We start from the raw sequence: 72,089 nt of genomic DNA, 5'->3' as shown, positions 1-72,089 counted from the left end.
ACTTGTGAGAGAATTGATCTAGCACGTATTTTGGAGAGAACTACATGTGTTGAAATAATAAACCCGGGGTCTTGTTGTGTAACTGTTGCCATAGTAACTGAAATCATTGTAAGTTGCAATTGATGTAATTAGAAGACCCAAGCTAAATCGCTTGCCCCAGTTCACGTCGATTTTGTTTATTCAAACTTTTTAAACCAAAAGCGCAGTTTCATTCGATGTTAAAACTGCTTATGAAGAATTTAGTGATGAATCTATAAAAATCTTATTTTCCTATGTTTTTGCAAAGCACTTATATTAGTAGCCAAGGAAATAATGTGATGATGTCATAGTTTTCAAGTATCTCATTCACTGCAAAGTTGCCCTCCTTTCGACATGAAATTAAGAAAGACCTCCACCCTTTACATTAATTGTTCTGTTTGCTTGTTTGCTTGTGTGTGTGTGTGTTTCACTAACCTGAAAATGGTGACGTATAAAAACGAAAAGGCTGTAGATGCTATAAATTGCCTTGCAGAAACATCATTTGTATTTGTGGACATATCGATGGAGAAGTCACGTGGTCATGACATCATCATCTCATCTTATTCTTTCATGTATTGGAGACCTAGAAAGCATGCAGAGATGAACATTAATTTGTATGATAAAGACAAATGATGTATTGATAAAAATGAATTACAATGAATGACAACAATACCAGCAAAACTACATCTTGAATAACTTTACAAAGTTGTTAGGAATCTTTTAAGTAATGTTTGTCGAATAGAAATGTAATCATTTTTTTCTATTTACAATCCCGTATTCTGCTATAATCTTTTTTTATGTCTGTAATTTGCTAGGCGCTCTGAGCCAAATGGGAAGAGCATATCAAACATTTCATTGTGTTGTATTGTATCATCATCTACCTTCGACCATCAACAAAATAATGCAACTGGGAAATTTTTCCACTGCTTGTCTGACTGGTTCATCCATCAAATCTACAATTCCAATAAGTATTTCGTAGTTCATGACCACTGGTGAACCGAGCTTAAAGTCCATTGCCGATCCCAAAGGAAGCTTCACCTAATGTCATTTGCCTAGAGTGACCTTGCAAATTGATAACCAGTTATCTATAAGAGATGTTATAGCGATCCTTGTACACGTATAGCCTTTATACATAATGATCAAGCAAGGTTCCTGTGACAAATGGTTTTGATGCAGTGATAAATAGTATTTCTTGTGTGTGTGTGTGTGTGTGTGTGTGTGTGTGTGTGTGTGTGTGTTTTATTGAACACGTTGAATTGAATTGAATTGCTCCTGCTTTAGAATATATGGCCGCTAAGAAACCATTATCATTATCACACGTGTTATTATTATTGTTATCATTATCATTGTTGTTGTTATTATCATTATCATCATTATTAGTGTCGTTGTTGTTGTTGTTATCATCATTATGTGTGTGATAAAGACAGAGTTTAAACAGGAGTGGCGTTAAAACAAAATGAAAAAAAAATAGGAAACTTGTATCAAAGCTTTTAAGCGTACTAAATTCACAACCTTGATTGCGTTCTCATAAGAAATTCAAATATTCAGACAAGGGAGATATACTCTGAACCATTTGCTGCAAGACGCTACTGTTGAGGGAAGAAAAGTTCTCAAAGAAGTGGAAAAATATCAAAGGTTATACATTTATTATGAGCCAGACTGAGATCAACAGTCAGGTCATTAGCCGCTGAACCGTGTGTCAATATACCAAGCTATTTGTAATGGTTCTTTATACACCATCCCATACACAAGAAACCAGCTACGAGTGTGAGGGTGTCGGAATCCAATGAATTTGGACAGTCATTAGTCGAATCCCAGATGGCTGAGGACTGGCAGTAAGTATTATACCCTCTACAAGATCATCATGGATGAATGCGAAAAGGTTCTTCTACCTTTAAAGGTCTGTCAATGGTTTCATCTTCATCAAAATTGTCCTGCCCTTATCATTGACATATTCAATTAACCGGTCACTTCATAAGAATGTGTTAATCAAATCGACAAAACAAAACCAACCAAAAAAAAAAAAAAAAAGATAGAAAAGGAAGTACATGATCAGTTCTAATTTGACCCACTGTCGGAGCCACATATAGTTGATATTTGGTAGGTTTTTGATGTTATCAGTATCTTTAGACGTGACAACGGATCAAAAAGCACAAGTTGACAACTGGTAGATTGGGGCTTGTAGAATTATCATGTCTATATTGAGGAGAATGAAATCGCATCGTTGCTCAAGTCTCGATAATTTAGTGAAAAACAATTCCATGTTTTTTAAGTGATATGGGAAGTCAGGTAATTGAATATCGAATAAACCGAAAGGTAGAAGTTTTCATTCAAAAGGGAATTTTAAAAGTTATGAAAAGTGATATTTCACTTACGTTGAAAAAAAAGACATTGACATTGGTTACGAGCACATAATCATGCAAATGCAATGAGCTGATGATGTCATCACCAAGCAAATTTCTCTATGTTATCATTTTTTTAAATAGGCTGTTATATGAAGTTTAAAATTGTAGCTACTAAAGACCCTGCCTCTCACAATTATCATATGCGAAAGATTAAAGTCACAAGATTGATAGAACTCATTTAGGATAGTGGAATTGAAAGGTTTGCAATGTTCAGCTCCGTACAAGTCAACGGAAGACTAGGTTACGGCGATGACGTCATTGACCATCTCCGTTACATCAGATTTCGAGGAATTTCATCAACGCTCTATCTGTTTGACCATACTCTATCCATCTTCGTCTACTAGAAGTAGGAATTAGAATTATGCATTGAAGCATTCCTGGTGGTCTAAAACGTCTTTCTTTCAATAACTTACTCTCTAATAAAAATCGAGTGAAAATATTCACTCTTAAAGGAGTGAATACAAAAAAGAGTGAATTTAGAGTGAAATTGGAGTGAATTTAGAGTGAAATTGGAGTGAATTTTAAATGAAAATGTTCATTTTCACTCATTCACTCGAAGATTTTGGAGTGATCCCTGACGTCATCTAAAACGAGTGAAAATGAACATTTTCACTCAAAATTCATTCCAATTTCACTCTGAATTCACTCTTTTTTGTATTCACTCCTTTAAGAGTGAATATTTTCACTCGATTTAGTTGTCGTGATTATTGTCTTTTTACTAACGACATGTATTGATATTACAATGAAATGATGACGAGTGTCATTCGATTTAGTTGTGACTTGTTTGTAATTATTACAGAGTTGTCTTTATCTATAACAATATATATATATATATATATATATATATATACTACTCAAAAAAAGTTAAGGACCACTTTTTAAAACGTACACATTTGTACACATTTGTACCACTTCACAATGGGCCCACTTTTCAGGATATGCAATAATGCGAGAGACATCATGCAACAACTGAAACCACCCATGTGTGAAATTGTTACAGGGTGTTTGAGGAGATTCAAGACAGCCATATTCGGGTATTTCTAGAAATACAACACCCGGTTTGAAAATTGTATACACACATTAAAAAGTGGTCCTTAACTTTTTTTGAGTAGTGTATATATTACCAAGAGTGGCATTATATTGGTCGTATCATTTTGTGTAGACTGTATTCCTTTATTTTGCCGATAATTCGCGGGAATTGCACACACGCAGATGGAGACACGCCTTTCACCTTAATAAGGTGATAATGTCTCCTTCGGGATATTTTTGCTTCCTCGGTTGGCGTTGATATCATTAAGTGTTCGTGTTCTTGCGATTCTTTTTTTTAATCAAATGCTATTGATACTGAACATGGTTTTATTTACTGTACACAGGAGTCACAGTACGGCACAGTACAATTTTGTATCTTTCATGTATTAAAATACATCTTCACATTCATGACATTACAAAATGTATATATATATTATCATATACATACATACATACATACATACATATAAATATATAGATAGATAGAAAGATATGTTTGCAAACAAGTAAAAAGATTAATAGTGTGTGTGTGTGGGTGTGTTTGTGTATGTGTGCGTGTGTGTGTTGAGGCCCATTTCCCAGTGCGATGACCACGTCAGGCTGTGCTAATGAAGGATGCTGGTGCGAAATCCGCCGGAGTCTGTCAAACAACTTGACAGTGACTTGAACTCAGTGCTACCCCATGTGCACTGGAGGATTTTTTTTTTTCTGTTTTTGAACCTCCTTGTTTAGGAATTCCTAAGTGACTTGAACGGAGAACAGATGTCTATCCAAATGTGCCGGCTGATATAGTACAATATATTACCAATCACTGACGAAGACGCGAAACGGCCTGTGGAACCGTCGGTTGACAGGTCAACAGTTTGCAATCTGCCATCAATGTTTGTCTTCATTGTTTTGAAGAACTAGTGGATCGGTTTATAGTTTGGGACATACAAGCAACTTCACTGAAAGGTGGATTATTAGAGATCCTTCTTAACTCAACTTTCAACAAATATTGCGAAGGATTTTTTTTAAAACAACGTTTACAAGAGTTTTTCTATCGTCAAGCGACCTTCCAAGTAGTACCAAGTGGTGGAAAATACTCATCAAATGATTGGAAATACCGGGGTACTTGTGTGTGAAATTGCTTTTTGTTCAGTTAATTCACTTTCAATATTTCGGGTTTTTTTTTAAATCTCCATCGTCTTGACCGTATAAACAAGAAACTGTCCTACACTTGAACTGAAGAGGACCTGAATAATCGAAAACCCTTGCAGGATAGTTAACCGAGTCACGATAATGATAGAGCTACCCCAAGAAGGTTTAAAGGTTCGATGAGATCGTGTGAGGTCATCACTTAGATACAAATTTGAGGGCTTAAAAGAGGTCGAAAATAAAGCCATCGAACTAAACAGTAAACACAAATTTCATATTTTCTCTACAAGAAACCACACCTAGGTTCTTCGTCATTGGTATATCACCCTATTCATTATGACGTTAGCAATTTAGATGCATAATCTCCAGAGATTTTTAGCAACATCTGCAATAGATGATGTCCTGGAATGGCCTTCCAATGGCCCATTAGTTCTCCTTCCGGTCAAGGCGAGACAGGCATTCCGAACTGTCACACCCATTTCCCATTAATGTCCGTCCTCGTCTTCCCTTTCAACATCAGTTCCTTGAAGACCGTCCAAATTTTGACAGCCATCATCAACTTACCTGATTGCTTTCTCACTTCAGACTTGATGGCTGCATCTCTAGAACCTTTGGGTTATAGTCTAAACCTTAGACATCTCACGCATGTTTAAGATGGTTCGATTTGCGTTCAGATATATCGAGGATGTACACGATAACGTCTCTCGGTTTCTCCTTAACGGTATTGTTTACCATTGGGAGCAGTGATTAAAAAACTGTTCGAGTTATCACATTTGACGCATAAAGTGTAGGTCAGTTGTAGGCCTATCTCAAAACATCCTACCATATACACATTTTGCAGTAAAGCCTAAAATATAAGAAGATATCACTGTTTTCTCACTAAACCATCTTATTATACCTAATCTAGAAACAATTTTGTCATATCTATTGTTCACATTTTGTATATTTAACAATACTTAACATTGATTATATTGATTGAAATGTTTACATTGGCTGTTTCTATCCCTAACTCACATTTTAGAACTATTTTGAAGCACTAAAACTGGGATTTTGTTTCATCTGCAAATGGTAAATAATACCTTTAATACACCTTCACTGTTCCTTAGAGAGATACATTGGTCGCAAGTTGCTCTTCTTGGGTGATGCTCGTTATTCCAAAGGTTCCTTATTCCGAAAAGGAAGATAGTTTCGTTATTTTGAAACACACAAATTACGTATATACATCTCGATGTTCGTTAATTAAAAAATGAAATATAATTCGTACATTCGCACGTTTCGTTATGACCTTATTCGTAAAGTTCGTTATTCCGAAGATTCGTTATTCCAAAATATGAGTTAAGGTTCCTTATTCGGAAACACAAAAATCGGACGTTCTTTAATCCGAAAATGAAATAGAATTGGTTAATTCGAATATAAGTAGCGTTATTCGTAAGGTTCGATATTCCGAAGATTCGTTAGTACGAAAATGTTAAGGAGCGTTATTCTGAAAGTTTGTTAACCCGAAAATGAAATAAGGTTCATTAATCCGAGGGAAAAAAAGGTGCGTACTAAAGAACCTTCGGAATGCCGAACCTTTTTTTTTTCATCTTCGGATTAATGAGCCTTTGATATAACGAACCTTATTCTATTTTTGAATTAACGAATCCTCGGAGTAACAAACTTTATAATAATCTTCGGAATAACGAACCTTCGTATACGAATTACGCCACTAATGCTCGAATAAAAGAACCTAATATATTTTCGGAATTACGGTCCCCCGGAATAACAAACCTTTGGAATAGGAAATAACCTCCTTACCATAATCATTATTGAGTCTGCATTCGTACACATAAAACAAATTATAAAACTACATAAACCATTTTTTTTTCATAAGAAGAGCGTCAGGAATGGCCAATGGTAACTTTATCATTGAATTTAAGTTATTTCATTTTCTTAAAATGAAATTGAATTTCATATTCAGATAACTTGAAGTAATATAGATGAAATTAAACAACCAAAATGGTATAAGTCCCATCAAAATCAGATATCAAATTAGATAATTGGGCAATGTTAAAGCTGGAACATGTCTTCACGCAGTTTTATATCATTTAGGACAAGAATTTGCACATCAGATGAGCCGATAATTTATTTTATTCTACTCTCCATTCGCACGTATGTTAAGATTGAAAAAAAGAAAGAAAATATCATTAGATATTTTGTTCGATGAGTTAGCTTTACATACTTGTTTCATTTCAAATATGAATACTACCCAAATTGTTATATGTATAGTATCATATATATATATATATATATATAGAGAGAGAGAGAGAGAGAAAGAGAGAGAGAGAAGACATTAGTACAGACGATAAGTCAAATACCAATGAAACTGAAGTCTATAGTAGTAGTTTAAAAGCTTCATTCCAATTATTAACCGTGGCTTTTTTTTTCAGCTTTATGAGATTCTCAATATCACAATTTGTTTCATGGACGTGAATGATATTGCGAACGTTACATGACCATGACTCCTTCACTAGTGTTGTACACCTACTAAGGAGGGGGAGGGGGTTGAGAAAAAAACAAAACACACACCTAATCAGAGTTCAAGTAGAAAAATAACTCAATAGAGAACCTTAGATAGATGAAAAGAGGGGAGGGGTAGAGACACAGAGGAACAGACAGTATCGGACACACAGACAATGCTAACTTAGAGGACGAAAAAATGGGTGAACGGTCTGTCCTACATTCACGTTACTCAAGGGGATAAACACTCAGTTCCTACGTCATTGTACCCAGGGGTCATTTCGCCAGACTTTAACGGAAATTTCAATTTAAAAAGAGTCTTCGTGTATTTCTCCAGAGTTTATGTATTTTCTCTTACATTTAACCCCATTAAGCCATAGAAATCATGTGACTCCAGTAGAACTCCGGCCAAAATGCCCCAGTTATCATTGACACATTTCAAAAAGCTCTTCTCTTCCTTTTTCCTTCTTCTTCTTCTTCTTCTTTACCTCTTTTTCTTGTTCTCCTTTGCTTTCTTTTTTTTCTTCTACCTTGTTATTTTTTGTTTCTATTATTTCTATTTTTAGATTTATTCATGTATCTGTTATATATATCTTCCATAATCTAATACATTGGTTTTTTTTTCCGTTCTGTCCTTGCTTTTTGTGGGTTTTTTTTTCTTCTTTTTCATTGTCTTCTGTTAGTGAAACAGGTGAGCACAATAAACCTCTTAAAGTTCGTCTAGCCTTTGCCTACAAGACGAATGATTACTTTGAAATTTTGTCTCACAGGTTTCCTTTTGCTTAGGATTATTTGCTTTGCTTTGATAAATCATTTTTCCAGACAGGAGAGAGTGCATGTCTTATGAAAGCAGATGGTTAGAGAGAACTAAACATTTTGGGAGGTAAGACGGATACACAGGGCAGAACGCGGGATGGATATTGTGTGGGGAGGGCAACAGAGGCAGCCCCTAGGAAAATTCATAGTATGACTTGCAGTTGTGCAATATTTTTTTTTTTTTTAAAGGAGAAGACTAATGTGCCAGAGTTTTCTTCTAATCACAAGAAGGATTGAATTGGAATTCACCTTCTAATAAGCCTACACACACACACACACACACACACACACACACACACATATATATATATATATATATATATATATATATATATATATATCCTTCTATTTTATTGCCTAAGGGACTTATTACCTAGGAATGAGTTAAAGGGAATTATTAATCAGATAAGCGTGATAGGAATTAAATTGACATAACAGACACGCCGGTTTACTTTACCATTGTAATATGGACAGTGGTAATGAATACACACACACACACGCACACACACACACACTCAAAAAGGGTTGTTTATCATCAATATAAGCAAAAATTGAATATCATTATTGTCATGGCTAATTTTGTTTTCTGTTATGTATTATATGGAACACATTCAACCTTACAAACCGACTAGTACTTACAAGTATCGCTTTTAGTTGGTTCAGTCATATTTGACACTTTTTTTCAAAATGGACCTGAGCCTTGATTCCATGATTTACTTAATAATAGCCTCGTGTTGTCTATTTGCTCTTATATCATTGCATTCATTTATGTAGTTCTATGTTTCTATGTTTTGAATTGTTATCCGATGACTCTGATGTTTTTGTCCAGTGATATGTATCGTAATTGATCTTGTCATGAAATGAATTGAATTCAAATTCAAGTTAATTCGATAATGTGATCCTTGGCTTCATACAGCCCTACTCGTCTTCGACAACTTGACATGAAGAGGTAAGCCTGCTGCCTTGTTGTCGCAAAGAATGAAACTATTGTCGATCCAACGCATTATAGACATCATTCACATAAATTAACACACAAACGCATGCACAATGAAGTCGATGAGTACAGTCACATTATAAACACGGATCCTCAAGGATCTACACGATGATCCGGGGAGCTATAGCTTTGCCCTAGATGGAGCGTCGACGAGCGTTGATGATTGTACACACGCAACACGGCAGCTACAGGCGCTTACGGATCAACACGGCAGCTACACGGATACCGGGACAGCACGGCATCTACACGGCGTTTACACAGATCAACACGACAGCTACGCGACGGCCACACAGACCATCACGGATTGCTCTGCCAGCACGGCAGTCCCCTGATAACGCCGGATGTTTTCGACCTCCAAAAGTTGCCGTGTTGGCCTACCGAATGTCCAAGGATGCCCAAGGCGTCAACACGGATCTCTCCCTGGATCAACCCGGATCAGATCCGGCGCTTACACGGACCAACACGGCAGCTACGCGGCGGCCACACGGACCATCCCGGATTGCTCTGCCAACACGGCAGTCCCTGGATGACGCCGGATGTTTTTGACCTCCAAAAATTGCCGTGTTGGCCTCCCGGATGTCCAAGGATACACAAGACGTCAACACTGGTCTCTCCCCGGATCACCCCGGATCAGATCCGGGGTGATCCTGCGTGTCTATGTGACTGGGGCTTTATGCAACGTGACTGTGCGATTAAGGTGGCACTACTTATCTTCCAGGTGCGGCATTTACGGACTCATATGCGTCTCAGGCCCTGCGTATACATTCTTGACACTTGTTTGAGTTTTGAGCAATGCGATGAAAATCGACGATTCCTTCGTAACTTCAAAAAGGTATTGTCACATAATCAACGCTGTTTTTCCTTTTTGTCTCCCTACACTAACGTAGGTGCCTAAAGAAATAACAGTCCCTTCCTAACATCACCATTACTGTTCGTTTGCTCCTATGTACATTTCTTAGTAAGAACCTTTCTTTCTACTTTTTTGCTGTGTGTTTTTTTTTTAATACAATGTACAATGTGTGTATGAAACAGGCTAGAGTTGAGGATGGAGCTGTGAGTTGAAATTAACTAAGTGATGATGCAAATGCTTACAAGGAGAATAACGTGAAATACATGTATAATCATATCGGTAGACACAATAGTGAATTTACATATTTCAAATTGCCGTAAGGTCGCAAACACAAAACTTACATGAGAATATCAACCAAATTATTGATATTGTATGAAACAACCTTAAAATCAATACGTATAGATGTTATTCTATATCTGAACTAATATCAACTGTTGGGTACAGACATGAAGACATCATCATTCCGAGAGGGAGAAGCTACAGGTATAGACGCTAGTGACAAACGCTAGTGACAAAGACCAAGAAATATGAGTCAATATCACCCATCTTACGTGCCTTGCATTGGCTTCCTGTCAGATCACGTATTGAATTTAAGATCTTACTGCTTGTTTATCAATGTTTCCACAAAATTGCTCCTTCTTACCTTTCAGATCTCCTTGTAAAATATGAACCTATGAGAGTTCTTAGATCATCACGGGAGGATCTATATGTAATACCCTCCATTTCAACAAACTATTATGGCAAACGTAGTTTCAGGCATGCCGCCCCAGAACTGTGGAACAGCATCCCAAGTGATATAAAACATGTGAGTTCCATCAATAAGTTCAAAACGTTTTTAAAAACGTATCTGTTCAGAAAGTAACATAGTGATTGTCGATGATGATTTATGCAGCATTCTACTGTTTCTGTAAGATTTTATCTTTTTTGTATGTTTCTTTGTCTCCCTCCAAAGCGCACAGAGACCTTGCCAAAGGTATTATGCGCTATATAAGAACGGTGATAATAATAATAATAATAATAATAATAATAATAATAATAATAATAATAATAATAATGATAATAGAATCTTTAGCTCATGTTTTTCATTCACATTTCATTTTTACTCCATATCCAAATGATACAAAATCATTGCAAAATAGCAATGACGATTTGTACAAGGAAGGTACAGTAAATGACATGAAACAAATATATATATATATATATATATATATATATACATATATATAGTTAAAGATATAATAACAATAATATTTATATATACACACTTGCTCATTATTACATGCACATAAAGATAGATGCTGAAGGTACTCTGCCTCTAGGTGCCGAGTGAGGACACCACACAAGGTTAGAGTTTATTGATCTTCCTGATTCAATTAAGCCGTAAAATTATGTTAATTATGTTTAAATAATGAGTTTAATTTCTGCAGGCAATTAAGTGCATTCCGCTAAAATTTTCAATTAGAAGCACATTAATACGTTTGCTTTTTTAACGTATATGTTCTTGTGGCAGGTGCCTGATGCTCGATACAAGATATCTACAATGGAGTTATTTTAGGAATGACCGTCTTGTGGCAGTGGTTTTCACACCGGTCATTCTCCTGTTTAATCTAAAATTTACCCAGTGTAATCACTTGTAATGACACGCTTCTGGCACGTCTCTAAAGTGAACGGCTGGTAGAAGTCAGAGGGGTGCATTAACGGTCAATTTCCACATTTTAGTGGGGTAATTGCGGAGCGTGATGGGTGTTGACGTTGACGATTTCCTATACTGCAAGCCGGACCTGCCATCGGCACGTGTCTTAGTTCCTTGAATGTGTCAAAGTGAGGTTGGAAGCTTTAAGAAGGAGCATTTTTTTTTTTTGCGGAGATGAACCCAATTATTGATTTTATCAGAGCAATAAAGTGTAACGTCGTTACACGAGGAAGGTCAGACACGAGATATGTCATTTGAAACTGTGGGTGAAAGAGGCAAAGCAATGTCAGAAAGTTTTTAACCCTTCTTTAAATGCTCTTTGACTGGGATAAGATTTATGGATCAAGAAACAGTGTATTGTACATTGCCACTATACGCTTAGAAGTGTCCTTTAATATGAAATTGGGGAATCAATTTTCTAATAGTCTCCTCCTCTTCTTCTCCAAAGAAAAGTAAAAGCAACTGACCTCTCACTCTATCCGTATTCTTCTTCAGACTTTCTCATTTTGTGTCGAAGGTATCGACCGTCCACGATATTCGCAAGTGCTCTTCAGATCTTCTACTTCCTGGGTCTATAACATCTACGCTTTCAGAAGATATGTTGTCACCTCGATTGCCAGCAAAACTCAGTGAATTCCTGATGAAATTATGATTTAATACGAAAACGTTACTGGAATTTTCGTGATGAAGCATGCTGCTCAACTAGGAATACGGAAGCATCGTTTATGTTACTGACGAGTGCTAAATCTTCTTTTCAGCTCTTCATGCAAAAGTTTAATTCGTTGGCTATAGGAGAAAGAGAGAACACATAAACGCCCCTTAATTTGCCCATTATTTTTTGAAAGAAAGCCAAGGAACGTTTCTTATCTCTTCTTCTCTGAAGATATACCCTTTTGGAGCGACAGAGGGGCCTACACTTAAAACAAGACATGAACGTGACACAACAATACCGAGGCATTTCACGCAGTTACAGAGTTCAGTGTGTAGGAATTATGCGTGAGTGCTCGATGATCATTTTTTTTTACCGCATAAGGCCTATGGACGCATCAGTCATTGGTCAGCCGCTCCTATACTGGCATTTCCTTTTTGCATTTCTCACACATACCCCACGCTCTTGTTGTTTCTGATGATATTGTTTTTGTTTATTTATTTGTTACACTTTCAAAGTAAATCCAAATGCCTTCCCCTTCTGTGAGAGCTTTATAACATGGCGACTGGTCTTATCCAAATTAACAATTAAAGAGTGGGAAGCGTACGCTACGTAGTGCGCTTCTATACTCTTTGCAATGTTGCACCATCGTGATTGCAAAGGGCAATGAAATAATTATATCGTGATGTCACTGTAATGTGTGATAATGAGTTGTGTCGGAGTGAGGTGTCATTTTGATTTACGTTTGATGTTGTAGTTTTTTCTCAATAATAAGTTCTCTATGAATCGAAAAGGAGAGAGAAATATCGATATTTCTCTCTCCTTTTTTTATCGATCAAAAAAAATTACAGTTGAATTAAAGGGACTGTACAGTACTGGTTGAGGTAAGGGATTCATGTTTTGAACATTTCTAAGTGAGATGATGAGAAACCTCTTGTGAAATATGAAAGAGCATGTAATTCTAAGAAGGATTCAACGTCTATTTGATGAAAATTGGTTTTGAAATGGCTGAGATATCAAAAAAAAAGTGATAACGATAAAAGGCGACAGGCCACAACTTTATTAGGATCTCTTTGTTTCACCTTGTTTTTTGATATCTCAGCCATTTCAAAACCGATTTTCATTAAATAAACTTTTGGTACCCTTTAGAATTGCATCTCTTTGACATCTCATAAACTGGTTTCTGAATATCTCGCAAAATGTTAAAAGCTAAATCCTCACCTCGACCAGAACTGTACACACCCTTTTTAAACTTCTTCCAAAGAGAAAAATAACTCGACACGTAAAGAGAGGCTTTGGAGCTTCGAAAACAATGTCAAATTACCATTACATGAAAGCAAAAAATTTTAAAAAAAGTGTACGTTTGATCCGCTTACTCGTGAGTCCTCAATCACACACACACGCTCCCACTCATTCACACACACACACACACACGCACACACACACATACACACATATACCCACACACGCAATCAAAGATTTATCCAGGGTAGCCTCTTAAGTTTATACACTTATACAAGAGGGTCCTGCCGGTAGCATTCTCCCAACGAGGCCAGGTACCAATCAATACACCTGTTTCAAGAGGGGCACTGTGGGCAACAAACGGCATTTTGTTTACAAATCCTTGGTCCTTTGGAGATTCCAAAATATTGATGAATATTCATATCAATCCATATCGAAACATCAAACATTCCCCTCCTTTTTGTTTTTGCTGTTTGCAGATACTAGTCAGCTTTTAAGTATGATTGCCCGTAAGCAAAAATAAGAGGTACTTTAGATATTTTGTTACTTTAACTACGTGAACTTGATGAAATGAAACTTTAATATTTATAAAATGGATATATGGATCTTAATCAAATGATTGGCTAAGAGCCGGTCACATGACATGCATCATTTCCACTGTTACGTCGACCATGCATTTTTTCCTAGCAAGCGTGCATTTTTTTCCTAGCAAGCGTGCATTTTTTCCATTTTTTTCCGTTCGTGCATCGGTTCAAATTAGCGCATTTGATAACTTCAGAATTGTCCAAAGCCACTCCGCTGCGCGTCGTGGCTTCAGACAATTACTAAAGTTTATCGCATGCGCTAATTTGAACCAATGCACTAAGAGCCGCGCGTTATTTGTATACTAAATAGGTTACCTAGTAATCCTTCATTCTGCATCCTAGGTGAGTGTGAAGTCTGCCCTAGCAGTCGTATCATGTCATTCGTCAATACACTGCCTATTGTCTGATCTGTTTGCGACATATATATAGCACCACTGCAATTAGTTTGATAGAGGCATTTGTCATCACTTCTATCGAAAAACCGCCATCACAAATAATTACGTCACTGTACAAGAGGCGAAAAATCTGTAGGGCGCTTGGCAACAGCCAGTGCAGCGGTTACATTCTAAACGGAATCTGGTAATGCTCGTGTCTTCAAGTGTGCAACTTTTTAAGTATCAGCCACTTAAACTGGGAGCGTGTGGTTTTCCCGCCCTTGACTGAAAACGGACACTACACGCACTATCCCCTAAAATTCTGTCAAGGGGTAGCGGAAGGACGGACTCAGAGAAGGGACTAGTGGCAAGTATTAGTCATGCTTATCGGCGGTTCTAACATATCTGTGCAGAAGGAGATAAGACACATTATAGTGCTACTTCAAAGCGTTTTGTAACTGCTTTGCGTCTTGGACAGGTCTACAGTTTTAAAGGACCAGAGTGACGGAAGCCGAAGGATGAACTTAGCTAATTATAAAATCGAAAGGAAATCGAACAAAATCGGAGAACTGATAGCAAAGACAAGATCAAAAGTTGTTGTGATTGGTCTAGCCGTTTATGGGCATTCATATTATCTAGAGGATGGTGAGCGTGGAAAGCATTGCTAAGTGCAGTGATTCGGGGTAATGTTAGCACGAACCTACTCAGTAGCTATACACTTTTCTGATTGCTCTCACCCTGGTAAAAGTGTTCGAAAAGTAAACATTGAAAAAGAGACAAGCAATCATATTACACACAGTCTCATACGCATACACTCAAATCCATAAATGTATCTATATATTTGATATTGAACATTTATACATTTTTCTATATTACTACATTCATGTGCATACATATAATAATGAAAATGTATACGTTATATTCATATATTCATGTAGTGTTTATTGTCACATATACTAAAAGAAACATCTTGGCAATTGTGATTGTACAAAAGATCAATAACATCAAAGTTGATAGCACACAAGATATATTTGTACTTCTGTTACTATTTCTCCTCATTGTTTTTATCATTCAAGAGGTATGACCACAAGACATGCGACAAGTTTCATATTGCAGCATGAAAAAGGCACACGTATTATTTGATGTTTCCACTTTCCCATTCACCTTCCCATTTCCGTCTTACATTTGTAATGAAAATGGTTTTAAAAAGTCACCTGCCTTCTATAGCACCTGCACATAATGATCATTCGCATGAGAATATGAAGTCACAAGAATGCAATATAGTTGTACACTTAGAAGAAAACTTGCAATATTAACCATACATCTTTCTTTTCATCGGAAGAATTGGAAGATCATGAAAAAATCTCACGAAAACATAAGTACATTATATTGTATCTCTGTAAGTGAGAGAACTTGCGTGTTTCTCTCGTATCTCTACATAGGCACTCATCTGACATCTGAAAAAAATCCATTCTACTGCAAACAAGAATGACACACTGGGAATGTAATTCTTCATGTCCTCTGATGTTCTCGCAAGTCTCAGGAGTTGGATCACTATCTAGGTCTTGATTTTCCAAACATCAATTGATTTTCCCTATCATTTCAACCGTGAACGCAATGATCTCTTGAAGGTTTGAAAAATAAATGTTTTGAAGAATTTCAAGCTCATCTAATAACACTGTCACTCTATTTTGACCTGAAGTTACAAAGTGGGTTCGTAAAATGGGGATAAATAAAAAAGTGACCATACACCGTCTCTTACACAGCATACAGATGAAGTTGGAGATTTGACATGGAAAGCATAATCTATATACCACATGAAAAAATTGTTGACTGCTTTGTCGATACCAGAGTAAACACTGGATGATTTCATGACTCTGTTGATGCAAGGACTACTGCTTGACCATACTTTTTTTAATCTTTACAGACTGCCAGTTAAAACCAACACATCAGAACAACAGAAATTATTTTGTAAAACCATAAATAGTATTGCTAATGCGACAGCATTGTTCAAATGTGAACTGAGAATGATTATTTTCTTTAACGAATAGAATACAAAATTTGTATCTCACGTGTTTAACAGCAGTGCACTAGACTCTACGCACTTATATAAAGAGCCACAGAAAGTAAAAAAAAAAAAAAATCAATGAAATGGCCATTACAACACACAGGAAAACACATTTTCAATTGCAGTTATGTCTTGTACTTTTATTATGTTTGATCATTTTATTTACAACTCATGGTGGTTGTGCCACCCCCCCCCCCCTCGTCTTTTTATGTTTGTTTGTTTGTTTTGTGTGTGTGTGTGGGGGGGGGGGTTCGAATTTCTCCTTTTTGATAGCCCCTCATGTACTAAATTGGTGTTTGAGCTGCCGAGGGGTAAAGTAACAACAGATGCTTTCATTATTAATTAAAGGGGCTTGTACCATCTTACATAAGTCCTTACGTGTCTGGCACATATCCAGATGAGCAACTATACGAGATGATCTCCTATTATTTGTAGAAGATGGATCATAGCACGCTCATCACTAAATTCTTCGCCTTAATCATAATAGAATAGTGATGTGGTTTGTCGAGAGGTACATGGGAGAAAATATGAATGCAAGACATGTCATGAGACCCGAAATATCATTTTATTTTCTTTTTACTCAGTTTATTATTCAAGTTTGCGTTTATAATCCAGTTCAATCTATTTGGCTCTTGTAACGAAATGCTCAATATCAACATACTTCACCAAAATTAATGACTTGGATACACACGTTTTAGCCCATATGCTTTGAATGTGATTGTTGAATCATCATTTGTTTCTCGCTAACCGAAAAACAAACAAACAAACAAATATCTGTATCCACCAATTTGTCACTGGCCATTTACACAAAGTGCTATGTTATTGCGTCAAACTTATTGCATGGGTTTCTAACCTTTGTCAAATATATGGCTGTTTGCCAATGCCAAAAGAGAAGAATTGGAAAATAGTTAACTTAGATTAAACTGTTTCGGGGTTGGCAAACTTTTTGTTTTTCGTCCCTAACAACTTTATCCCTGTTCATCCCCAGGTCTTCTTGCTTTATTTGTGATGACTGTCCATTCTTCGCGAGAGGCAGTACATTCGTTGACGCACACCGATCTGTTGACCCTTCTGCGAACTACTTTGTGAAGCCAACTATTTCTATTTTCAGGTTCATACATCCTTGACAAGGTGCATTCATTTGAAAATACCACCAATGAGCATTGTGAGGGACATTCAGTGTATATCTCTCATGATTAGTACACGTTGAGGACAAGAATGAGTAGATAGATTGGGCGCACAACGTTTACATAACATTCAACTAGTATCTCTCTTCGCAAAATTTGTCATGCTTTGTAATCTATCAAAATGACTACCTTTGTCAATGCGATACTGCATTGACTTGAAAACACACCCAGCATGAGAAATGCTTTCAATTGATTCCTCTTCTACTGATGAGCAATATAGGTGTGTTTGAAATGGACAGAGAATCCAAATAGGAATTGTAAACATAAACCGTTGGTTGATATACATGCTTAACGTTTGTAACGTAAATAAACATCAACTTTGCATGATGAGAAACCTTACAAGAAATAGCCATTCGTACAGGCATTTGGAAATCTCGTTGAGGAAAGAAATGATGCATCGCACATATATGTGGAATGATCCCGGCAGTGCTATAGGCTCATAGAACGCTATGCGCTGCACTTTCTTTTCTTTTTTCTTCCAAAAAGCCTCTCTCCACCGGCATCGAAGGGCTTGGGTTGGTTATACTGTGACAGGTGACTTTAGCAATTACTCTTCAATGGGATAGATCTCGTATAATCATGCACCTGTCGGCCCAGCTCCCCGTCAATATTTGATCCTTCATAACTCGTGTACATCCCCCTTTGTCTGGCTTCCAGTTTCCTGTACATGGCTGCTTACTCACACAGACTTAAGATTTTTGTTGCTGTTTTTTTTTTCACAACATAGCCCTATCAATGGAAGGAGGAGTAATATCTCACGACATGGTCATATAGGGTTCTTTATGTATATGATGAGTACTCCGAAAAAAACACAAAAAAACACGTTTCTTTCTTTTATAGATTGTGTCCACTCGATTTACAACGAAGAGATAGTTTGACTTTGTTGGACAAAGTTTGAAAAAGAGACTTTGTTTCTGAAGGCGGTGACCAATTAGCAATGACTGGTTCTTATCCTCAGTAAGGCAATCAACGTCAATAGCTTTTGATACTCTCACACAGGTTATCCAATATATAAGACTGAAAAGAGACAATATATACCGGCTTCTCAACTCTATCTGAGAGTGATGTCGTGCTATTTCTTCGCTTTTGAAAAAGAAAATGTATCGAAATTTGTTGACCTTAATAGGCCTATTGGTCAACCAACAGCTATGCGTAAGACCCAATTAATTTGAAACATGGTAAACCATAAAGCATGACCTGAAATGCTAACACTGAATATCTATATCTTTAAAATAAAAAAGACGTGAAACCATACAATGAGAAATGTGTCTCTGCTATCACTTCGAATTCGTATCACAAGTGACGAACACGTTCGGGTGAAATTTGGACTTAAAATATACTCTTTCTCTATTTGTGCTGGCACAACTAACGAGCAAGCAAAATCTACTTTTGTACATTATACACATATACATATACACATACATACACACATACATTCTGACAGCTAGATCTCTTCCATATTGCGACCAATCATAGTTTCTGGTGGAATATGGGCTTGAATGCGACGCCTTGTGATTCTTGTGAGTACATTACACACATAATGCGACCCAGGTAGCATTCTGCTGAGAAATTTATCAGTGTTTCATTGTTGGCTCTTGGCTTTACATTGTGAACCAGTAAGAAGGAACGTCAAGCGTAGCAGGGAGCTATAAAGTATCATCAACAAAGTGAATCCGATCCAGACTACGACTGACTGAGTTCACTGTTGCCTTGTTATCCTTCGAGTCCACGGCGTGGTGAAGAAACAGATTAATAGTATCTACGCAATGGTCATATTCTGACAATAAGGTAACAAAATATACAAACAAGACATCTATTTAACCTTCATTCCGGAAGCCCGTATCTGACAGTATCATGGAGATGCCTCTTAATGATTTTAAAGGCAGTATTCAGCAGCTCACCGGTTCCAGTGTATGTCTGAGGACTTTCACAGGGGCTTCACATATGACAAGCTATAATCTAATGGTTCAATGCTTTAAGTCACTGGTTATCACGTGGCAACCTCTTGTTTAGACTCTTTGCCCTTTCTTCGATAGAGGTAGACTGCTAGAGCACTGACAGCGATAATAACGAGTAGGAAGACGACGAACAACCCCGCGATCAAACCCCAGTTCGGCGTCCCCCGTAACCGATCAGAGTTGTAGCCTATCCCCGCCTCGTTCGGTAATTTTGGACCTGTGTCGGTGAACATGGTCAGTCCTTCTACATCGTTGCTAATGTCTAGGCCACTCCCCAAGTCGCCGGCAATTTCGTTTTGGTTCACCGTGGCAGTCACGTCAGGTGTGCCCAAGGACTGGTCGATGGCATTGTCGATCTCGTTCGCGGCAGCCGTTGTTAATTGTCCGTCTGCTGCAGTATCGGTGCTTACAACGTCCTCCGTGACACTGACTGCCCCTGAAGGTCGTCTTTCTTCGTTGTCTATGTCGTTTACCTCGGGGTCTGGAGTTGTGTCGGAACTAGACTTCAATTCGTTCCCATCTGTGTGGAGATTGTTCTCTAACTGACCTTCAGTCTCGCTTGCAGTAGCTTCGTGGTCTTCAGAGGAGAGTGACGATACCGAACTATAGCTGGACGAAAGCGATGACTCCGACGATTCGGAATCAGCCACGCTCGGATTATTCAAGATTACAGGAACCAATGTTTCACTACGAGTAGATGCAACCCGAGTTATCAATTGCTTCGTCGTTGTAGCTGAGGTTGTCGACGGGGTGGCGGCTGTAGTTGTTACAGGTCGCGTTGTTGCAGTGGTTGTTGTGGCCGCGGTAGTAGCCTTGGATGTAGTGGTCCTATCAAACAGAGACCTCAGGTTTGTTACGCGCCGTATTGGTATCTGTGTCGTAGGCGACGTTGCCTCCAGTATGTCAGGCGTGCTGACGCTATTCTGTACCCAGAGAAGTCCGACAGCAGAACCGGTATAGCTGTAATCCTTTTGTGTCACTTCACACTTTACCAAGGCGTAATCATCCTCCAGTGTCACAGCCTCAATGCGAAGCTGCTGACCACCTCTTATGTACGTGAATCTAGTCTCACGTCCATCTATTGGAGTATCGTTGATGTACCACTGATATACCAAATTGGGCATACGCTCTGTAACACACACAAATTTGAAGGAATCCCCGACCTCAACGCTTGCCACAACCGGAAGAAGCATGACTCCAAGGCTACTCCTCAGTGGAGTCAACGAGCATGTCCTGGGTTGCTGGAGAGCTTGGTTATTCGCAACGCATGTAAATCTGACATCGGAATCATCCTCAGTGAGGGTCATAGAGTATTGAATAACTGGATCCCCTTTAGAGTGGCGCCCTCTCTTCGTGACCAACCTGGTGGTTCCCCGAACCCAAGACAGCGTGGCGGGAGGGTCGCCACCTCGTGATTCGCACACCAGCGTGATGTTATCACCAACAGTCGGACGATTGATGGGCTCCACCGTACATTTAGGGTATCCCCGATCAGGTGGACGCACCACTTTCAACTTTGCTACTTGACTGTAATAATTAAAGTTAAGAAAGAAAACGCATGCATACCTGCCCTCATCTTGTTTGGTGACGTTCTGAATTCGCAGATAATATTCCCCACGTTCAGCGTTGCCAGTGATCTGATAACGACGCAGTTGATCACGATTGAGTTGGCCGTATGGACTTATCCTATCATTTAAACTGATGTAGGCTGCTGTATCCAAGTTCTGCCAGTAGAGATGAACGTCCACTTGGTTGTTAACGGAGCAGTACAGCTGCACCGTCTCTCCCGCACCAACTGTCCTACTCTCCGGCTGCTCTCGGAAAGAGATGGCCACAGAGCTCGTAACCAGGAGGAGAGAACTCAAGGCGACTTTCACAAAATGTGCCATGTCTTGGCCAGTTCACTTCGCTTCGATTGATGAAATATACAAGTTCAATTCGTTGTGATGTTGTAGAAGGGCGAAATAGTACGCCGTTGATGGTTTCTGTATATGCCGACTATGTTAGCGATAAGCGCACCACATTACTCAACTTGTTACTTGTATCAATTTACATCGCTGAGATTTCAAGCATCCAGGTCTAGTAGGAAATTCCAATTCCCAAAAAGAGTCTTTCCTTGCAATGAAAAGTAAAGTCAACAATGATAGCAAGTTCTTGTTCCTTTTATATCAAATGTCCAAGATTGCAAAGCAGAGGAAAAACAATTCCGTGCCAAAACGTGAAACAAAAGAAATCAGCATGAGTAGCTGCATATGATCATAGCGCACCATATACTCTCGAAGTCAGACAAAAACATCCGCACATAACTTTTACAAAGATGCTGATATCCATGCGAAGGAAAGACAAAGTAAGGCACTTGATTTCAGACACCCTCCTGCTCGCATTGTGATGCTATATTGACAGTGTTGTCATACATCAGTTTCTTTTTCAGATTTACTGCTGTCGACGCACGCTGAGACTTGGCAACACACTCAGCCCAGAGAGCGCTACAGCCATCGCGCGGGTGCTGCTTTGACACAACGCCGGAACTAATGACACGTCTGGACAAAGCGTACGTCAAAATGTCTGGCGGACGTTTAATCCCCTGGACGTCCAAGACTTTTGAGTCACGAGAAATCCTAATTAGTGTGCACCGTTATCTCTCGCTCTACCCCGTTATCTCAGCCAAGGGACTTAAGTATTAGCGTTAAAACTTCATATGTGGAAATGTGAGCGTGGATGGGGGAGAGGGGCAGGGATGTGAACGGACAGAGATTCATGGGGAGATTCAACGTTCACTTATATTTAAGATTGCATTCATAAATCGAGCTGTTGTGCTGATGTAAATCTAGTTACATGACTAGGTTTAAGACCTGATGGGTTCGACATTAACCCACTCACCACGAAATTTCAGAATCTTTTTTTTTTTTGGACAGGACTTTTATACCAAATTTCACATGTCAAAAGGTCGGACATAGACGAAGGGTCGAACGAAGGCACTGGTAGATCCTGATAGATTGCTTGTGAAATAAAACTAAATATAGATTGTCAAAGATCATGAAAAGAATCGCCTGAATTTTATCATTACATCTACAATTGCCATTTGCACATATCCCTTCATCCAACTGTTCAGTTTTATTTAAACCTATCAGGTGCTCCTGTTGCATAGAAGAATATGCGTGCACTGGGTTCTGCGCTTTATAAACGAATTTATCATTTCATCATGAGTTTCAGAGGAATCGACTTCCCGAGACTGTCCGGAGCGATCGAGAGAGGGCGCACCACCATTTCTCTTTCAAAGTCGTGATTAACTTCGCCTTCAACCACTGTAATGCGAAAATTATGTGGTCCAATAGTCCATCGTACCAACTTCTATTTTCACTGGACTTTCTAACTACAATTTTTATAGTAATAGCCAGCATTAGCTGGAAATGTTTGTTTTACCTGAAGTAAAGTGATCATGACCTTGCCCCTTTGACCCCGATCGTTGGGTGTAACTGTTATCTTTGACACCAATTGATATGACCTCTGCACGTTCACAGTTTTCTCTTTATGTGTCTGTGTGCGTGTTATTCTATCCAAAGTACAATTTCCTGGCATGCAGCTCTCACAGGCTGCTAGAATCTACAGCTTATTGAAGGAGGCAGACTCAACCAGAAGAAGAACTTTTACCCACCTCATTTTTATGGTGAAGGATGAATCATTGCCTTGTGTTTCTCGTAAATTGTGGCAAAGAGATTTGGGGCGGAATAACGAACACCTAGACGGACGAACGGACGGATGGACAGACGAAAGACCGGATAACAATATCATACAACACATCAACACCAACAAAACAAAGGGGAGGCACGTCCTGTATGTTATGCATGAAGGTAATCAACGGCTCGGAAATATCACGGAAACAGTGACGAGTGCCCGAAGAAAGCCCATAGATAAATCAACAAGTTATTTCGAGATCGTGGTGGCTATTTCTACGGCTCGTGATCAGCATAACCTATCGATCTGTTAGACGACAGAATACATCGCAAAAAAATGACTGAATACAATAAGTCAGAGGCGCGAAATATAATAATCTGGTCCGTCCCTTGCCCCGAAGCTGTGTTTCTTTTCAAATGCCTCAGCTATTTGGACGGATCCGCCAGAGAGGACGTGGAGCTATGGTTCGAACCCTTCAGAATATGCCGCTACGCTCGAGTCGCCAGCCAGCGGGTCTACGGTCCGGTCCTTCCGCCAGCGTACTCCGGGAACGAGCCGCAGTTTGCTCAGGTGGCAGAGGGGATGTTTGTCATGCTGAAGGGCTTGCATTCTTTCCAGCAGGCAGATCCATATTTACTCTCGTGAGTATTATACATTACATAAGTGAAATAAATTCTTAGGGATCAGGAAACACAGGACTACTTCCGTGTTGAACTAATACTTAATTTAACTTTGAGGGGAAAAAATGAGATTATTAGCTGCGTTATTGTTTATTAGGACTGTCTTGTTATAAATCTAGATATCAGCAATGTTAGACGGAAAATAGTATTATAACTTCATACAACTGAAAAGAGCTGTGATACAAAATCATTTATTTTGTAGCCGTTCAAAATCCAATAGGAATTGTAGAACCAAAAACTTGAACATTAACAACAAATGTTATTGAATTTGTTATCAATAATCATAAGATGAACGTGCTATTATGATGCCTGGTATAAACGTGAAGGAACATCCTATCTAATGCCATGTCATTCATGCTATTTGGAGTATGATTTCAGCTCTAACCGTAAACATGGCCAATACAAAGTACACATTATATGGTACGCAAGCCACGATGAAAAGTTACATTACACATAACACGATGTTATAATGATTAGGTAGTTTTGACGACGCAAAATGTATCTTTCTTTCTTTCTCTCTTTCTCTCTCTCTCCATATATATATATATATATATATATATATATGCGTGTGTGTGTGTGTGTGTGTGCGTGTCTGTATGTCTGTCTGCCTGTCTGTCTGTGTATATTAGCTCAAGGGCATTTCCCACAATTATTTGTGGGACTCGAACATCATCTTTCCGGTTGTTTCCGATTCCCGCCAAAGGAAGCTGAGATAGAAACGAAATTCAGGATGTTAGCAGGATAACGTCTGATAATAGGCAAGCTAATTGCCGCAGTGACAGAGCGCTTCTCAGCTAATTCAGGAAAGTAAACACAATGATAACGCGATATTTTGCCATCCCAAATTGAATGAACTCAAAACACCAGTTCTAACAGAAACAGCGAGGGAATTCATAGTGCAGCGGCATGGGTAATATTAGGCCACAATGACATTTGAATTGCTTCAATATACATGCACACGTACAATATATCTCTCCCCGTAGCTTTTGCTCACATTTTCTCTAATTTGATTAATAATCCCTTGCTTTAATATTTCAGTTCAATTTCGATTTAAATCAACTGTTTATTTATCAAAATAAGAATATGTTACAATGTGATAAACATACAAATACAAATCATGACGGTAAGTGAAAAAGAACATTTCAAAAAAGTTCATAATTATAATCTTGTCATAAGTGGTTCTGTAATGCATTCAAATTATATGCATGCTTTGTCGGGGTTTTTTTAAGTTGCTTCAAAGTTTGCCCAAGCTAGCAACAGTTAAGTGAATTCCTGCCTTTGTAGTTAATGGGAGGGAGTAATTGCATAGGTGAATGAAATGCTTCGTTACTAAGCTGTTGAAAAAGAAAGATTCCATAAAATAGAAATTACAGAAACCCTCTATTGTAATTTGCCAATATCATGTTGAAACAGAGCATGCGATATCAAGAGAATCATGATGTAAGCAATATGAAAACTATCTGGAAGAGTAGTAGGATCCAAAACTCAGAGACTACTACCATACATGGAGAGCGGGAACATAATTTGACGGAAAGTTAACATAATTGTATTGTTTGGTGGATGTATTGAAAGAAATATAATATTCATTCTATCACTGGCGAGTAGATCTTACAATAGTATAAAGGATCCTCATACCAGTGTTTCCACGTCCAAGATCGTTTCTTCGGGTGCTGTTCGTTATTCCGAAGGGTCGTTAATCCGAAACACGCAAATTCCCTATACCTACAGGTTCGTTAATCCGAAAATGAAATAGGGTTCGTTAATCCGAAAATTTGTGTCATTATTCCGAAGGTTCGTTATTCCGAAGATTGGTTAATCCGAAAATGAAATTCGGAACAATGAACCTTCGGAATAACGAATCTTAGGAATAAAGAGCCTTCGGAATAACGAACCTTCGGAATAACGAGCTGTAACCGTTTCTTCATCCTTTCAAATTCCATGTCATTCTCTGAACACCGACGTATTATGGCGTCGTGATTCTTGGTGCAGGTATAGTTTATAACATGGATTGTACCTTTAAAAAAAAAAAAAGACGCTTACCGTCATTTCGGTCCCTTGCTCATGTGATGTCAGCCGAGTATCCGATTTATAACCTGTCCAGGTGGGGGAGGATGGGGAGGGGGAGAATCTGTTAAAAGGCAATTCAGAGATATTTAATGTTCCACACTGCATGTATTCTTTTTTTTTTGGGGGGGGGGTTGTTTTGCTTTTAATCAACGTCGAACATATTATTTTCCCCTATTGAAAGACAACTAATCGATGTATATGGCTCGCAAGGGCTCTTGTACAATGTAAGTATGTGACCTCCAACACGTCAGAATGAGTTAAGTACAATTTGTAATTGAGATATTGGAAATAGCTCCATCTCTATGCCAAAGTTTAACTGCTGTAGATGAAAGTGCTAAAATCGTCGTATATTGGTAACTGAATTGTATTCTGAACTCATTGATAAAAAAATCAAACCAACTTTGGTTTCAGATATGAAGGAGTGCAGAAATCGCTGGAGGCATCCACGAAGCTCGTGATAGTGAAAGATAGTGCTGTATCTGTGCAAGGTTGTCACAAGTTCCTTCCGTCTGGTTTCCGCCATGTCTTCTTGATCCAAGATCCGAGCCTGAATCCCCCAGAGAGCAGCAACGAAGAGACGGCGAGTCAGCTGCTAAAGGGAAAACACCTCCACACGATGGGCACGGGAGATGCCTCCGACATGGGAATGGTCTATTCGACGCAGCACGAATTCGGCGAGATCTACCAGTTGTGGAAATACGTGAAATCACACGTTGATCCTGAACCGCTGATTATCGACGCTGCCGATCTTAAGACTGCGCCGAAGCCCTGCGTGGAAAGGATCTGTCAGATGATCGGGGTCGATTACAGGGAGGATTATTTCGACTGGCAGTCAGCGATGACGACTGCTGAGACGCAAAAGAACGGATGCATCGAGATCATGGTCCTGGACGCGGCGCTCGAAGGATTGGCCAAGAGGCATGTGTGCGAGAGGACACCCTTGGAGAACGACCAGGCTCAGAAGTCAAGCACAGACGTGATCATACCCGACAGCGACTCGGCACATCTCATCAATCGATGCATTGACTATTACTACAGACAAATGTACAGACATCGTTTTATTTCTTCATCTAAATAGAGCATGGTTCAATAACTGAGTGTACTTCTATATCTCCGTATTATTCGTCTGAACAAAATTATGATAATTTCATTGTCTTGCAAGGATTTTTATCGTCGAAGTATAAAAGGTTAGCAGTGTATGGCTTTCAGCCGGTTACAGTGAATGTATATGGGAACTTCACTTCCGAGAAAGCGCGCGCCCCAATATGACCTGCCTCTGCTTGGGTTAAAAGGATGGTATAGATTTGGTCCAGATGGGCATTCAGGTTTTGATTTTTTGCGAGATGATTAGAAACCACTTATGTGCAATAGTCAAGTGCATGCGATTCTAAGTGGAAGTAAAACTTTATTTGCTGAAAATCGGTTTGGAAATTTTAAAACAGATTTTCATCAAATAGACTTTTCATTCCACCTAGAGTCGTATTCTCTGTAATGTGATTGGCCTTTTCATTCTACATGAGTCTGTGACTCCTAGAAGAAGTCGACTTGAAAAGGAGATTCCAGTATGACGAACATGCTGTCTAGAAATTAATGGAAATTGATATAATAGATAATGGAAATGTATGTGTACTAACGTATATCTTTAATGATGTATTAATGATTATTTACAAAGACATTTTAAGTTTATTGTTATCAATTGTGTAACTATGTTTGAATCTATGTTTTGTCAGTAACGATTATTATTCAGGTGAGCCAAATCCGTTTTAGTATTTTTTTTTAACGGGGTTGGGCAAGCAGTTTTTTTTTTTTTTTTGTAATCAGACAATATTTGATCTATTGTATTTACTCATTACTTTCTATATTTCATCTGTAGGTAATCTGAACATCTTTGTGGCGTATCTGCAATCCACTATCATAGGTCTTCAAAAATTAAGAACGTGTCTGCTATGTGTTTCAAAATCTAACAGTGAAATGAAAATGACGACAGGAAATGAAGTGGAAAGTCAGTTTGGTGAATCATGCAGAGTGGAGGTAGATGTGTGTTTATGCGTGTAGATGTGTGTTTGTTCTTTAGTTATGAGTTTAAGCAACGATATACTACTGGCTTGCAAATTAAATAACATGAATGTAGGTCAACCTGCCTCCTCCGAGTATCAATAAATCTGGTAGCAGCTTGTAAACTCGTTTACCTTTTGGATGAAGGCACAGGACAAAAGGTACAGAATTTACAGGTATACAACAGAATGTAGAAAATCCCCAGTAAATTTAATTGAATAATATAGACAGTGATGAATGAACAAGGCCCCGTGCGTGTAAAATGGTGTTAGTATATTATATAAAAGCTCTCCCAAGATAATAACCATGACAATCGCAATGATAATGATAAGAATGATAATCATAATAGATATGATATATATCGTTATATAATATGTATTTCATAGTAATATGGTAGCCAATTTTTATTACAAAGTGTTCTTACAAACAGAACACAACATACATGTGCAAATGAAAAACACCCTATCATGATTACTTCAGGAATGTTAACAAAAAAGTTACCTTTGTTCTGATTTCTTACTAATCAATGGCACCAATTTTTAAATACAAATGTGATTATATCGTCTATTAAGGCCACTAGAATTGCAATGATAACATATATAAAGCTTCTTTTAAGTAGAGAAAGTCCGTTGATAGGGTGAATTCTACTTCTCGTTATCGACAGTTCTACAATGCATCATGATACTCACCGGACAATGTCTTCTTAGTCATTGAACGGAGAAAGTTACACAAATATAGTGACACCTGATGATGGTTTTACAGTATCATTATAATATACACACTAAACGATATCATATATCATAATTGATAATGAACAATAACGAATAATGTTTCATAATAGGAGAACAAATAATGCATTATTTTCTTCGTGATACGCGTAATAACCGTAGAGTCATGATGATAAATTAATATCCTGTACAGACAGTGCAAATCCATACCATGTTATAGACGTCTCTGACAAGTAGCTTGCAATCATACGAACAAACTGGTATACAGTGCACTCCCGTTATAACGAAATGCTCGAGACCGGCAGTTTTCTTTGGTTATAACGAAATTTCGTTATAACCGAACAAATACAACATATAACGAAAACAAGGAAGCCACGCATAATTATATCATATTCTGTTTGTTGAATACTCGTCATACACTGGAAAGCTATGTGAACAATAAAACAAATAGTTATTCAATATCAGATTATTGTATTACAATAACGCAAGTTCCCCTCGGAAACTGTGCGTGACACACCAAGCGAACACACAGTGATGTGACGCGTTCGCCCATGCAGAGACGCTATAAATGCTTGTTCCGCTACGTGTTTTCGAAAGCGATCCTCAATTCGTTATAACGGAGCACATTCCTTTTGTTTTTCTTTGTCAGTGGCGCTCTGAAAAGACTTCGTTGTAACGAAATTTCGCTATAACTGTGTTCGTTATAAGCGAATTTTGTACCATAGACTTTAATGGCGATAATTTTGGGACCAGAAGTTTTACTTCGTTATAACGAAATTTTGTTATAACCGTGTTCGTTGTAACGGGAGTGCACTGTATTTGGACTCAGAATAAGAGAATTATGGCATTTTGCTTTCATTGAATGGTAATATCGGTCACAACCAGACAAGCAAGGTAAAAGGTGGCCACATTGCATCACCTCGTAACTCTCCTTTTTGTTTTTACACAAAAATGTTATAAAACTCATGTTGTTGTTGTGTTTAATACAGTAGCATTGCAAACTGGATCAACGATGTGCTCCATTTGATGATGTAAGCACTGTGGCAAAAATCATTTGAAGTGAACCTTGTAAAATTTACTGTTTATTAGTTTATGGTAGTCATTTTTCTGATATGCCGTTCCAATATGCAAATTAAGATTATATGTAATATCTTTTCTTCGATGAACATCTTTAAAAAGTTACATGTCCCATTGCCCCTTATCAAGGATTGAATGGGTTACGTAAATTGTCAGACTTTAGGAATTACCAAGTCTCGTTCTCTTTAGTCTCTTGCTAAAGGGGAAATTAAGTGAAAATCTATTTAGCATTATGTACAGGCCAAAGGTGATGACATCACCATCTCTTTCAAATTCTGTCATGAAAACATATTAAGCTTTAAAATGGCTCACCTAGTACTCCTTCATTTAGGTCCGTTTTTTGTAAAAACATCTACCATTCTGTTCGGCTGATGATTCAATAAAGCCGGATTGAACAAGGCGTGGAATTGCGCTGTAAACAGTGGCGGATCCAGGGGAGGGGGGCACCGGGCGCGCGCCCCCTTTAATTGTTGAAAAATGAAAACTAATGAAAAATGAAAACAGATTATCAACACGTATAAACTGAATTTACGAGTGTTGTGTTTGCTGCCTTTACTAGTGCAACCTTTGCCATACCATATAATACACGTACTTCGAATCTGGTTGCTACTTGCAAACCTTTTTTTTTTCTGTATTTCTACAAAAGTTGACATAGAGGAAGTACAAAACGAAACAAGCTCTCTACATATAAGGTGCAGCAACACATCGGTTCTACCGCCTATGTATCTGTTACATTTTCGGGATTTCAGTGGTCTAGAAACATAGATTTGACAAACAAACAAGCATTCTCGTGTAGATCAAGACTACTGGCTAAGGGTAACAGCCATCATTTTGTAACGCATGGGAGCCATCTTGTGTAGGGACGTGTTAATTGCAGCGTTTTGAAAGCTACATTTCAACACTACCTTTAACATGCAACGATCTCTCATATACTATCGGATAACCACCTTTTCTCTTCAATATGTAATGTATTCATATTTCTATTTAAAACCCAAGAACAGACGACTTTTCCCAGCAATCATATCAAACTCGTCCTTCTTTGTCCCGTCTTAGCAACAAATATAGTGTTTTCAAAATGGATCTTTATTTATGTGGCTTTCAACGAAAGATTCACAAATGGTACAAAGCATGGACATTAAGTTCAAAGTGTTAGTACTCCTAGAACAAACATCCATAACTTTCAAAACATTAAAAAATATAACTGCTTTCAATTCAAGAAGCTAAGTTGCAGCGGCTTACCTGTAGCCGTTGCGTAGATGCGTGGCAGAATTTCATTACAAGATTCTGGAATGATACTGTGCGTAAAAGGCACTTGCTCCTGACTGTATCTGTAAACGTCTGCCTGTAATAGTCTTATCTGACCCTCTACAACAAATCTACCCGTCTTCATTCACGCTATAAATGACAGAGCATTATTGTATGCTGTATTTCTTCTTTAGAACTTATCATCTTCTAATATGATAATCAACAATTGCCCGGTCTTTAATTATCATTGAAGTTGGTAGGTTCAATCAAAATGTTGAGTTACTGTACGTATTAATTGTCTAGTTGTTGTTGTTTTTTGTCATCTAGATTTTCGAATTGTCACTATTCGCTAATCATTTATATAAACGTCCGTAATGCGTATTCTGGCCAAATGGATAAAAACGTGGTTTGAGTGAAGTTACCATTTTCATCATTGTTATATAGTAAAATGATAATGTAAATCTATCTCTGCAGTGGGGCTCGACTCTAATGGCCGTTTTTCATCTAAATGCCACGAGAGGATGCATCAACTACATACATTTCATTCCGAAGGTTCGTTGTTCCGAAAACGAAGAAAAAATGAATGAAAGAAAGACAAAGGTCTCTTTGGATTGCCAAAATATGGATTGTGCCACACATCTTGGGAGAAAATGAAACTTATACCTCCATGATATTGAAGATGCATATCCACGATGATGGCGTTGCTTTAGAAACTGTGTACATATACTTCGCTTTATGGAACTGCTGTATATAGCTCCATGATCTCTGCAAATCCTACGAATATAGTCAGACAGAATTATAGATTTTGATTAGCAGTATTAACAGCTGATGGATCAAAATATGAAAATATCCCTGAGCCCAATGAAAGTCTGCTATCTATTGCTTTAGTAGACCAATCAAAAGTGGAAGACAATTGAATTTTTAAGAATTTGATTCGACTATACAATTTCCCTATAGTGTACACTCATGTTGCAAGAAGTAGAAACACTCCCCCGTGATGCATTTTTGTTGACGTGCATTGAAAAGTAGACATACACGAATGCATCCACATAAGGTTACGTCAGTTACTCTCTGTTCCCATCTATCGAGTGTGTGGTTTCATCTTGACCTCTGTTAAATTGATATCAAATCTGATGAGATAATATCAAAGACGAAATGCTGTCAGTTCTCAGGAGGCCTGGTTGATTGGAATACCCATTGGTGTTAAAGTTTAGCAACACCTTCCAGGTCATCGTCAAACACCATAGTTCTGCGGACAGAAATAATCGTAAAACATGATATTGATGGTCAATTCTAGAAAGGTTGGGAGTACGGATACGCGTCAACTTGCTAAGTTTGAAAAGCACATGCATGTGCTGTGCATTCATTCTTTACTTCTGTTTAGTTGTATGCAGAATTCACTCAAGAAAACTAGTGCGCACAAATTGTAAGCAATGGTTTTGTGCAGCCTACTCATTTCTACTATGATTTCTGCCAATTCATTGTACTAGTATTATTTACTTTGCTCCCTCCGTCTCAGTCACACACACACACACACACACACACACTCTCTCTCTCTCTCTCTCCCTCTTTCTCTCTTCATTCTCATCCCTCCTACATATATATATATATATATATATATATATATATATGTTTATGAATGTCCTTTACAGATAACTGGCGCTATATGAATGCTGTTCATCATAATAATTACGATAAATTACGATACATGTATACAGAGAAAAAGAGATAAGAAAATTGTGCAGTGGCCATAAACAAAATTAAGTCGTCCCTCATGGATGAATGAATATAAAAGCAAGCCTAGGTAGACATCAAAACTTTTGAAATCTACCAGCAGCGTGTTGCACACCAACCTGCCAGACTCTTCAATTTCTTGCATGTTCTCTGGCAACCTGCGTCCCTGAGTCTCGGGCAAGAGCAGCGTCAGAAAGCCCGCCAAAACCGTGCATCCGCCAAATATGACGAGGGGAGCGGGCTTCCACAACTGACTGGTCAGGAGAACTAGGGGGGCCGCGATGTTTGCCACCCGGCCCGCCATGGAGCAATAGCCAAGACCGATGCTCCTATGACCAGAGACAACATTTAGATATCATTTGAATATGATGGTCCGAATTCATACAGGTCGACTAATGTTAAACCATGGTCGAGACCATTATTGTTGTTTAGACCATGTGGTTTAGACCATACACCTAGAACCACAACAATAACATTTATGATTATCATAACAACAACAACAACAACCATACGTGGAATGTGATTTAAATCAATAATGTATTTCACATATCGTTTATGAATTTGGGTCAATAAGTTCACCTTGCTTAATATAAGTTTGAAATGGGTTTTATCAAATTCCTTTTAGCCTACCTCTGAATCGCTGAAAATATGGACGAAGAATTATCTATGTTTCACACCATGAAAATTCCTTGGTATTTTAGAGAGTTATGCTATTTCATGTAAATAAAACATAACAAAATCATCGTGATGGATGTAACTAAAAGAATTAATTTTACCAGAATTTCTTAATGCATGAAAACTAGACACTGAACTATGAAAACGATTTGATTTGCGAGTCACAACAGACATGCATGATACCTTGGAATTTTGTGTGGATATCGCTTATACTGCTAGATAAAAATAGATGATTCTAGAGAGGACTGAAAAGTTTGGAATATTACATCATATTTAGGAGACATAAAAATTGCTGACCTCTGGGATGGTTCTCTTAAGAATACTTTTAGACCTGAATGTTTTGTTTGTATGCCTTCGTATATGATAAGGTGAATAGATGCCTGTAGCGATATTTGATTTCTTCACAAATATCGGCTTTCATCAAAAGGTATGATAGTGAAACTGATTACTTTAAGTGTATATATGTCTTAAACTGTTCATGATCTTGTCTTCCTGAAGTGGTTTTATCGCTGCTCGACGATGGACTTACCGTAAAGGAGTCGGAAAGAGCTCCGTAGTGTACAGATAGACGATGGTGAACCCAGCACTGATGCCAAATTTGCCTATCATAGCCACTGTTGCCCTAGGCACTCCCGGAGCTGAGGTTGAAAAAGAAAGCAAGAGTGAAGGGTATAAATCTCTCTAGCTATATCTGTCTGTCTGTCTCTGTCTCTCTGTCTCTCTGTCTCTTTCTTTCTCTCTCTCTCTCTCTCTCTCTCTCCCTCTCTCTCTCTCTTCCTTTCTCTCTGCCCTAGAGGGATGGTACAGTTCCGATTTAGATGGGGTTTAAGGTTTCCAAGTTTTGTGATGATTCCTTGAGGTAATGAGAAACCTCTTAAATATGAAAGAGCATACATTATTATTCAAAGAGGAATTCACAGTTTATAAAATCTATTTTGAAATAAAAGGTGGGACCCAACTTATATTAGTTCGCTTTGATTTACTTTTGTTGTTGTTGATATTTCAGACATTTTGAAAACCGATTTTCATCAAATGAATTTTGAATTCTTCTCAAAATTGTAGACTTCTTAAGATTTCATAAAGTGGTTTCTAAATATCTTGAAAAAAAAAAGTTAAACGTTGAATTATCATCTCAACCAATACCATCCCATCCCTTTAAGATTTAATTCTTGAGTTAGGGATCAGCCTGCGTAATGTCAATACTTCCTATTATAATCGACGTCATGCTTTTCCTTTCGCTTAAAAAATAGAAAAAGATATCGACACTCTATACGCGCTGTAAATCGATTTCTTTCATCATGATGATTTCCACGAAATTTCACCAGAAACCAGACAAGAAATTGGGCATACATTAATACATTTCACTGCGCACCTGTCAATAAACTCGCTCAGTAATCTGCGAGGTTATAGGGCTCACATGTGTAAATAATTCCCCATAGAGACGTTTGAAAAAATTCAAAATTCAAAAAATTCTGTAAAATAGCTGGGAGAAATTAGGTGTTTCATCTTCACTAACCTGGACAAGTGAGATATACCCTTTTATCCATCAAATTTCCAAGGGGGGTTCTTCAGCTCAAACTCTGTCCAAGGGTCCGCAAAGCCAGACTACGAGTTCTCTTCACTCAAAAAAATCACTTATTTCCTGTACATGCACCCAATGAAATATAGCCCCTTCAAATTCCATGAGAAAAGTTTTCATCTTCCAATCATAATGCAGTTTGTAGAGGAATTCATACTCAATATTTGCAGCTATTCATTTTTTTTTTTTGGTCAAACTGCATTTCTGATTTTAGATAATTTTTTTCTTAATTTATTTTGGTATCTTTGGTAAGATTTTGTGAAGGGGTCGGGGAGATTCCATTTTATTTACAGGTGTGAGCCCAATATAGCACATTCTCGCCTCATACACTGAATATTTACCGATACATGCTGTGAGAAGGCAAGCGCCCCCTCCGACGAGAAAGGTGATACTGGTGGTGCGTCGTCTGCCGAGCCATGGTACTTCGACCACGAATATGGACATCGTGTAGGCAGGAATCTCCATTCCCGCGGAGACCATGAACGAGATGAAAACGTTGATACCAAGCGAAGAGGTGCTAAGACTCAGGCCGTGGTACACAACGGCGCACACACACCTGAATCATCATTTGCGTAAAACAACATAAACCATCGAAGATTTTACCATGCATATAATAATGATTAATGCAGTAGCATCAGTAGAACACATTGATCAGTGAAAATTTGGGAAAATTGGACAAAAGTTAAGAATCTTTAAAGTTTTGACGCTATCATCGACAGATGAGAAGACTACAAAATGGGTGCTTTGTTACATGACTTCACGAACTATTGTAATCTTTTCATCCAGCGACTGCGGCACTGAAACTTTTAGAAATTTATAACATTTGAACGAAATGTCACATTTTCCATAAACTTTCACTGATGTCAAGTTTTCTACTAATATTGCTGCATTCACTCAATCAACACATAATTTCGGTGAACTTGTTCTTAAAGTCAGCAGCTTTAATGTAATGAACACTATCACATTCAAGAATTAGCATGAAATATGTTGACGATAATGGGGAGAGATGTTGGCGTTGTAGGTTAAGATGCATTGCGCAAACACAATGTAGCTATGGAAAGACGAAAGTAACTACAAATGAAAATATAGAATCCACAATAACGTGAAAGCAGCATTTCCTAGCTACGAACTCTTTTCGTCAATGTAAATTACAATAAAATGATATCAGTATTGCTAGTTCATAATGTTTTATTCAAATAACTTCAAACATTCTTTTAATTGGCAAATTGCCCTATATTGACGTAAATAAGCAATCGAATTAATCAGTGTTTTAGAAGTAGCCATGAAGAGAAAAAAATAATGAGCATACATACATACATACTAGGGCTGGGTTCCAACCAACGACATTCTGATCACCCCAAAGACGTATTTTGATCGGCCAACATAAAACTACTTCAAGTGGACTAATAAGAAGGCGATAAACCACCGGCAAAGTCGATTTCTCTGAGACAGGGCGATGCATATCATGATAATGTTTCAAGCTTGATACTCTCGTTAATCTATACGACTATAGGAGAGCGGGCACAAGAAGCAAAATCAATCATCTTACCATAAATACATGACTATAATAGTCCTTTTCCTAATCGGACCCCGCAGGATATCGATTGGATTGACCTTCTTCTGTTGATCGGTCAAATCCTCCTGTAAGGTGAAAGAAAGATGATAGAATTCGCTGTCATGGCAACCGAGTTCTGAGTGTAACCTCATTTGATATTAGTGAGAAAAAAATCAAATGAAAAGGAGATTCCACGCACTGATCGGTGTGATCACAGCGTGACGTTCGCCTGGATTGGCAGCCGGTAACATGGGATTGTAACCAGTTGGTCATGTTGATATTTCCAATATACGGTAACTGTCATGTTAGTATAGCAACCCTTCAAGAAGAAGGAAATCAAATATATCCATGAAAATCAATATATCAAAGCCCGATGCACAAAGAAGATGCTATAACATCCGAATGCTTACCGATTTGAAATCAAAATTAGACTACCATATCTCTTATACAGCGTTATGAGTAAAGAGGTTGAAATGGGGTTGATTCGTTTTAGTAAGACCCTTTTGATGCGCCTTATATACGCCATCAATCACACCATATGTCTATTCATTTTAGCAATTGATCAACGATTACATCAAAGTATATAAAATACATTGACCTGTTCAACGTGTTCACCACACATTGCTATGTAGGCCTACAAGACCACTGATTTTTTTTCCTTACACTGAGTCGTAGTTCATATACTTTCTTAAACAATATTTGATATCAGACTTACTTCCTTCTGAAATAAGTTCTGAACAACTGAAAGACTAGTTGACTCTATGTTGCAATTTCACTGGCATGTAAAATAAATTTATTGCGAAAGTTAAAATACAGTTTTCTTAGGTCACTAATGAAAGGAGATAGTCAGAAATAGTGTCGGATATTTTGCTTGTCTTAAACAGTTTTTAACCAGCATATTGTGGTAACATCAAATCTATATTCTGCGCATTTTTGAAGAAGTAAGTCATGAAATATAATCAAAGACGCCTTTTATATCCAGAAAAAAAAAAGCTCCTGTCGTGTGCCCTTCATCGATGTTTTATAAGAAATAATCACGTACATCCAACAGTGCAATGTTTGTAGAGCGGCTGGGTCGAAAAGAAGGCTGTATGTCACTCTATAATATGCTTAATCGCTTTAAGAATCCGCAGACCTGCTTATAGATTGGTCTTTCGAGGATTTTAAGAATAGAGCAAATTGGTCGATAATATTTCACCTCCGGTTTATAATGACCCCAGCAGTCTTCAAGAATGGGGTAATCTTTGCAAGCTTCGATCTGCTCAAAATGAATGCAAATGCTTTTCAGCGAAGTGAGAATACGTGCCTAAGGAGCGCTAAGAAAGGACACACCGTCCTTCAATTAGATACGGGTTGAAATGGTCAAACAACGACGATTTAATCCAACAAAGATTTCTGTTCTTTGTCGAATTCGAACATTTCATTCGTGTTTGAAAGACCACTATCACAAGCTGTATCGTAACTAAAAATCTATTTGCTTGAAATGCTCATTGCACGTACCCATGCGACTTCAAAAAAAGGTCACGTAAGATATTGTCAATCTTCTGTATTTTCACGCCGATATATTTAGCACTGCGAATGAAATATTCAATCAAATGCTGTATGTCATGACAGTTCCATATCATTATCATTTCTATTGTCATTCAATAAGTTTTCCCTCTGTTCTTGTTTCATGCTATTCACATAATGTTTCATTTTGCTATATTTTACCCAGTTTGCCTAACCGCCATATTTCTTTTAATCAATTGCTGGGTATAACAGTTCCAAAGATGACCACTGCTTAAGGGTTTCATGACAGCGTCGTAGCCAGCTCTGCGACGCGAACGCTACGACAACACTAATCAGGCAAAAAAAAAAAAAAATGAAGTTTTGCACATGCGCGAAACAGCTGTTTTCATTTGCCTAACCCGGGAGGCTGAGTCATCTTAACATTTTAGTCACAGATCTAAAGCTGGCTATATACTTTTATAATACCAAGAGCTTCCAACATGAAGATTGCGCTCTTGCATCCGAACAATGTCACATTGCTCGAGAATAACCACCCGATGCAGCGGATCGGTCTTCTTCGCTGCATGGTGTGGCTGTGTCCCCAGGGACCGTGCTGTGGTTACAGTTCATAAGTATTGGCGTCATAATGGTTTTGCTACTTTATTGTGCTCCTTTGTGTGTAGGCCTGTTAAAGGCATATCGAGGATGAGCAAATCTCTAGAAACCAACAAAAAGTGGTAGCAGTGATGGATAAAGGCAATGGACTGAGAAAGGATTTTACCGTGATTTGGGGGAGCAGAGAAAAGCATTCCCAAGCAGATGAAGTGCCTTTAAAGTTATCATCGGCTGACAGCCAATCTTTATACAAACCGTTGAGTACCGCGATACTCTCGTGAACCAGCAACTAAATTGCACGCTGCGGCAGAGAGGCGACACGTGTGTAGACTGAAGCTCTCCGCAGGAAGTGAAGGTGTATAGGACAGGTGCATTTTAACGTAACCTTCCATAAATACCACTACCGTTATCATCATTCTCATTGTCATAATTCTATTATTACTATTCTTCTATTTCTTTTATCATAGTAAAAACACTGTAATAATGTGGTGATAATTATGATGGTCATAATCAGCAGTACGACCATTATCATATACGGGAGTGAATCCTTTCGTATAGTTCAGGCAAGTTGAGGAAATATCATACGGTAGTGACTTACCTCTTCATCAGCCAGTTTTTCTGATAGGCAGTCTTCCGGTAGGGTCGTGTTATTCACTTCAGCCATCTTAGTGATTGTCTTCTTTGCCTCGTCCCTCCTACCCCTACTGATCAGCCACCGGGGAGATTCGGGGACGATTCTGGTAGTGATAGATGAACGATAACACATCACCTTTAAGCATTATATTCATCATCATAATGCAATAACGTCTCATGTTCATTCAAACTACCTCATACGATCTTATGTTGATAAAAAAATGATTATACTGTAGTTTGTCCTCCCTCTGGAATGTATACCGTTCCAAGAATAGACAGGTATGATCTCAAGCTTTCTCTCTCTCTCTAATTATGTACCATATGACTTTATCAAATTTATATATTATATTGAAATATAATAAACCAAGATTGTTTAAGTGGTGAGACATGTAATAAACCCGAAAAAACAAGATACTAGAGTATTCAAACGCAATTTTATAAATATTCAACAGATATAATATGATCTTAAAGAAAATAATGAATGACGTTAATATAGTAGCTATACACAATGATGATAATGATCATACGACATCAAGTGTGGAAACAATTTACAAAACATAAACTGCTTTTGTTCTTCCAAGTTGACAATTCCAAATTCTAATCATAAGAGCAGCTATAAACTGATCATCATTTCATGTAACAGAGCATGTACGAAAGTGATGTGTCTTACAGCATGAACAGAAGCAAAGGGATGAAGGGTGTGGTAATAGCAATCACCATCTTCCTCCAGTCTCGTAGAAGGTAAGCGATTCCAGCAAACACCATGTAGCCAACAGCATACGGAATGGCGGTTACTATTCCCGCCACGTTTCGCCTCGTTGTGCCTACAAACTCGGTCACTGTGAAAAAACAAAAACAAAATGGGATTAACACGCAATTAGTAAACAATATTGTTGTCGCATCTCTTTTAGAATATATACAGTACCTATCTGAAATCTGGTAATTACTAATTCTTTACAACATCATTTCATGACTGGAATTACAGAGAAATCAATATTATTCAGTTGTATTTCTGACTTCATTGGTGAGTCACTGTAAAGTTTGATGACCCCATATCGCAAACTCGATGCCCCAATCACTGACTTGATTATATCACAACATTACTTTTTTCCCAAAGTTTTAATCCACCTTTAATTCAATTATATTTTATTACCATCCAACGAAAGGTAATACATAATACATAGTATACATTTGACAACTAATATTGTAATAATACAAAATATACATTTGACAAATACTGTCGTATAAGAGTCTATAAGAAGAGCAAGTCCCAAAGTGTAATGCCAAATATACTCTCTAAAAAAAATCGAGTGAAAATATTCACTCCTAAAAGAGTGAATACAAAAAAGAGTGAAATTAGAGTGAAATTGGAGTGAATTTTGAGTGAAAATGTTCATTTTCACTTGTTTTAGAGTGACCTCAGGGATCACTCCAAAATCTTCGAGTGATCCCTGAGGTCACTCTAAAACAAGTGAAAATGAACATTTTCACTCAAAATTCACTCCAATTTCACTCTAAATTCACTCTTTTTTGTATTCATTCTATTAACAGTGAATATTTTCACTTGATTTTTTTTTTAGAGAGTATGTACAAATGATACGATACATCGCTGAGAAAAAAAATACTTTGGAATTTAAAGGTAGGGAATCCCATTTGCAGGCCTTAAATGAAGAGTTGTATAAATACAGTAGTATGTTGAAGAGAGTATCATCTTAGAAACTTTCATAAAGTATTGAAAGTGGAAGGTAACATTTAGTACATTTTTATTGACCGTTAGATTTGAACTGAATTTTTTTCGGGGCTCACCGTAAATTCCGTATCCGGGCACTTACCCCCTGGGCAACTACCCTCCGGATAACTACCACCCGGATAATTACCCCCCAGGTCTATTCCCCCTTAGGGCAACTACCCCCCGGACAACTACCCTCCTAGGGCAATCACCCTCCAGGGCCATTACCCCCTAGGAAAACTACCACCCGGTCATCTACCCTCCTAGGGCAACTACCCCCAAGGGCAATTACCCCTAGGACATCTACCCCCCGGATAACTACCCCCTGGGTAACTACCCCCTGGATGACTACCCCCCGGATAACTACCCCCCAGATAACTACCACCCGGATAACTACCCCCTGGATAACTACCCCCCGGATAACTACCCCCCGGATAACTACCCCCGGATAACTACCCCCAGGATAACTACCACCCGGATAATTACTCCCCGGATAACTACCCCCAGGATAACTACCACCCGGATTACTACCCCCCCCCCCCCATTAACAATACCCCGAACCCCCCCCCCCGCCCCCTCCTGATACTTACCTACTGGACAACCCTCCCTCCCCGCCCCCCGAAAGTTACCACCCGTCGTATATTTTCCATAAGTTCATAACACCATATCAGAAGATGCACCTTTCTCTTACACTGTCATCACTCTTTTGGCTTGTCATTTATTTTCTACCGTTATAACACATGATAGACGATAAACATAAGAAAAGGAGAGTTGATTTCACTGCAATTCATATTCCCTTAACATTAGCGAGGGACTCTTCGATATAAAGCCATAATTTCTGATAGGATCCGGGCACGGTTTTATGAAAGTTATCAGTCCTGACAAGCTGTCAGTTCCACACAATTACCAATCGTTGTAGGTCTATCAAAGCAGGTCCATGGTAACAAGTCAGTGACTCGAGCTTATCAATCAAGCAGAACCCATGGTTTTATTGAAATTATTAGATACTAACAAGATGTCATAACTGGCAACTTTTATCAAAAGGTGCCCTAATCTGTCATGAGAGTAAAATTACAGCTTGTTTTACATACAAGTAGAATTGTGCTAGTTTTCAAATTAAATGTTCTCGACACTTTAAGAGGAAATCCAGTTCAAATATAAGTTAGTCTCATTAGAAAGAGTAAAATATTACGAGTTTAACGGTATTTTTTTGTTTACAAAACACCCCTAGTTGTTAACGAAGTCTTTTGTCCTGCACCCTCTTTTTGAATAGATCTAGGGAGAGTTGTAGTTGACAGAATCCTTTTTACATTATAGGGCTGCTCTGTTTTATCCCGGCCATTTCAAGAGTATTAAAAAAAAAAAAAAAATTGAATCCTTCTTGGAATAACATGCTCTTTAATATTTCGTAAGGGGTTTCTAATTATCTCACCCAAAGAGTGTTTAAAACCTGAAGTTAGGTCTCGACCAAAACCAGACGATATGAAAAAATGTTGGGTTTTTTTTCAATTCAAATAGCTAATGTGTTCGAAAATAACAATGAGAGACGTAATTTTCTGGGGGAGAGTTATTGTAAGAGGGGTGATTGTTTGGAGCCTAATTTTAATAAGGAGTAATTGTCAAGGGAGGTAATGTTCTGCAGTGATCATACCAAGGATGTGACAATCTCTTCCCACATCCTTGATATACTAGTTGTTAATATGCCCAATAATGCAGTAGGGCAATTCTGAAATGAGCGTTAACGGTATAACAGTAAAATAGTTACAAAATTGATGAAACAATGCAAAGAAAGCAAATTAAGACAGAGACGAAGTACACAAATAAAGATACAGTGCACTCCCGTTACAACGAACACGGTTATAAAGAAATTTCGTTATAACGAAGCAAAACTTCTGGTCCCAAAATTATCGCCATTAAAGTCTATGGTACAAAATTCGCTTATAACGAAGACGGTTATAACAAAATTTTCGTTATCACGAAGTCTTTTCTGAGCGTCACTGACAAAGAAAAACAAAAGAAATGCGCTCCGTTATAACGAAATGCGGATCGCATTCGAAAATGCGTAGCGGAACAAGCATTATTAAAGCGTCTCTGCATGAGCGAACGCATCATTAAATGTTCACTCCGTGTATCACGCACAGTTTCCGAGGGGAACTTGCGTTGTTGTAATAAAATAATTTGAATTCAGATAAGGTTTGTTTCATTGTTCCGAAGTCCTTTAATACAAAACACACAGATTCTGATACAACTAAATGTCCGTTAGTTCGGAAATGAAAGAGGGTTTGTTATTAAGCACATTTTGGCGTTATTCCAAAGGTTCGTTAATTCGATAATAAAATATGGTCCTTATTCTTATTCTTATACGGTTCGTTAGTCCGAAAATGATAGGAATTCAAAACGTTCGTTAATCGGAACATTACAAAAAGTATCGTTAATCCATGGTGGAAAAAGGAGAGTACACTAACAAAACTTAAGAATTGCAATCTTTATAATCGTCTTAAGATAAATAAATCTTCGAAATAACTAACCTTTCTCATTTTTTTTTTTCATTAACAAAATTTCTTCGGAATAACGAACCTTATTTCATTTTCGGATGAAAAAGCCTTCGGAACAACGGACTTTCTGACTAGTGAACCTTTTTCTTCTTTTTTTTTGATTTATAAACCTTCAAAATGACGAACCTCATTTCATTTTCAGATCAACGAACCTTCGGAAAATGAACAATATATTATTTTGATCTAGATTATGAACTTTCGGAATAATAATTCTGCAGAAATGCGAACCTTCACATAAACAAACCATCGGAATCCCGGGAATGGCGAAACTTCGGAATAAGGAGTCTTCGGAGTAATTTAGTAAGAAAAGAACCTTTGTTCTTTTCTTTTCTAAAGTACTTTAGTAAGAAAAGAACCTTTGGAATAGCGAACTGTAACCAAATCCTACACCGTCATTTTCTACACATGTGTGACAACACAAACAACTTTATGCTCTTTTTAAAATGTAATATTTAAACGAAATTAAAAAGGTATTCTCCCATTTCACATAGCTTTCCAGCGTATGATGAGGATTCAACAAACAAAATTTTTTTATGCGTGGTTTCCTTCTTTTCGTTATACATTGCATATTATATTTGTTCGGTTACAACGAAATTTCGTTAAAACGAAAAAAAAAACTGCCGGTCCTGAGCATTTCGTTTTAACGGGAGTGCACTGCACATGAACACACACGAGATAAATCCCTTGTAATGAGAGAAAGAGGAAAGGTGAGTTATGAATGACAGGAATAGACTACCTTCACAGTGGACAGAGAAAAGCGAGAGGGAAGAGGAAGATGATGGGTCAAAACCAGGGCACGTGAGGCATGAGATATAAGCTCCTCAAAATAAAGAAGTGTTACATGGAGTTGTGGTAAACGATAGACAATTGTGGTTAAAGAAATATTGCAAAAAGTTTAACTCATTCTGAAGTGTAACATTTCTTCAAAATGTCTTTAGTTCAATGGTAAAGGCATTCAAACTTAAAACTTCTTTTATACTATACTATCAAGAGAAATCCGAAATTTCGGAACAGTAAAAGAAAATACAGATTTAGCGAAAATAGTTTGGTTAAAGGCATTGACATTTACTGGATTACCGGGTAGGATATGAAGGGACAGCTTCGTTTTTTATGAACATAGAGTCAAAATACAGAGGGAGAAATTAAGCTTTTACATAAATTGTCCTAAGTGCAAACGATACAAATCGTAAATCTTTAAGATGTTGTTTTCATAAAATGATGTATCAGTATGGCATCTCCGTGATTCCTGGCAAATAATACAAAGAACTTCGTTTCCTGTAGTAATGATATTCTTTTTATTAAAGGTAAGATGGGGGGGGGGGGGGCAATGACCCGGGAGGTAGTTACCCAGGGGGTAATTGGCGTGGTGCACTGTCCTGGGGTAATTTTCGTCTTGATAGTTATAGGGGAGGGGGAGTTGTAGGCTTGCTTATCCGGGGTAATCATCCTCGGGAAGTTATCGGAGGGTGTAGTTATCGGGTGGAAGTTATCTGGGGTCTAGTTATCGGAGGAGGGGGTAATTAACCTGGGGATAATTATCCTGGTGGTAATTATCGGGGGGGGGGGGTAGTTATCCGGAGGGTAATTATCGGGGGGGGGGGTGATTATCCGGGGGGTAATTATCCGGGGGGTAATTATCCGAGGGGTAATTATCCGGGGGGTAGTTATCCGGGGGGTAGTTATCCGGGGGGTAGTTATCCTGGGGGTAGTTACCCAGGGGGTAGTTCTCCGGGGGGTAGTTACCCAGGGGGTAGTTCTCCGGGGGGTAGTTATCCAGGGGGTAGTTCTCCGGGGGGTAGTTATCCAGGGGGTAGTTATCCGGGTGGTAGTCATCCAGGGGGTAGTTATCCGAGGGGGTAGTTATCCAGGGGTAGTTATCCGAGGGGTAGTTATCCAGGGGGTAGTTTTCCTAAGGGGGAATTGCCCTGGGGGGTGATTGCCCTTGGAGGGTAGTTGTCCGGGGGGTAGTTGTCCTAGGGGGTAATTACCCTGGAGGGTAATTGCCCTTGGAGGGTAGTTGTCCGGGGGGTAGTTGCCCTAGGGGGGAATTGTCCTGGGGGGTAATTATCCGGGTGGTAGTTATCCGGAGGGTGGTTTTCCAGGGGGTACTGTTCCTAGAACCCGTAAATTCCAGTACATTACTAGGCTACCTTTGCAGACCCATGCACTGCATGTGTGTCCATCATGTATATTTTGTGAAGAAAGTTCATCAAAACTTACAAACATTTCTATATACATTCTTGCCACACACTCTATATGTTATTACATCAGCTCTTATACTTTTAGATTTGTGTTTATAGATAAAGAATACTGAAGACTGCGACAAAAAGGCTTAAGTGTGGCTGACACACAGAACTACTGAGTAGTTGAGTTTTGTGCATTATTCAAATTGTAGATAACTGTTGACTTCTAAATTTCTCAACAGTGGCCTAAACAAGTCCCCTGATGTTCATATTTAATGTTTTGCTGCATTTTGGGAGGTCTGTAAAAGGTATCCCCTACCTTTAACAAAGTAAATGTGGCGATGGTATTGTATGGGCAAGCGTGATCTACTGAAAAGTGAAGCTTGTAGGACTACCAAGATAGTTGTTGCAAACTGGTGAATAGACCCCATTCCCCCTCCAAAAAACAAAACAACAACAAAACAACAAGACAAAACAAAGAGAGAGAGAGAGAAAAAGAATAGAGTCAAAGTTCTTATAGGTTTCTTTATTCATTAGTCATCTACACTATCATGAAAACCATTATCTTAACGAAAAGAAAGAAGCAAAATAAACAGAGAAGAGAAGAATGGACAATAAAACGTTGGAAAAGAAACGAAACGGACAAATCGAATAAGAATTAATAACAAAAGAGGAAACTAACAGAAAAGCGAAAGGAGAAGTTGAAGATATGACGGAGAGGATGACGCGATCAAATCTTTTTTGGAACATGATTTTGCGTCATCAAATTTCATGAAAACAAAAATACGAGCATTTATACCATAGACAAATGTGACAATGTACATCGCCACGTTGGCTATTCCTTGGCAGAAACGTAATAGAACAAAGAACCAGTAGCTGTGAATCGCCAGGATCCCATAGCCGAAAATCACGTTCAACAAGATGGCGCCGAATAATGCATAATACCGTCCGTACCTGGGCGAGATGAAAACGTGTTAAGGAAAGTAATAAGGAGAAGCATTTTATTGAAAGATTATTCAAGTATAAGATTACTAAACGAATTATACAACGGGAATTTGGTTGTCAGAGAGTCTACAGGATAATGGAAAACGCGCCCGTTCCGAACAAATTCACAAGAGATGCCGTTAGAAGTCACCAACGATATTTTATAACTAACGGGATTTCACTCAGGACATAAGATGGGGGTAACAACGACCAACAAGGTTCATTACGAATCTGCATGGTGATAGAGGACCTATCCAGAGTAAGTCGGACAAACTTTAACAATTGAGAAGTACATTTTCTTACGACACCATCTCCAACACCATCACTCACCTTTATACCTTCATTCATTAGTTACACAATAATTATCATCATCGCATGAGACTGAGCGTCGATCGACAGGCGCACCTGCGCCCTACAAAAGTAGTCACCATTATCATTATAACATCATATCTAGATGGTACAGTGCAATATCAGTCCCTAGTAAAATGATCAAACTTCCCTCATAGAGCATAATTATGATCGGTTCTCATACGGTTATCATCGTGATTCAGACAAACAATCAAAATAATCGTCGATTAATTTTGAAAACAAGGACTATCGAAACTTCGTCTCCCTGTCCGCCTGGTGAAATATTTTCGCCATATCTCTTTCCACTATCATAAAAAAGTATTAAAGTACTCGGCAAAGTTGCACCTAGATTCATTCCCCATTTTCAACAAGAAATGAGAAAGAAAATGCAGCATAATTCACACAAGAATATAAGTGACAACACCTTAACAAAATCATAATGAATTAAATGCAAAGGGCTACATTTTGGTCGAAAACACGCTTTGAAAATGAAATTGTGTGAACAACTGATGAGAGAGTTGTGAGATGACATCATCACTTAATCACCTAACTTGCATAATAGGTTGTGAACAATGCCACCGTCCTGTAACACGTGCAAAACTGAGAAATCCTACACCTTTATCTGCTCCGTATGATGTTTAAAAGACTTCTATCAGTCCGTTTATGCATGCTTTAATCAGTCTACCATTTAAAAGTGGAATTGCACTCCAATAACTGAGTGCGTTTAATGACTTACACCAAAACTTACAAACATGCACCTCTATGGACATCAATGAGACTTAGTTGTTATGGATGCTATATACGTATATAAGTGTGTGATTGTTATAAGGGATCCTATCTGCCTGTCATTACGCAGTGAATGCGAGTGGCATGCAAGTTTTCTACAAGTGTAATGATAAACACGAAGGTATGCACGGGGTATCTTATAATTGATGCCGTATGTATAAAATATAAAGTCTGGCAAAAAAAAAAGTTTTTTTTTTTTTTTCAAGTTCATTTTTCTCATAGATTATTTGTCTAATGATATTGTTTGGTATAATATCATCGTCAAAGGTATTCTAATTGGCTATCAACTTGGTAGGTAAATTAAAAGGGAATTTACGCATGAGTGAACACATTCACTCATGCGTTAAGGTTTCCTTTGTATAAATAAACCCACCATGTTGATAGCCAATTAAATAGTCTTTAGTATGGTATGTAACACAATGATTTTTATCAAAATCTGCTACGAGAAATATGAACAGGAAAAAGTGTTTACTTTCTGTTTTTACTGAGTGTACATAACAAATAACGAATGCATAAACGCTGCATCAACCCTTAACATCAGAATTTTGTTCCAGTATTATGGTAGTAATCCAATAATGGAAATACAATATACACTAATTTTTATTTACACATCAGCCAGAGTCCCAAATAAAGCACTCCCAACTAGAAAGCCGCCGTAGAAGAACGACTGTGCGACCTGCACATACACTTCTCCACCGCACACGAGGTCATACTGTATTTTTGAGTGAGAGAGGTGGGAGAAAGAGAAAGAGAAAGAGAGAGAGAGGGAGAGAGACAGCGCGACAGAAGGGACAAAGAGAGATAGGTGTCAAAGGTCACGTGGCATTCTTGTTGCTTTTCCTTTTACACTCGTGTCTCAGAAACATATGCTCATGCACCTTGCGAGCAAGACTTGTATCTTTGTTTTCAAAAGGTGATCACAAAGTTTTAATGATTATGCTATTTATCAGAATAACAATAACAATGATAATAACAATAACAATATCAACTATGATGATAATTGAAAGAACAGAGTTAGCAATAATAATGATAATAACGATGATAACGTTGAAAGCACAAAATACATCACTGCTATATTGATTGCGTCTCTGTGCGCTTTACGGACATGACGGACGAAAAATCAAAGACAGCTATAGATGCTGTTAAATGCAAACATACAACTGACTCACTCAAAATCCTTTTGAAATAAGTATACGGTGTTAAACTCTTAAGTTGTGGCTGAGTCTTTAAAGTACGATGGGACAGAATTCAAAAGGAGAGAGGCGCCATGAGCAATTTATCGCTCCTAATAAAACTTGGTCTGACGAACAAGACAATGGAAAAGATCTTCTTGAACTGCTCTGAGATCGCGGGTGGGCACATACTTCACTCAAGACTCACTGAGGCAGTTTGGAGCCATTGAACGGACACACAGGTATAGGAGTACTTGGAACTTGGAATTTCATACGTGACTGGACTGGAAGCCAAATGAATTGTTTTTCAGACTGAGGCTATATGGGACCGTGTCTCACTGTGGGTAATTTGAATTGAGTCGATGCGCTGTCAATGATTATTACCTACAGTTTATTTAGCTGGGAATCTGGCATATTATTAAGCAAGCGGGCTATTACATTACTTTGGTTGACATATCAAAAGAGCTTGTATAAGCTTCTTAGCGCAGGTTTTTAATCTAAGGACTGACGAACCTATCCAAGTTGGCACAGAGCAAGAGAAGCCGCCCTGTATTTCGTTGAAACAAATTGTTTACATCGATGTTCTGATCAAAAAGGCCCATCACACCCAGGTCTCTGGCTGTTGTGTGGATATAATGCCCTATCAAGGTTCATCATCTGAAAATGCATTCTTTTGCGGAATCGAGATGAAAGATGGAAATCTTGGGAGATTACATCATCACAATCGTTACATGGTCTGAACCAAACATATATACATGTATTAAAGTGTCGTCAGTGTAACACATTCTTGTCATTCCAATACTTATCACATTACCTAGGAAAGAGGAGAATATGGAAAACAACATCTGGAAGATCACCGAATCTTGGGGAACACTGATCATGCTGACAGTTGGTACATGAACTGATTCATATCCATGCATTACTACTTTTTGCTGTCTGTTCCTATGGTATCATTCAGATCATCTGTATGCAAGACCTGTACTGCAAAACCAGATTTGCAATCTCTGTAGCATAACAATCATCATTGTCTGGTAGGATCAAAGGTCGAAGAAAAATCGCGCAGTACAGCAAGTATGGTTACAATACTTTTGTCCAAGGTGGCATTCTTGAAGCTCTCCGGAAAATACCTCCTTCAAATGATTTGTCTATAATTCTTGTTATAGAAGAAACCAGTTCAAAAGTACATTCTTCACGGAGACGTTAATACTTGACCTGATTTAGGGTACACTATGCTGCAGCGAAATTTTTGATAATAGTATCGACTTCATTTACTTCCAGTTTCTAAAATTAGAGAAGCACTCATTATAACGTGGCTGTTCAGACATTGCAATTGGACCATCATTTCTACAAATATCTTGAAACTCACTTTGAGTGTCCAAGTCAAAATGTAGATTAGCTTTAACACGACTAAATGAATTCACCAGCTTTAAGAATGTTAGCCTCGTGATTGACAGGTATGATGAAGTTGTGTTATTCATATCTTAACCCGAACCAACTATTCTTAGCTAAATGCTGACTGTGTTTGCAAGCGACGGGTGTGCACGTGCTTTATGTACGTTTAAGTTTTGAAGTAATAAATGATTACCTCTTCAATAACGGTTCGTGTGTACAAGCTCCGATCGTAGTCCCATCCGGCATCACAAGGGATTATACCACGTGGTTCCGTCTCCAACGAGATGTACGTTGCCATGGAAACGTTAGACGCCACACCATCGACGAGCAATGAATAATCGGTAACATTGTACCTGAATAGGCCAAATAAAGAGAAAAATGGCAGCAAAGGGAGGTTCCATAATAAAGACCAATATTCATGTAAATGACCATGCATAGTAAATCCGACAAATTGTTTAAGTCGCCAGATAAGTTTTCAAAATAGTTAATAACATAGCTCATTCCACGAAAAATATATTTTCAGTTTTTTTATCATAATTCACGACATCCTCCAAATTGGATATCCATAATCCATTGAAATAAGACGTAGAAGATCCAACTTCTAACAGAAAAAAAAATATATGTAAAAGGAGGAGAGTTTTAAGTTAGAGTCCAGAAAAGTACAATGACTGAACCCGTATTTGGCGCAGGACAAAGAAGGGATTTAAATCTCCAGCCACCACTACAAACTGGTCAGTGGTAAATCTTGTCAAGTCACTGAATAGTTAATTCCATTCATTACTGCAACACTATACTACTGCAACATTTTTGTAGGGCTTTTATGTATACCCAAGGAGTTAACTCCTTAGTGTATTCAAATACACTGCAGTATACAACAATAAACAAAGAAGGAAGAAGTCTTGGAAAAACACCTCTAAAGTGCAGCAAAACACACAATTGGTTGTATGATGAATGCAAGTTTGATGTGTAAAAGAATGATAGATAGAAGAGTCGGGGTAATCATTCAGAAAATGCCAGAAACTGAAAATCAACCTGGTTGACTCAGACACGTGTAATATATTTGTATGTGTGTGTGTGTGGGGGGGGGGGGGGGGGGGTTCGTAGAGCAAATCCAGGATAACTGAAAACGACAAACGTCACTTCAAATTCTACAGTTATTGCCAAATACCAAAGCATTAAGAAGCCACTTTACATGTCAACATGTTACATGAACGACATCTGATAACAAGTAATGGACAACGACGTGAAGACATTAAGAATTGTGACGCAATATTATATACACGTCACTTGCGAAAACATCATTAGTAAAATACCTATTCTTTATGTGGCTGCGCGTTCAGGGATTCAAATACATTCCCAAATCTCAAATGTTTGCCTTCAATCGACATTGAATAAGGTTGCATAGACCTGAAATATATATATGTATGTATATATATATATATATATATATATATATATATATATATATCTTAAATTCAAACAGCACAAGAGACATTCTTCTATATCATGGTGGAAAAAAAAAAACCGAATTATGATTCAATTTCGTGTAGCAAAAGAATATGTCAAACGTGAACTTTCCAGTATTGCTATATGCTGGGTAAATCTGATACTTCTATGATACACTGTCCCTTTTTTAGTCATCGAATCATAATATGCCCGACAAGAAAGGGTTGAGATTCCATGAGATTCTGTTTCCATACTTGATGACTTTCACACACTGCTGAATAATCGAATATTTCTCGATAAAATAATGTTCTTGTCTTACGCTGGAAAAGCGCTATTCCCGTTGTCATGGAGCAGCTGCAAGTTTTTGTTTTGTTTTATTGTTTTACTTTGAATGTGCAAACTGTGCAACCACGATGTTCACGCTGAAAGGGTAACGATTATCTTGCCTCATACTTATCAATAGTTTATGTCACTTTATTCTTGACAATGGCCATTGTGTTACATGGAACTGGGATTATCCATACAATTGTTGATTGAAGGTTTGCATGGTGAAGTAAATAACGGAGAGAGGTTTAGTTACGTTCAGACAAGCCTTAACCTCGAGGTTAGGAAACCTCGAGGTTAAGCTCGTAGTTAGGGACTATGTAGACGCACTCGTAGTTAGCTAACCTCGAGGTTAGCTCGATGTTAAGAGCCACGAGATATCTCAGGGTTAGTGCTCTAACCACGAGCCGCAGGGGGGGGGGGGGTCCCACTCGTAGTTAAGCACAGTGTGGACACAAAAATAGACGAACTCAAAGGGGCAGAAGTTTAACCTCAAAGTTTCCTAACCTCAAGGTTAAGCTTCGTCGTGTGGACGCACGTCGAAGTTAGGGGGCAAGAGCCTAACCTCAAGGTTTCCTAACCTCGAGGTTAGGGCTTGTCGTCTGAACAAACCGGGTTTGCATCGCATACTTTGTAATCCATGCGTCACCACTGGTTACTGTAGTTTAAAGGCAAAGTCCAGTCCAAAAATAAGTTACTCTGATGAAAAAGAGTAAAATCTTACTAGTTCAACGGTAAAAATTTGACTGAAATCATATGAAAAAAAAAAGTTATAAAATTTGAAGTTTGGCTAATTTCTGCGAAACAGTTCTTGTACAGTGTACATGAATATGCAAATGAGTGAGCTGACCATGTCATAACCTCACAATTTTCCATTGATCGTGTCCAAAAACTGACGAAAATTCAATGTTTCTGTCATTGAAGTCTGAAACATGTTATTCCTGGTAGAACAACTTCAGATTAGTGATCAGTTAGATATATCAGGATTAGAGCCTCGCGCGTTTGAATGAAAAAACGGGAAATTTCACAGTTTTATGTTCAAGCTATAAATTGGCAAGTTGTGAGGGGATGACAAGCTCACTTTGCCATTTGCATATTCATATTGACCGTTCAAGAACTGTTTCCTAAAAATACGCGATATTTCAAAATGTCATAACTTCCTTATTTTTCATTCAATTTCGATCAAAATTCTACCGTTGAACTCGTTATATTGTACTCTTTCTTATCAGAATAACTTATATTTGGACTGGATTTTCCCTTAAAAACCAACAAAGCACAAAAACCAACACACACACAGAGGAGAGGAAAAAAAAAAACTAAAATAGGCCAAACCTTACCACAAATACAACAACACAAAAAGTAATGTAACAGAATTGACCGAAACCTGCTCTTCTAGGTCATTCTCCAGCCCAGGAAGCGCACATGCAATGAGAAAACACCGACTTACCATGGAGCTAGGTAGTCCAGCTCCACGGACTTCTTCTACAACTGGCATACCTTTCACAACTGCTATAAACACGGCCAGTGCTGACATCACTTCCGTTTGTGCCTTTTAGCAGCGGAATGCTCACAGACTTCAGTATCTCGGGGTCCTCGCAAGTGGCGGCGTCGCGACCAAGGTCAATACAAGTTGTAGTATTCCACTCTGGAATCTGTCAGTTTAGACCACAAGGATCATGAGATAGTGACCTTAATTAGTTATTGCGCCTGCATGTGAATGTGCACTTTCGCTCACTTTTCATTGCCCTCCGCCCTCGTTCTTGGCGTGAGAGTAACGAATTTTCCGTTTCGGGGCAATTACCCCCGAGGAGATTATTACCCCTGGCTAAAACAATACTGGTTAGTGAAAAGGTGAGTAAAGCATGGACCTAGGTCCATGAGTAAAGATTGGGGTTAGGGTTAGGTTTTCAGTAGGGTTAGAGTTTTTTGTTAGGGTTAGGATAAAGTTCAGGGTTAGGATTAGAGCTAGGGTCAGGGAAAGGCTCCGGAGGAATTGTTCACGGGGTAATTGCCTCAGAACTCAAATTGTCATCATGTCCTCACTTATATTCCCCGGGGAAAAAAGTGTACTGAGAAGTCAAGAAATATCGACCTCCTCCCCATTGGCCCTCTCTATGTGCGCTCCACTAATCGTGTTTAATTCCCTCTAGTGAGCCCACAATCCGTCAATAAATTATATTCTTTAGCTAAGCTCAAAAAATATTGACGCTTTAAAAAATACACAGAGACAGAAGATTGTATTCATTTATATCAACTACCTTTATACGTGTAATAAACTGAATTACAAAATGCAGAATGAGATTGGTTTGAGTCTTTATCGCGAAATGTGATGTATGGCTGAAGGTATTCAGAATCTGGTGGAACCATACTCCCTTGCATACCTTGCACCAGTGATCGGATGCTCCCATGGCAAAGACCTGGAGAAAGGCAATCCAGGAAGTAGGGAAGACGATGACAGACACGATGGCGATGATGCCAACCTGGTAGCGCCCGAAGTCGCCGATCTCGAGCAGGATGTCGTCGAATTTCATGATTGCACAATATCCCAGCTCTCTTGTGTATGGAAGAAAACTGCGCGGCGATCAGGAGTGCCTGTGAATTACAAGATGAAACTAGAAATGTCGCTATGGCGACTGGTATGCCTCCGCCATAATGCATGATTCTCCTAATAGGTCTAGATAGTACATGTGGACAATGTGTGATTACATTTTCACAAAACTGGCAAAATATTGAAATGACAAGTTTGTCACAAATGTGTTGAATGTTCACCTTCCTTGAACTTGGTTTAATTGGATGAATAGGAGAGCATGTATTTGGGGATTTAAGGACTTTAACTTGACTTTGACCCATTCATACATATATGCATTGAGTAATTTTCATGGTACCGGTATGGAGAAAAAGTGCAATTTCTGTACTGAATAGTAAATTGTTACCATGTTCATCTGGCCTTAGACCCTAAAATTCATAAGATAATCACTTTCAGGTAGAACATGCATAGATATGCAGTAAGTTTCACAATAAATTGAGCCACTTCCGAGATATGGAGGAAAAAGTTAGTTCAGCACTTTCACTTGATCTTTGACCTTTTGACCTTTGAGGCCATAAAAAAAAGAAAAAGAAAAAAAACTCTCCAGAGAATTTCTGTTAGGTTACACATGCATACACCAAGTGTAAAAAAAAAAATACTAATCCTGCTGGCATTGCATGAACATGAGGGAAATAGTAAAATTTTGAAGTGTTGCACTTGACCTTTGACCCCTGACCTTTGACCCCATGAACCCTACATTCTCTAGATAATCACTGCCAGTCAGTACATGTATATATGCTATGTTCCCTGAAGATACCTTGAACAATTTTCCAATTTACAGAGAAAAAAAAAGAAGTTTTAATACTTTTACTCGACCTTTTGACCTTTGACCTTTGACCTCATGACCCAAACTTTCACCAGAGAATCTAAATTGGGTAATACATGTATACACTAAGTTTCAAGAAAATATATTCAGGCATTGCATAGATATGGTGGAAATAGTGAAATTTTATGTATTTGACCTTGACCTTTTGACCTTTGACCTTGAGCACGTGTACCCAAAAGTTGATAGGCACAACTTCACCCCCTAATACACATACATGCCAAGTTTCATTACGATACCTCAACAGCTTTTGATAGTTACCTTGTCCACAAAATTCATTACGGACGGACGGAAAGACGGACGGACGGAAGGACGGACGGACGGACGGACGGACGGAAGGACGGACGGACGGACGGACGGACGGACGGACGGACGGACGGACGGACGGACAACTCGAAAACATAATGCCTCCGGCACCACTTCGTGGCGGAGGCATAAAAATAATTTCAAGCAGGAGAAATTAAAAACTCAAGCGGGAGAACAGGAGTCTCTGTGAAAGGGTGTACAACGGACCCGGAATAAAAGAGTTATAGAAACTGTCCTGCATTATGAAAAGGTTTACACTGAGCTGGGAATAAAAGGGTTATAGAAACTGTCCTGCAATATGAACGGGTCTTCAGTGAGCTAGGAATAAAAGGGTTATACAAACTGTCCTGCAATATGAAAGGATCTACACTGAGCCGGGAATAAAAGGGTTATAGAAACTGTCCTGCCAAATGAAAGGGTGTACTAAGTACTGGGAATAAAAGGGTTATAGAAACTGTTCTGCAATATGAAAGGGTCTACACTGAGCTGGGAATAAAAGGGCTATAGAAAATGTCCTGCCAAATGAAAGGGCGTACAAAGTACTGGGAATAAAAGGGTTATAGAAACTGTCCTGCAATATGAAAGGGTGTACTAAGTACAGGTAGTGAAGTTCCATACATTTGTGCTTGCTCTGAGTGTCCTCATCATTCTAACACTCACTGCCGCACCAGCAAAGAAATACAATGATAACAAAAGAAAAGCTAGATTCGACCATACACTCATTTGAATTACATTTTCTGATTTATGAATTGTTTTACAAGTGATGATAAGGAGAAAACATGCTCCTAATGATAGAAATGAATTTAATCTTCAAGGAAACCAATCGTTTTTACATTAACAAGAAATCCAATTGTAAAACTGGTAATCTAGATCCAACCATATCAAAACTCAATTGAAGGATATTTCCTGTTTTTTTTAACAAGTGATCAGACATGAATGTCCCACTGAGGTAGCATCCATTATGAACAAAATACTCCTAATGGCAGAAATGGGTATCAATCTTTTGGGAACCATACTTCCTTACATGTATCATTATCATCGTCACCATCATCAATTTTTTACTTGTTCTGAGTGTCCTCATCATTCTGACACTCACTGCCTTGACAGCAAAGATCAGTGCAGGATGATTAAGTTTTTTGTTCTGTAAGAATATCTGGCAGAATTAAGAACACTCTGACAACTAATCATCTAAAAAAAAAGAAAAATGCTTCCCCTGTAGATACAGCATGATGACCTATATAGGTTGACGATTCATTAGTCTTAAATAAAATCTCTGTAAATCTTTATCACATATCTATTACAAAATTAGTAAGTATTCGCAAGAACTGCTATACGAAATGTCTCAACACACTTGTAACTACGAGCATTTGATTCTTTGGCCCTGAAAATGGTAGTTTAGATGTCAAAATACAAGCTCTATGTCACTTAGAAGTCGAAATATATTAACAAAACATTATTTACGGCTGCCATTTTGAAAAATCCAAGATGGCGGCCACAAATGTCTCGAGGCAAATTGAAAAACTATTTGTCTGATTGCTTATACTGTAACGTTTCCAAAAATGTATAGTTTTCATACTCTCCACAAAAATCCAACGGAAGTTAAAATTCAACTAGAAATGTCGCTATGGCGACTGTTATGCCTCCGCCATAATGCATGATTCTCCTAATAGGTCTAGATAGTACATGTGGACAATGTGTGATTACATTTTCACAAAACTGGCAAAATATTGAAATGACAAGTTTGTCACAAATGTGTTGAATGTTCACCTTCCTTGACCTTGGTTTAATTGGATGAATAGGAGAGCATGTATTTGGGGATTTAAGGACTTTAACTTGACTTTGACCCATTCATACATGTATGCATTGAGTAATTTTCATGGTACCGGTATGGAGAAAAAGTGCAATTTCTGTACTGAATAGTAAATTGTTACCATGTTCATCTGGCCTTTGACCCTAAAATTCATAAGATAATCACTTTCAGGTAGAACATGCATAGATATGCAGTAAGTTTCACGATAAATTGAGCCACTTCCGAGATATGGAGGAAAAAGTTAGTTCAGCACTTTCACTTGATCTTTGACCTTTTGACCTTTGAGGCAATAAAAAAGAAAAAGAAAAAAAAAACTCTCCAGAGAATTTCTATGAGGTTACACATGCATACACCAAGTGTAAAAAAAAAAAATACTAATCCTGCTGGCATTGCATGAACATGAGGGAAATAGTAAAATTTTGAAGTGTTGCACTTGACCTTTGACCCCTGACCTTTGACCCCATGAACCCTACATTCTCTAGATAATCACTGCCAGTCAGTACATGTATATATACTATGTTCCATGAAGATACCTTGAACAATTTTCCAATTTACAGAGAAAAAAAAAGAAGTTTTAATACTTTTACTCGACCTTTTGACCTTTGACCTTCGACCTCATGACCCAAACTTTCACCAGAGAATCTAAATTGGGTAATACATGCATACACTAAGTTTCAAGAAAATATCTTCAGGCATTGCATAGATATGGTGGAAATAGTGAAATTTTATGTATTTGACCTTGACCTTTTGACCTTTGACCTTGAGCACGTGCACCCAAAAGTTGATAGGCACAACTTCACCCCCTAATACACATACATGCCAAGTTTCATTAGGATACCTCAACAGCTTTTGATAGTTACCTTGTCCACAAAATTCATTACGGACGGACGGAAAGACGGACGGAAGGACGGACGGACGGACGGACGGACGGAAGGACGGACGGACGGACGGACGGACGGACAACCCGAAAACATAATGCCTCCGGCACCACTTCGTGGCGGAGGCATAAAAAGACATAAGACGACAGGCTATCGCGATTTGAAGGACACCTTTCAAAGTTCAAAATTCAAATAGAGAAAATTGTATATAACGTATAAGCAGAACATATTTGTAATGAAGGCAAAACGTAAAGTAACAAAATACGTGTGATAATGAGTAATAAAATGAAAAAAAAAAACATAATGGTATTTTTGAAATATAGGGCCTATGCATAGTACAAATTGATTAAGAATGGGAATGGAAATGAAGGGTCCCACTAAAAAGCAAATCTTGAATACGATATGGGACCCTCAGACTAATGAGAACGAATAATGAATTAATGAAACTACAAACACATCTAAAACAAAATCATCTTTTTCCATCACGTTCATTTACACAGACTCCAACTCTCCCGCTTTCGACGGGAGATCTCGCGCCGAAAGGCCATTTTTGCAGAATCTTCCGTTCTCCCGCTTGAGATTTAATTTCTCCCGCTTGAAATGATTTCTTACTTAATTTCACTGTATGTTGAAGACTAAGCCTTAGATAGTACGAGAGAACATCTAGAATCCCAGACCTCAATGAACTTCGTGCTCGTGATGTGCGCTTCGCGCACATCAGGTTGGAGTCTCCCGTTTGCTATCCCTATAGGGGTTTCAGTCGAGAGAATCTCCCGATCAGAAGGTGCTTAGGGTTGGAGTCTCTGTTTACATCAATGGCAATCGATTGCCATCTGTCAATCGCTTTCAATGAAACAACTCTACACAACGGTCATTCGCTTGAATAAATATGCAATATCCACAACTGAAAATGATAAGTGAATAATGATGCCTGCATGTATAGCAATCAGGAGGTCGTGGGTTTGAATTTCACCCAAATATATATGCCCAAGATTTTATCACGGCAATTACTCTTAAAACACTGAACAATCGGTATATTCATTGACGTCATTAAAGGGGAATTTATCAATCAGTTTGGCAATTTTCTTTGCAACTGATTGGCAAATTGTCCTACATCGCGTAAATACGGCTGTTTGTAGTTGCAACGAAAATATCTCGACGAAGGACAAAGTGCTTATTCTTCTCCCTGCGCGACTTTGTCCTTAAATCTTACTTATTCACATGCATGTGAATAACCTTATCATGCAGAAAAACTCATTACAAATTGAAAATGAAAAAAAAAAATGGGGAATTGACTCTCCTCTCGACAATACACCCGAAACAACGAAAAGAATGCTGGCAGTTCACAAAGGAAAAAGAAGACAAAAGAAAGCTTTACCAAAACAACGTCCCCGCCTCAGAGTCATGCTATGATGAGGGATTTCTTTTGTAAAAACGACTTGTGGCCATGCTTGGATGCAGTCCGCTGGTCACCAAGCTCCCCAAATCAATAGCTTGCCTGGATCGTAAAGCACCTTACATAGTCCATGGGCCATCTGAGGTGGCAAAACCTTTTTGGTGTCATTTTGTTTGTCGGGCATAGATATGCTTATCAAGCTATGATAGCATTTCCAAATGAGTAGCTTAGTCATAGTAAATGAATTTTTAACCAATTTGGTCTTGTTGTTATATCCCTATACTTCTGAATCGAAAACTAACCGCCATACAAAGAAGAGCACTGTCTTCTGTATGTTCCATCTCAGAGCTGTAAAATGCAGCTCTATGGTATGTTCACAGGTGTTCTGTTGTAAACGCGGTGCGCTTAGTCTTTATTCAAGGCAGCGAAGGGAATATCCAAAGGTTATGATGTCCACAGCGCTTAGTCTTTATTCTAGACGGCGAAGGGAATGTCCAAAGTGTATGATACATTGTATATCCTTTTATCTAAAAACAACAACAACAACAAAAGCAATTCCTCGTGAATTTTACCGTATCTTTCAATTATTTACCATTTTCCGGCGAAAACGCTACGGTGAAAACGCTGATACCACGCCAATGTCGCTTTATTTCCCTCCAACAATGAAAGATAATGCAAAAACAATGTACCGGTACACTACAATACATTATAATAAATAACATTGTAAATGAACAGAGTGATTTTTGCTTAAAACTGATGTATTTGTTGATAGGGTGGTATAAAAACAGTATAGATAATCCCTTTTATGAGGAACTTTAGATATGATAACGGTACATTGGTCTAGATAAAGAACTAAGCGCACCGCGTGACAGCTGTGGACATCATAACCCTTTGGATATTCCCTTCGCTGCCTTGAATAAAGACTAAGCGCACCGCGTTTACAACAGAACACCAGTCCTGTGGACATACAGAAGGCAGTGCTCTTCTTTGTATAGCCGTTTAGTTTCGATTCAGAAGTATAGGGATATAAATACAAGACCAAATTGGTTAAAAATTCATTTATTATGACTAAGCTACTCATTTGGAAATGCTATCATAGCTTGATAAGCATATCTATGCCCGACAAACAAAATGACACCAAAAAGGTTGTGCCACCTCAGATGGTACCAACAACCCATTTTTCGGGTCTTGGCCCATGGACTATACAAAACTATAACGGGGCTAAGGACATGCAGGTATACGTGTGAATAGCATCTTGAAGTGATGTACATCTCGAATTATACAACTGTCTACACAATACACATGCTATGAATTTGACCACATACTTAATAGGCACATCTCCTTGATAATTAGACTTGCACAACCGAAGTCTCACATAATAAATAGATGCTGCATCTGCTGCACATTAACCATGTAGGTTTGTAGTCTCGACGAAATCTAAAGCTGATCAAACCATAATGTTACATTTACCAGCGAAAATGAGAATGTCAAACGTTACGATGACTGCGTTTAAAGAGTAGTTGGATTAAGGCATATCAATACTACATCAAATCTCAATGACGCATAAACATTCTCCTGTATTTAACCAATGTCACGTTTTCCCGAGAAAGATACTTTCTTTATCATTATACTGACTGTTCTTTTAGAGCATGCATCTCGCCCGGAACCTAGCAAAAGTAGCGCAGGTTGGTTTTCATGCGCGCCTGAAATTATGTGTAAACTTCGGTCCAGGCCCGACATCAAATACTTGAGCTTTCTAAAAAGAAAAAGTATAACCCTTTCATCTTTATCTGAAATGTGAAAACATTAAACGTTTGTTTGTTTGTTTGTTTGTTTTTGTGTTTTTTTTTGAAAGTTTTTCTAAAACCATGTTGTGTAGTTTGAAGTTATTCCCCAGACTTCTATCCCCGTGGGGTGTTAACTAGTCCATGAAAAACCCTTTGCAAAATAGCCCGCAGAAGCACTGTTTGGAGTATTCATGAATAGAATGGGGTCAGTGAGTGTGCCAAGTTTAAGATAATCCGATTTTGAAGGTTCCCATACCTGGGCTTCAATCTACTTATCCTTTTGCACATGTCTTTTCTAGTTTTAAATCCATATCAGTTGTCCCGTGGATAATGAGGAAAGAGTGAATCAAATTCTATAGACTCTTCAAAGTCCCGTTTCTCTAAAGTAGCTCAACGGTTGGATGCTCTATCCCTTACGGTACAAGAAATATAACAGTAACAGGCTGCGATAAAATTTCGGTTAAAAATTATAACTAGATGCTTCCAAGAAGTGGAAGTCTGTGGAAGACCAGATTTATCACACTTTATTTTCATAGTGCTAGAATAGTACATTGTACAATAGGTTCATTAAAATGTGTTATTCAAAGTATCATGAGATATTTAATGATAAAATTAACCGTTACTTTCAAAGCATATATAGACCTACTTTGATAGTAACAGTAAAATGTTACAATTTTGTGTGCTTTGGAACAACATTACACTGCTCGACCCCCCCCCCCCCACATCATTCAGTGTAACCACCTCTAAACGCACTTGTGCAACCCGTGCTTTCTTCTTCACAAGTTTTATTTCCCATCAACCTTCATTCGGGGAAAATTTTGTCGCATCACATTATCATGTTTAGCATCATTTTCATTGACATTTTCATTTGTGTCACTTCTATTACATGGGCCGCGGACAAAGTGTGCGTGCGTGTATATGTGTGAGTGTGTGCGTTTGAGGTAGTGGCGCCGCCCTCCCCCTCCCCCTCCCCCACCCCCCCCCCCCCCGGTTGTTGGGGTCCCTATTCAAATACTAGATGATTAACATAGTTTATCGTCTGCAGACCGACGTTCATGAATCCATTGATTGAAGGAATGCCTCCAAGAGACGGGTTATTAACAGAATGTCTGTCGGAAGTACTCATTTTAGTAGCACTGACTTCCCACGTAAGGTCAGGCCACTTGAAGTGAAAACCCATATAAGAAATTAAAGGTTTAAACGCAGGTCAATGCATTATCACAACGATATGCAAAGAATCATTAAACAGATGAGATTCAGCGACAACACGGCCTATTATTTTCTATTGTGGATATTGCACACTGGATATTGCCTCTAGCACGTAATCAACGTTAGAGCATAGTTCGCGGTGTTTGGCTTGGCCCCTGGGAGTTTGTGAGCCCTAATTCGGATGAAAATAGCTATAATAAGCCGTCAACAGAATCTAGAAAGCAAATCCTTATAGAAGAGGATTGGTTGTTTCCTAAAGACAGAAACAGCTAAAGATGATTTATCACTTGGTCTACTCCCACTTCGTCTATTAGCCATTTAGTTTTAACCCATAAATGGCATCACTAACTACAGTGGAAAATAAATGGCTGATGGTCTAAAGGCCTCACGCTCCTAATTCAACTCGCGCATTGCCTACCGGGAAGGCAGTACAAAGATGGGGTAATGTTATTTTTTACCAAAAAAATCATTAAAAATCAGTCAAGTGGAAAATTGCCACTTTTGGTAGTGTTTGACATTGCTTGAGGACAGGAGCTTCTGCAGGTTATGAAGAAGTTGAATGAATCAGGGTTTTTGTATTTTTAATAATTTTTTATTGATGTATGAGGTAATTTGCTATTTTTATCATTTTTGAGAGTGACTGGATGACTAGTCTCGTATGGAGGCTCTTAACTTTTTTTAGAGCTGGACAACATCCCCAAATATGTTGTTTGCTTGAAAGCAGAGAAAATTTCCCTTCATCTGCTTCAATTTAAAAAAATTCCATGATTCGATTGATTTTTCATGATTCATGGAATATGCTGCATTTAACACAGGTTTATATGGGAGCCCGGAAAAGGAGCGTGAGGCCTATACTGTGAGACTGGTAGGCAGTGGGCATGAGAGTCGTCTGCTAGAATGCGATGTTCTCGCCAGCAAACGGCATGCAGAGTGTACGGAAAGGTTCCCGGGGTTACTGCCATGGTACCTGCTAGCTTAACTTCGGAAATATTCTTTAAGGGGTAAGTCAGGCCACTAGTAAACAAGTGTAGTCCTATTTCTAAGGTAGCCCTTGCCCTCAACTCTTACCATAGAACTAAAGTTGAATACATTGCCGACCCAAAGTTAGATTTCAGCCCCAAATCAGATTCTAACCCCAAATTTAACCCTAACATTAGCTTTTAAAAACCCTTACCCTAACCCTAACCCAAACCCAAACCCTAACCCAACTCTAACCATAGCCCTAAAGTTGAATCCATTGCCGACCCAAAGTTAGATTTCAGCCCCAAATCAGATTCTAACCCCAAATTTAACCCTAGCTGTTAAAACCCTAACCCTAAAACCCTATTAACCCTAACCCTGTACTAACCCTAAAACCCTAACCTAACCCTAACTAACCCTAACCCTAACCCTAACTAACCCTAACTAGCCCTAACTAGCCCTAACTAGCCCTAACTAGCCCTAACCCAAACCCTAACCCTAACCTAACCCTAACCCTAACCCTATAATCCAAACCATAGCCCTAAATGCCAACCCAAAGTAAGATTTCAGCCCAAAAATCAGATTCTAACCCCAAATTTAACCCTAGCTGCCTAGTAATATGAACAAGGCTCAAATTTAACCCAGTCTAAGCTAGTGTAGAACTCTAGTCTAAAGTTAGACCGAGTAAACTTACGCCCTAGCCCTCACCCTGCCTAGCTTCCCCTCATCCTAACTGTGGGCCTATATCCTTAAGTTTTACTTGTACACCTCAAAACTAGCACCCAGTGACAGTGTAACTGTATTATTTTCACTTTTACTGTGAAAATGGAGAGCTATGTGTGTAAAAAACTGTGATGGACGTGCTTGGTCCCATGCAGACCGTGGTTTTTTGTGTTGGAAGTTCCTTGCTGTACGAATTCATGTTCACGCACCAGCCTTGTGCCATTTATTCACCACTCATGGTCTACACATTCACTCCATTGCATTTCATTCTAACAACGAACTCAGCATGATTCTCTCAGAAAAATGTAGCAGGACTATCAGTTTTCAAAGTATCATAGTCATTTACTGACATTTAATGAATAATATATCTGTGTTGCAGGCTGTCATACACAATATTCTGGTCCTGCTGAGGGAGCCAGCAGGTTTGTTCATGAACGTTTTTATACAACAGTGTTTGTTTGTTTGTTTGTTTCTGTGTTTGTTTGTTTCTTTGTTTCTTTCTTTCTTTCTTTCTTTCTTTGTTGTTGTTTTTTGAGGGGGGGGGGGTGTTTTATGGCGACAAGCAAGAAGATTTGGATATGAATGCGGAAGAGTGGAGCAAACATTATTCCAAACAGTTAGAAATTAAGATGGACAAGAGTGCGGGTGATGATCCAGTGGTATGCTGGCTTTTTACAGGCCGAGTCAATAAGGCTGTGACCATGTAAATGTGTTGGAATAATAATACTGGAGAACAGTGAATAAAGAACACTTGCATTCTGACTCCAGATCCAAGCAGTCAAGCATCTAACTAACCCCACAAAACATAAAATGTATAAACCTGTACTCATGCTCTCTGTTGTTGCCCTTATGTAGGGCCATTCTGTAGGCATGTCCTGGAACCCCCCCCCCCCCCGCATTTCCCATCCTATCTTATTCTATCCTTCATATTCTAACCTCTGTGAACTCTAATCCCTCCCTTATATCGAGTTTTACAGTGATATGTATTTTAAAAGTACATCATAGTATATTTATGGCCTGGTGGTAGGCTCAAATGCTCCATGGAACAGTGAAATTGAACTTGCCTTTCTTGCTCATTGAACTTAAATATTTACCTTGATATAATATGAATAATTATTTTGATATTTTGGGAGGTTTTCAGGGTATCCAGCATTCAAACCTTCAAATTGGACTGAATGAATGTCATTGAATTATTGTCTACTTGGGCCCTACATCCAATTTCACCGAACCCAAGGTATAATGCCAGCAAGGGTGCATTGATTGGATTTCAGTACATGGTGCATTGTAGCTTGATGGGGTCCACTCTGCTGAAAACAAGCATGAAATGTAGAAAGTTTTATATCGTTGTAGTCGGAATTAATATCTCTACAAGATGAAAGCGTTCAAAAGGTGTTTGGAAGCACTTGACTGCTCTATAGGCCTCACGCTCCTAATTCAACTCGCGCATTGCCTACCGGGAAGGCAGTACAAAGATGAGGTAATGTTATTTTTTTACCAAAAAAATCATTAAAAATCAGTCAAGTGGGAAATTGCCACTTTTGGTAGTGTTTGACATTGCTTGAGGACAGGAGCTTCTGCAGGTTATGAAGAAGTTGAATGAATCAGGGTTTTTGTATTTTTAATAATTTTTTATTGATGTATGAGGCAATTTGCTATTTTTATCATTTTTGAGAGTGACTGGATGACTAGTCTCGTATGGAGGCTCTTAACTTTTTTTAGAGCTGGACAACATCCCCAAATATGTTGTTTGCTTGAAAGCAGAGAAAATTTCCCTTCATCTGCTTCAATTTAAAAAAATTCCATGATTCGATTGATTTTCCATGATTCATGGAATATGCTGCATTTAACACAGGTTTATATGGGAGCCCGGAAAAGGAGCGTGAGGCCTAAAGGAAGCCGTCGCCTGGAGTGAAGGTCGTCAGGTCAAGGAAAGTGTTGAATCAGACTATACTGTAGCATGTACACCCAGCGAAAGAAGTCGAGTACCGGCACTTTAATTGCATTCAGGGATGTCAGTGCAATAACACACAGTATGTTGGCTACTCAACTTCCGGTAGGCTAGTGAATACAATGTCATGTACTATATAGTAAACGTAAACGGGTGATGGAATTCACATTTTAATTGCTCTCTGGTGGGACGGGAGAACATTTTTGTGTTAAGGAAAAAAAAACACTAAATATTCATGGAATTTCATGCTCAAATTAATATCTTTACTTCTGATGGCGGGAATTAAAAAAAGAGACACTTCTCATGAAATCGAAGCTTTTTTTCTCTGATAATTTAGGTTTATTTCACATACCAGGCCACTGGTTGAGTATAGTTAGAACATACTGGTAAATTTACAGATGAGATCATACAAGAGAAAACCGAGAGAGTTTGAATGGATGCCTCGAATTGCTTTCTATAGATGAACAAGGAACGAAAAGGTTCCGATTGAACAGTGTGGTAAAGATTCTGAACATTCGCGCTCTTCAATGTTATACCAATTACAAAAAGCAAACAAACAAACGGGCAAGCATGCACGAATTCAAAAATGAATTTCCCACCAAAATAGACCCTTCTATACTGAACAAAGTCCAGCTCTATACACAGATATAATATGAGGAGACTTTGAACTGTATGTCTATTCATTTGCTCACTTTCTGCCTTGTTCTTCTCGAAAAATCTTGAACATAAAAAGCAACGTACGCACTGACATTGAAAGAAAGACAAAAATACAGATGCGATGACACAACGACAGTAAGATCATTAAACCTTCAAGCCATTCTAACTCTATGTATGGAGCATTAGGAATTTGTCCTGCACATTAATGAAAAAAAAAGAGACTAGATAAATACAAAAACGGTATTGAGAAAACTACCACTTTAAATACTTCCAACACATGTATAAACGCAATTATATTCATGATTCTTTGTAATTTCTTGTTCTGTTGTATGCTTATTTCAGAACGAACATAATGATAGATTTTCTGTCACAAAGCTTTCCTGATAAGCTATTGATATCAAATATGTTTGTCAATAAGTATGTATAATCGAACGGTCCATAAAAAGCTAACCGGTACATGTCACAAACGGACTACAGGAGTGAATCAATATTAATGAAAAATTAGCATTGTATATGCTTAAAAAGAAGTCCAAATGTAAAACACACAGTAACATGCAGCTGTCCTGATCCTTTACTATTTACCTGCGCCACAGTAGCTGCAGTAGTGTTAGTAATATTTCTACAAATAGTCATATTGCCGGTGGTAAAGGATGCGTGATTTCTCCGAGCAAGATTACCTTTAAAGGAGTTCTGGACCGCAGGTTCCTGGTAGCTAGGAGGTGGATAAAAAAAACAACAACAACCCTCTGTTATGAAGGTGCGCTGACGAATATACGTAGGAGGAATCACAAATCTCAAGTCTTCTCGAAAACTCACAAATCTTAAGTCTTCTCGAAAACTCTCAAATCTTAAGTCTTCTCGATTCGATAGGAATCTCTTCGCTGTTGGGACGTCAACTGTTAATACCGTAATAGAGATTGCATTAGACATAACGACAGACACGCTTGCAGATTGGTGATGCAGATTGGTAATACCCTACTCATGCAAACGACGAAAAAAAAAGGGGGGGGGGGGCTGGAGAGGGAAAAGTAAAGAAGACTAAAACCCTACTAGTATTGTATGCCGTGACTTCGGGTCTGCTCCCTCCTTGTTGTTTTGCGTTTGGCAGACCTAGAAAGTACGAATACTTTAAAAAGTAGTATACGCCCGTATCTCAGAAAGGTATATACTATTAGTAAATACCTACAATGAAAGCACAGCGTTTCAGTCCTACTCTATCACTAAGCGATCTGCGCTGCACCGCGTGTCGGTAGAGAAGGGTGACTTCGATGAAAAAACAACAACAACAACTCAATGTTTGCGTGTGAGTGTGTGTGTGTGTGCGTGTGTGTGTGTCTCAATCTTCGTGTAAATTCGGGTTGGGCAGAGTATGAACGCTTGTGAACAAATCCCACCGCGACACTACGCTAAGATCAATGGAATAAATCTAAATTAAACTAGAACCGGAATTTGTCAACACTGACAAATTAGGTGATCCGATCTCTTCGAAAATCAATGATTTGAGTCCTGATCCCAATAGGCATGACCATACCGGTTTCACTTGTGTCGAGGAGACATTGGCCGTGTGATGTTTGGATTCTCATTTAGAAAAGGGAGTCAGACTTGCCATCTTTGGTACCGAATTCAGTATCCACTAACGAAGATACAGAATGAAGTATATTTGACCTTTGACCCCACTTTGCACACCCAAGATGGCATCTGAGCAAAAAGTGGTTATTTAGTGAAGTGATTATTGTAACATGCCCTTTGCGTGTGCAAAATATGGGAAAGACAGGACATGTATTCACCAAGATACAGGATGAACAATTTGTGACCTTTGACCCTAATTTACATACCCAAGATGGTGTCCGATCAAGTAGTTGTTATTTTATGAAATAATGTACGTGACATGAACTAAACATGTGCAAAATATGGGGGTTATAAAGGCTGTTTTTCTTGAGTTATTGCCAAGAAAGTTTCAGAAAAAAATATCACAAAACATTGAAGATAAGCTTTAATTTCAACCAAGTTTTTTGACATGATGCCGACGTTGTATGAAGAATCGAATTGCACATTACAATAGCCCAAACTCTCAGCTACAACATATTAAAATCTGGGAGAAATTCACTGAAGGGTAAGTGAGGTAGTTCTCGATAAAGACAACCATGTCAATTTTCACATCTAGAAAAATTCCCTCCCATAGAGATCATCATCATCTCGTGGCATCACACAACCATTTCCCAATGTCTAGCGCATGCAAGAGCCACGTCATTCGCCACTGCCAGGTCCCTCTCGGTACAAGGTTGTAACATTGCATTGCAGCTCAGAAGATGAGGCATAGTCTGGCTGCCCTGCCCACACTCACACTCTGCAGAGCTATCAGTGTACCCCCACTTCAGCATGTTTGCCTTGCACTTCCCCATGCGCGATCTTAATCTGTTCAAACTACGCCAGGTGATCCATGACTGTTTGGAACCTGCAGGGAGTGACTAGGTTGGATTGATTTGCATGTGATTGTCGTATCCAGATTCCCTTAATCTGTCATCCCACAGTTTCATACGTTCTGTTGATACGTTGCTTTCTAAGGGGGAGACAGTGGCCAGGAAGCTTCTGCGTGATTTCAAGCGTTGTGGTATCACAGCATGGCCAAAAAGGGGATGTCTTTCGTCTTCCATCTGCCTGAGGCGTTCCTTTTTGCTTGCAACCGCCCTTCTTACATCAGGGGGGGGGGGGGGGGCGATTCCGGAGAGAATGTAGATGTCGTCAGTCTTGGTAGGCTTCATGCAGCCAGTGATACAGCGACAGCTTGTGTTCAGCACTGGGTCGATCTTCTTCGCATGAGCTGGACGCTCCCACACTGCGCACGCATACTCAGCAGCAGAGAAGCAGAGAGCCAAAGCTGTTGACCTGATGGTTGTTGGATTTGCTCCCCACAATGATGTGCTCAGCTTGCGAAGTAGGGTATTCCTGGCGCTCACCTTCCCTTTCAACTTCATGACATGCGATTTGAAGGTTAGGGAACGATCAAGGGTGACGCCAAGATACACTGGGTTGTCACAGTGTTCTAGGACTGTACCATTCCATGAGATCTTTAGTTTCCGGTTTGAGTGCATGTTCTTCAGATGGAAGGCGCACACCTGTGTCTTAGATGGATTTGCTCTCAGGTGATTTGCGTTATAATAGGAGGACAGGTTGTCAAGTGCCTCAGTCAAAGTAGTTTCCGCTTCAGGAAAGTCCACAGTCTGGGTGGTGATGCACAAATCGTCTGCGTAGATAAAGCTCCTGGTGTTGTGGTGAATAGGCTGGTCATTCACGTAGATGTTGAACAAGATGGGTGCCAAGACACTCCCTTGAGGTAGCCCATTCTTCTGCTTACGCCAGCGACTTCTCTTTCCTGACAGCTCAACATGAAAGCGTCGGTTTTGGATCAAACACTCCACCATTCTGGTTAGGTGTGAGTTCCGAGTCATGGCAAGTATTTTATGTAGGAGTCGACGGTGGTTTACAGTGTCGTAAGCTGCTGACAGATCAACAAATACAGCTCTTGTAATGATGCCTTTTTGGAAGCCATCCTCGATGTGTTGGGTAAGATTCAGGAGTTGTCCCCATAGAGATAACACGTCATAACGAAGATAGAGGAAAAAAGTACATATGACCTTTTGACCCCACTTTGCACAAACAAGATGGCATCTGAGCAAAAAGTGGTTATTTTGTTAAATGATTCTTGTAACATGGTCGTTGCGTGTGCGAAATATGGGAAAGATAAGACATGTATTCACCAAGATACAAGATAAAACATTTATGATCTTTGACCCTAATTTACATACCCAAGATGGTGTCTGATCAAGTAGTTGTTATTTTATGAAATAATGTACGTGACATGAAATAAAGATGTGCACAATATTATGCTTATAGAGCTTGTTTTTCTTGAGTTATTGCAAAGAAAGTTGTAAAAAGAAAGGAATATCTCAATACATCGAAGATAAGCTTTAATTTCAACCAAGTTTTTTGGACGTGATCCCGACATCAAAATGAAAAAATGGAGGGCACAATTACGATAGCCCAAAGTCTCAGCTACCACCGAAGCATAAGGGAGCTAGTGCTCGATAAAGATAGTCATGTCAATTTTCATTTCCAGAAAAACTGCACTCCCATAGAGATAACACGTAAACTGGTCAAATTTGACAAGATTACTTTCAATCCATTTTTACGAGGTGACGCCGTCATCCAATCAAAATGTTGTTATTACAATAATGAAAGAACATTTACTAAGCTATAACATACTGAAATCTGGGTGAAAATTGGCAAAGGATAAGTGAGATACGCTCGAGTGAACTTGAAATTTGATGACGTCATTTTGAAAATTTACTCTTTTTATTTCATTAAGAAATATGATATCTTTTAATCATTTTTCCAGCATCGCCAACCCATGAAATAACATGTACAACTCATCAGCTTTCAGAATATGTAAAGAAAATGGGGGGTCACCGTCCATCCTGACGAGTAAAATCGGATTTAATATTGGCATTTTTTGGCATAGTTGCACTGTATATCGCCATTGACGCGCGCGCGGAATTTCAACTTTGACGGGCCCGTATGACGTCATATTGAGTCGGATTGACTTGAAACTTGGTAGAAATATTCCTTGACATTTTAGGCAGCCGATAAGTGTGAAAAAACGGGAAATTTCTATTGCATATGAGTTGTACGTGCGTATATGCGCGCACGCGTACGCGTCCGTCCAATTTTTTCAATTTTTCAAAAAATGCTCGAAATGGTCTGAAACGTGTGCAAAAAA

At 38.6% G+C, this 72,089-nt stretch overlaps 2 protein-coding genes across 2 annotated transcripts; both read right to left on the bottom strand.

Moving 5' to 3' along the window:
• Positions 1-19,535: 19,535 nt before the first annotated feature.
• On the bottom strand, positions 19,536-21,752 carry LOC139745395 (uncharacterized). Its single transcript, XM_071655786.1, has one exon. The coding sequence runs from the start codon at positions 21,390-21,392 to the stop codon at positions 19,536-19,538; it is 1,857 nt and encodes a 618-aa protein (XP_071511887.1). The 5' UTR covers positions 21,393-21,752.
• Positions 21,753-32,264: 10,512 nt separating this feature from the next.
• Positions 32,265-54,759, bottom strand: LOC139745394 (solute carrier family 22 member 13-like). Its single transcript, XM_071655785.1, has 12 exons — positions 54,610-54,759; positions 53,726-53,880; positions 50,652-50,811; positions 48,503-48,606; positions 46,576-46,730; positions 39,980-40,148; positions 39,275-39,413; positions 36,568-36,659; positions 35,360-35,574; positions 33,969-34,077; positions 32,862-33,093; positions 32,265-32,279 (listed from the first exon to the last, which is right to left on the bottom strand). Exons 1-12 carry the CDS (start codon positions 54,757-54,759, stop codon positions 32,265-32,267), a joined length of 1,695 nt encoding a protein of 564 aa, XP_071511886.1.
• Between the last annotated feature and the right edge of the window lie 17,330 nt (positions 54,760-72,089).

Source organism: Diadema antillarum, unplaced genomic scaffold (genome assembly GCF_040938485.1).
Source record: "Diadema antillarum isolate AM-2024a unplaced genomic scaffold, OU_Dant_1.0 seq00001263_RagTag, whole genome shotgun sequence".
NCBI classification, from domain to species: domain Eukaryota; kingdom Metazoa; phylum Echinodermata; class Echinoidea; order Diadematoida; family Diadematidae; genus Diadema; species Diadema antillarum.
Note: the sequence above shows the minus strand (reverse complement) of the source record. Positions and strands in the feature narration are given on the sequence as shown.

Bases quoted from the DNA above. Each gene is read 5' to 3' on its own strand.
- LOC139745395 (XM_071655786.1), bottom strand. From the start codon at position 21,392: ATGGCACATTTTGTGAAAGTCGCCTTGAGTTCTCTCCTCCTGGTTACG.
- LOC139745394 (XM_071655785.1), bottom strand. From the start codon at position 54,759: ATGAAATTCGACGACATCCTGCTCGAGATCGGCGACTTCGGGCGCTAC. The intron at 53,881-54,609 runs GTATGCAAGGGA...CTAAACTGACAG, and splicing joins CATCCGATCACTGGTGCAAG to ATTCCAGAGTGGAATACTAC. The intron at 50,812-53,725 runs GTATGCCAGTTG...TGGCCTATTCAG, and splicing joins GTTTATAGCAGTTGTGAAAG to GTACAATGTTACCGATTATT.